Source organism: Oryctolagus cuniculus, chromosome 5 (assembly GCF_964237555.1).
Source record: "Oryctolagus cuniculus chromosome 5, mOryCun1.1, whole genome shotgun sequence".
NCBI lineage: Eukaryota > Metazoa > Chordata > Mammalia > Lagomorpha > Leporidae > Oryctolagus > Oryctolagus cuniculus.
Genome location: NC_091436.1, coordinates 30,786,510 through 30,858,598, shown reverse-complemented (window position 1 = coordinate 30,858,598; position 72,089 = coordinate 30,786,510). Strand labels below are relative to the sequence as shown.

The 72,089-nt window shown below is 43.1% G+C and overlaps 1 pseudogene; it reads left to right on the top strand.

The window, feature by feature from the left end:
* The first annotated feature begins 42,866 nt into the window (after positions 1-42,866).
* On the top strand, positions 42,867-71,550 carry LOC138849855 (tigger transposable element-derived protein 1-like; annotated as a pseudogene).
* The last annotated feature ends 539 nt before the right edge of the window (positions 71,551-72,089 follow it).

Sequence of the window (72,089 nt, the reverse complement as noted above, 5' to 3'; positions counted from 1 at the left end):
GTCAAATAAATAAAAACAAATAAATAAATCTTTAAAAAAAGCATTGTATGTCTTCAATAATCTTTTTTTATTTTTATTTATGTATTTTTTTACTAAATTTAACAGGCAGGAATTATAAGTGGAGATTTCTTCCTGATGATAACTTCTAGTATCAGTTAGCTATTCCACATGCATATGTCTTAAAGTGAAAGCATAAGCTGTTTGAGGGCAGGTTCCATTCATTTTGTAAATTTCCCTAGATCCTAGCTAAATATAATAAGTGTTCAAGAAATATTGGATGAATTTTTTTAACTTTTTTATTTATTTCAAAGGCAAAGAGAGATCTTCTATCTGCTGGTCCCCCTCCCGATGTCCACAACAGCTGGGCAGAAGCCAGGAGGCTGGAACTTTATCTGGATCTCCCATATAGGTGGCAGGGACCCAAGTACTTGAGCCACCACCTGCTTCCTCCCAGGGTACACATTAGCAGGAAGTTGCAATTGGAAGCAGAGCAGGCGTTCAAACCCAGGCACGCCTATGTGGGATGCAGGTATCCCAAGCAGCATCTTAACCACTGTGTCAATTGCTCACCCTGTTGGTGAACTGTTAGTGGTACAAAGAATGAAGAGTCTTAACCTGAAAAGCCAAGCACTCTGTGACTGATGAGACCATAGCAGAGTGAAACACAGAGGAGAAGCTATTGTACTTGAAATGAAAATGGAAATATCTAATTTTAAATGCTTTTTATGTGGTGGTAATGGATCTATTCCATCTTAAAATGCTATTTTATAAGGACCAGGGTTGTGGCACAATGGGCTAAGCCATTGCACACGATGCCAGCATCCCACATCAGAGCCCTGATTTGAATCCCAGCTGCCCTGCTTCTAAACCAACCCCTTGCTAATGTGCCTGGGAATGCAGCGGATGATGGCCTAAGTGCTCGGGCCCCTGCCACTCATGTGGGAGACCTGGATGGAGTTCCTGGCTCCCAGCTTCAGGCTGGCCCAGCCATGCTGTTATTGGGGAGGGAACCAGTGAGTGGAAGACATCTCTTTCTCTCTCTCTCTCTCTTTCAAATAAATAAAGTGAATCTTTTTTAGAATGCTATTTTATAGAAGTCATGTCTCTCCATCACTTCCAGGAATCCACCTTCCCACAGATAACCCAACATTCAGATACTATGTCCACACAAGGCTACCCCACAACAGTGCCCAGTGGAAGAATGAACAAATGATGAGTGGCCAGAGGAAGTCCTAAATGTTCATTTGAATTAGGAAGTCATAAATCAAGCTGCCAGGCATCTTCCTTGATGAATTGTTACATGTCATTCTCTACTTATTTATATTTCTAGAACTTTTTCTTGTATTATATAATGTGGCTCTAGCGATCACATTTATCAGAAAGCCACTCTACTCCCAGGTGGTTCTTGTCTTCTCCAAGAGTTGTGCACTAACAAAACTTTGAAATAATTCATATGTGAGACTGTATCATAACAATTTCACAGTTTTACAAACTATACACACATATAACCCATTCCATATGAAAACCTACTTAGATGTTATGGCTGACCACACACATTCAGAAGAGCTCATGGATGGGCAGGTGGGTGGCACAGGAGGTGAAGTCACTGCTTGGGCTCTCCCCACCCCATACCAGAGTGCCTGTCAAGTCCTACCTAGTTTATTTCAACCCAGATGCCTGCTAATGGGCCTGGGAAGCAGTGGATGCTGTCTCAATTGCTTTAGTCCCCACCACCCATCCGTGGAGACTCAGAGGGAGCACCTGGCTCCTGGCTTCAATTTTGGCCTAGCCCTGGCATTTAGAGAGTGACCCAGCAGATGGAAAATCCCTCACTCATGTCTTTCCCTCTGTCCCTGTCCCTCTGCCATTCAAATAACTAAATCTTAAAAACACACACACACACACACACACACACAAATACACAGCATATTCCTTAATGTTGAGTGTGTTTCCTTAACTCAGGAAATCCCTAAATGTTAATTTGCCTCCGGCCAGCAGGTGCAGAGAAGGGTGTGGGGTTAATCATTTAAAAAAAACTCTGAGTCAGAAGTGGCGCTTGCATTAGCTGAGCTGTTCTTTCTATAGAAACCTCAGATTTATGCTGCATTCGGCAATTATGGACTCAGCTACCATTAAGTATTTATCCTCTGGGACAGGGACTTGAGCAGCACTCGTGACCAGCCGTGCTTCATGGCCACACCGTTCAAAACCTAATGAGCGCCAGCGCCGCGCCCACTAGGCTAATCCTCCGCCTGTGGCGCCAGCACACCGGGTTCTAGTCCTGGTCTGGGCCCAGATTAAGTCCCGGTTGCTCCTCTTCCAGTCCAGCTCTCTGCTGTGGCCCGGGAAGGCAGTGGAGGATGGCCCAGGTCCTTGGGCCCTACACCCCATGGGAGACCAGGAGGAAGCACCTGGCTCCTGGCTTCAGATCGGCCCAGCGCGCCAGCTGTAGTGGCCACTTTGGCGGTGAACCAATGGAAGGAAGACCCTTTCTCTCTCTCTCTCTCTCTCTCTCTCACTAACTCTGCCTGTCAAAAAAAAAAAAAAAAAATGAGCAAGGTTGCCCTGCAACCTGGTGCTCGAACGCAAGGGCGGAGCCCTCTTATTATGTGAAATTCCACTGGGAGGGCCATTGCAAAGGCGTTGTTGCTCCCAGGAACAAGGCCTCTTAAAAGAGAGGAAGAGCCCCTCAAGCCATTGGCCTTACAATACTCTTAATTCTGGACCACTTTCAGTAAGTGAGTCAACAACGAGACTAAATTCAGATAGAATCGTATTAAAGGACCTGTAAAATATATTCTCCAACCAACCCTCCTTCCTGCTTAACATATTTTAATATCACTCATACAGGGACTGGTGCTGTGGTGTAGTGGGTGAAGCCACTGCCTACAGTGCCACCATCCCATATGGACCCTGGTTCGAGACCCAGCTGCTTTACTTCCAACCCAGCTCTCTGCTGTGGCCTGGGAAAGTGGTAGAAGATGGCCCAAGTTCTTGAGCCCTGCACCCACATGGGAGTTCCAGAAGAAACTCCTGGCTCCTGGCTTCAGATCAGCCCTGCTCTGGCTGTTGCGGCCATCTGTGGAGTGAATCAGCTGATGGAAAACCTCTTTCGCTCTGCCTCTGCCTCTCTGTAACTCTGCCTTTCAAATAAATAAATATTTAAAAATATTACTGATACAGTCTTTTATTATTGCTACTGACACCTACCTATCTGTACAAATCAGATATATATTCTTGGTACTGAAGAAAAAAATTCCATTGTTAATAAATCGTTCCTGCTCAAAATGAAGACAGCATCACAGGATTTTTCAAGCAGCACCCCTCCCTCCCACCCTCCCCCAATTCACCTCACTCCTCTTCAAACAAGAGTATTACAGACAGCATGAAAATAACGTCTTTCCTTGCTGGCTAAATATGCACTCATCGGTAGAGGTGATTTGATTAGCCAACTACTGAAAGGGAAACGGTGGCCGAGGTTTCAGAGAATCTGTTGTGGGTGTCTCTCTAGAATGTATGCATTTCGTTTCAGCTGGACTGGTTAACAAATGTGTACACTGCTTATCTGGGAGATTCTCAGAAATTGACCCCTTGAGTTTAAACACAGACATTCTCAAGTTACGGTAGTGATGGCTTGACTTACGTCTTGACTTCACCGTGATGTAAAACTGATGTGCATGAAGTGGAAGCCACCTGCTGAATACGGAAGCTCCCACTCAGCCTTTCAATGGGCAAGAACACCTGAGGTGCTACAGCGTGCTCTGTTGCTAAGCTGGGATGTCTGGCAGGTTACGTGAATTAAATGCATTGTCCACTTAGTGAGGTTTGCAATTTACTGTGGGTTTATGGGGCCGGAGCACATGCACAACCCCGTTGTAAGTCAAGGAGCATCCGTATGAACCTGAAAGCACAGGGAACAGACTTCAGACTTCAGACCTCTCTGAAGTCCCTCGTGTTGTTCTGGAACATTCGTCCCACCATCTAGCTGCAGGCTCTTTCCCACTCCTCACTCCCTTCTCTGTAAAGAAGCAAGTAGGCACTGACCGTGGCTCTCAACACTGAGGGTACTTGGGGAGAAAGCACATGGCCGGCCCCACCTTAGCCCATGAGCATGAAAGCTCTGAAGGGCACTGGGAATCCTCGCTGCAGAGAAGCGTCGGGCCTCCTTCTGATTCTCAGCGGAGACCTCTTTCTCTTCTGTGCACTCCTGTAGAGCCCTGCTCCTCAAATCTGATTGTGGAATTACATCCCCTGGGAATCTCAGTGCAATGCAGATTTTGAAGCAGTTTATCAACTGAGGTGGGGCCTGAGAGCCTATCCAGTTCCCAGGTGGACTGCATTTGAGTAACAAATTATTCTAATCAGATAAAATGTGCAGCAAAATCAGCTGTCACTTAACAAGGAATTGTCAATAATATACTGCATGGTGAATAGTACTAATATCTAAGCAGGCCACATAATTGCCATAATTGGCATTGCTTTTACTAAAATCACATCTTTAGATTTTCTTTTCTCTTGATCTTGTTTCTTCCCATAAAAACAACTTTTGAGCAGCACCATGACCTCATTCACCGGATGGCATGGATACGTTGGAATCACGGTACAAATGATTTTGCTTTTGACAAGAGGAAGAGTTTAGAAAATTAGAAAGACGTTTGCAAGGTAAGTAACTAGGGAGAACAGAGTTTGAAAAAGGGGAAACCAAAACTTCCCAGACTCAGAGTTTTGTCCAGGCTGACTTTATCTTTGGGAGTTTCCTTGAATGACGTAGGTATGCTCATGATAAATGGATTAACTCACAAGTCTTTAGAAAGGCAAGAGGGTACACAAATTTTAATAGCTGTTGCTAAAAGAAAGTGTGGAGGGGGACAGGGGTTGATACAAAGGACATTGATGGTGAAACACTCATGTGGAAAAAAAAAAAACTACCAAACATACTTCCAGTCTTACCTGGTTGTTCAAGATGGGGAGGAGGGGAGGAAGAAATGGCTTCAAAACCCAAGCTTCTCGATTGTAGCTAGTCCTACGACAGCGGAGGAGTAAAATGACTCCGACACATCCCTGCCTGCCGGGAAGGATTCTGTCCTGTAAAACCCAAGAAAAGTAAGAAAATGGGGATATTTCCTTGTATTGTTTCCTTTACCAAGATTCTGTCTCAGGAGCCTGTCTTCAGCCAGCAAATAGGGCAGGCAGAAGTGAGTTGTTTATCCAGCTGACTCTGCAGAGTCAGAAGTTGAGTCAACATAAGATATTAGAAAAATTTAGCAGAGACTATCACACTAAGAACTATGTACAAAACACCAAAAGGTGTGGATACTTGAAGCAGCAGTTACAACACAACTTGGGATGCCTGCATCCTGTAATATAGTGCCTGGGTTTCGGTCCTGGCTCTGTTCCGAAGTCTAGCTTCCTGCTAAGATGCACCCCGGGAGGCAGAAGATGGTGGCTCAAGCATTCAAGTCCCTGACAACAATGTTGGAGACCCAGACTGAGTTCAGGGCTCCTAGCTCCTGCCTGCTCCAGCCCTGGCCATTATGGACAATTGGAGGAGTGAGCAAGGGTAGGGAGCGCATGTCCTCTCTTTCTCTCTGCCTTTAAAATAAGGTAATTTATTTAGAGAAACTGGTGTTTTTACTATGTTATGGAGGATAGAAAGATCAGGAAAAAAAAGGAAATAGGAACAAAAGCCCAGAAATGATAAAGGTATATAAGCATAAATTTATGACCTTTTGGGGGCAGATGGACATACTAGAAAGGACCTTTTTTGCCCCAGGGTCAATCTTGCAAGAGACCTGAGTTACTTGGTCAATTCTCGACCCTCTGCCTCTGAGCTGATGTGGGGGTTGGGGGGCCATACACAAGGCACTAGCTCATGTCAGCAACTTCCCTCTCTCCTATAATCTAGTCCTTGTCTAGGTCTGCTCTATTCATTGACACTGTAAAACGTTCTATACAGGTTTCTGTCTCAAAATGTTATTTTCCTGCACAGTGTCTTTTAATCCTCAAGTTGATAATTTTCAAGTCCTCCTAATCTCAGTAACTTCCTGGTAAGAAAAAGTTTAAGAGGTGTGTCCTGTTAAGTTATTCAGCATGGTATCTAAACAGAAACTTTCACAGAAATCAGAGCACTTGTCGTAAGTTGCCCTTGGTCATCCCTCTCCCCAGAAAGCCCCATCGTCCATATCGTGAACTGTGACTGTTGGGTTGCTCCAGCCACCTCCCTGGAATAAATCCTGATTGGACACCCACCTCCAGCGCAGTGAAGGACCGTCCTGCCAGCTCCTTCTGCCCCCTGGTGGCAGAGACCAAAGTTGCCCTCTAGCTTTGAGGGTTCTCTAGGGTCCCATCACCCAGGTCCTAGCTTTTCAAGGTCCTCTCTGTCCCTGGACTTCTGGGTGCTCCGTGGAGCACTGACAATTTGCTGAATCAAAGTGTGCCATCAGCACTTCCAATCCCACAGTGGTGGTAGTTTCACTCAAGCTAGTGCCTAGTCTGCCTCACCCAGAAGATGACTAATCTGCCTATGCAAGACAAAGGAAGTTTAGGGCTTTCATAGCGTGGATTTATGATGCAGGGAAGTCCATGTGTTATGTGGCAGCCGCACAGAGGCCACCCCAGGGTGGGGTGGAGCCTTCTTTGCTCAAAGCAGATCCAGCCAGTGGAGTCAGATCTGGCCAATGGCAATAACTATGCCTCTAAGTGAGCAATTGCAATCTCAGGAGGGGGTAATTAAGGCTCCTCTAGCACAACACCATTCCAGGTTCCCCCACCTCCTTCAATGAATTAACATTCTCCCGGAGACCCAGCCCTAGAGGGATACAGAAAGACACGCAGACATTAAGTTGTATACAAAGAAAATAACAAACAATGGAACCACAATTCTACTTTCTCTCCTATACTTCACTAGGGTATCATAGAGGCAAACCATGTCACATCACACTAGGATGCTGACCCAAAGGTAGGGGAAAAGGAGACCAAAAGTACTACTTGGCCAAACTCCACAGGTTAAAAGAGGGGTTAACTTTTTTTTTTTTATATCCTTTAAATCTTTATTTTACTTCTCTTTAAGAGGTACAGAGAGAGAGAGAGAGAGAGAGCAGTCCCGTGCACTGGTTCATTCCCTAATTGTTTATGAGAGCCAGAGCTGGGCTGGTTTGAGACTGGGAACCCAAAATTCAATCTGGGTCCCCCAGGTGGGTGTCAGGGACTCAGGTGCCTGAGCCATAACCTGCTGTCCCCAGGGTATACATTAGCAGGAAGCTAGAATCAGGAGTAGAGCCGGGCCTGCAACCCAGGCACTCTGATATGGCATCCCAAGTAGTTGCTTAACAACTACGCCAAATTCCTCCATCCCCACTTGATTGACCCTGATCAGCCAGGTGCTCCCAAACTTGCCCATTGGAAACACATGGGGAGCTGTGAAAAATGCAAGGGTACGTCCAAAAATAGTGAAATCTATGTATGTGAGGGGTCTTCAAAATGTTCATGAAAAATGTGCATTATAAAGAAACTGTGCATGGATTTTTGAATAGCATTTTCCCTCAAAAAACAACTCTTCTGCATCCATTTTCCATAAACTTCTTGAAGTCCTCTGTCCCTTGGCAGCAATGCCCAGTGGACCACGGGCTCTGCGGTATGGCCCCTCACTGGAAACACCTGGGAAAGTTTTAAAGCCAGCAAGCAGGCATGAGGTGAAGTGGTTCTTGGGGAGGGGCTGGGGTGGGACTTCTGTGTTATTTATCTTGCTTGTCCATTGCTGTGGCAGAACCATCCTGTTTGGGCTGATGGCCAGCCAGCAGCAGGATCTCACTGAACAAGGACTCAGAAGGAGGGGGACAGCTGGCCAGGGCTGGCTCCAGCTCAACATAAAAGACAAGGGGCCCAGCCCGGAGGGCGTTTCCAGTGGTGAGTGGTGAGGCCTGAGTCAGGGGTGCGGTGATGCCTCCTCCAGGTGATCCTAATGTGTGCTCCAGTTAGAGACGCGGCCCTGCCCCAGGTCGCTTTCCTGGGCAGCACCCTTCTAGCACCAGCTTGGCCACTACCAGGTCAGTCCTTACCTTTCAGAGAAAAGCATAGCCCTTTGGGGTGGCCAGGGACAGGGACAGCTCCTCCTCCTGCTCTGCTGTCCAAGTTGCTCACAGAGGATGTGCGGTGCGCGTGTTGATTCAAAACACGCCTTCCTGTGTGGAGGTACAAGCCAGGCCCCCAGGAAACAGGGTTGACAGACACTCTCCCTAACTTCCAGAGGCTTCTGTCCTGCAGGGAGAGGGAGATGCTGGGGTAGGAGCACAGAGGTGGGCCATGGTGCTGGCCCAGCACACTGCGCTGGAACCCTGCAGCCTCCGTTATCCTGACCACAGCTCTCTTCCTCGTCCTGCCATGAAGCTAGGCGTGACCAGGACACAGGTTAGTGAGAAAGTGAGAGGCCAAAATCAGCTGGACTCTTCCAGAATGGTTTTGTTGTTAGTTATTGATTGGAGAAGCAGAGAGACAGAGATCTATCCTCCACTAGTTCACTCCCTAAATGCCTGGAACAGCTGGGGCTGGGCCAGGAGCCAGAAACTCCATCCGGGTCTCCCACGTGGGTAGCAAGGGACCAAGTACTTGAGCCATCATCTGTGTCTTTCCAGGGTGTGCACTAGCAGGAATCTGGAATTGGAAATGGAGCCAGGACACAAACCCAGACACTAAGATGGGATGTGGAGACCCCAAAAGGCATCTTCCCACCAGGCCAAACACCAGTCCCCAAAAGGCTTTGTTTTTAATGTTGAAAAAGGGTAAAATTGCATATTCAAGGCTGATCCAGCCTCTGTCTGGAGCTCAAGGGAACTGCGTGGAGCTGCTGCAGCCACCTTAAAACCATGAGGTAAAAGAGAATCACACGTACCACCTGCTCCAGCATCTCCTAGTCCTTAACCCTCTGCCAGATGCTGCGTGTATCTGCCTACAGGCTGGTGGGCAGGGTTTCCCAGACTGGTAGCTGAATGTGTCCATACTGGCAACCTGTCTGTATAGACACAGACCATACAGAGGGATAGAATACTTCCAAAACACAACAGCCACACTTGGGCTCAATCTTTGGAGACCAATGAGGAATGTGGAAAAATGAGGAGGGGGTGCCAAGCAGAATGGTGTGAGCCAACAGCCACCTGCACATGAAAGCATGGGGCATTTTAGGAACCAGCAAGTAGGAGAGGCTGCTGGGAGAGGGGAGGTGGGGATGCACGGAACATGGGACTGGAGACACAGGTAAATGCCAGCCCATGAAATATCTTTTGTGCTCTCTACAGGAATTAGAACTTGATCTCAAAGACAAAGGTTTTACTTGAAGAATTTTAGACTGAGAAGGTGCAGGACCAAAGGTGGTTTTAGTAGATAATGTTGGGGCTGCTGTTGTGTTGCCATGGATCATGGCAGAATTCCACATTAGAGCACAAATTTGGGTCCTGCATTAGCTCCCAGCTAATGTCCTTAGAAAGGCAGCAGAGGGCCGGTGCCGCAGCTCACTTGGCTAATCCTCCATCTGCGGCGCCAGCACCCTGGGTTCTAGTCCAGGTTGGGGCACCGGATTCTGTCCCTGTTGCCCCTCTTCCAGTCCAGCTCTCTGCTGTGGCCTGGGAGGGCAGTGGAAGATGGCCCAAGTGCTTAGGCCCTGCACCTGCACAGGAGACCAGGAGGAAGCACCTGGCTCCTGGCTTCGGATCGGCGCAGCGTACTGGCCATGGTGGCCATTTAGGGGGTGAACCAACGGAAAAGGAAGACCTTTTCTCTCTCTCTCTCACTAACTCTGCCTGTCAAAAAAGAAAAGAAAAGAAAAGAAAAGAAAAGAGAAGAGAAGAGAAGAGAAGAGAAGAGAAGAGAAGAGAAGAGAAGAGAAGAGAAGAGAAGAGAAAAGAAAGGAAAAGAAAGGCAGCAGAGGGTGGCCCAAGTGCTTGGGCCCCTGCCACCCACATAGGAGACCAGAGTGGCATTCCAGGCTTTGGCCTGGCCCAGCCCTGGCTGTTGCAGCCACTTGGGGAGTGAAGCAGTGGATGGAAGATCTCTCTCTCTCTCTCTCTTTTTCTTTTTCTTTCTCTCTCCCTTCCTCCTTGTCTCTCTGCATTTCAAATAAATAACTTTTATAAATAAAAATAATAAATAGTATTATCCTGTGATGCAGGATGTTCCTTCTAAGAATTCCTTCTTATAATAATGAGACCCCAGAAACCATGTGAGCATCTCCAATAGGACGTGGCAAAATGAATTATGGTGCCACCCTATGATGGGATATTTTTGCAACCATATTTTTAGGGAGTGTATTATTATACTAGTGGCACAATAACTAAAAAGAGATGTACAAAGTAAAACCCTACCATGGCATATCACTCTTTCGGGAAAAAGATGCACAGAGGGAAAGACTACAAAAGGAAATTATGAAATCATACTGATCATTGCAGTTTCTGCTGATTTTTTATTTCTTTCTGAATTTTCATTTTCCAGATTTTCTTTTTTTTATAGAAAGCTTTTATTTAACAAATGTAAATTCCATAAGTACAACTTTTGGATTATAGTGGTTTTTTCCCTCCATATCCACCTTCCCGCCCTCAAACCACCTCACCTCTTACTCCCTCTCCCATCCCATTCTTCATTCAGATTCATTTTTAATTATCTTTATATACAGAAGATCAACTCTATACTAAGTAAAGATTTCAACAGTTTGCACCCACACAGACACACAAAGTATAAAGTACTGTTTGAAGACAAGTTTTATCATTAATTCTCATAGCACAACACATTAAGGACAGAGGTCGTACATGGGAAGCAAGTACACAATGACTCCTATTGTCGATTTAACAATTGACACTCTTATTTATGACTAGACCACATATGTTGAAATAAAACCTCTAATAGTTTCAGTCCCTGAGTGACTTACAACTTACACTGACACATTGTATGAATGAGAAATCAACTTGTTTTTTGTCAATCCACTAAAAATTTGGGAGTTTTTGGGGTGTGTTTGCTGTACAATCGAACATGTCCTAATATATATTCCTATCAAATCCTACCAAACCTTCATAATTCCACTTGATTCTTGGCATTTTCCAGATTTTCCAGGTAAGCCTTGTTGTCATCAGGAGAAATGTTACTCTAAATACAAGAAAGCACGCTTTGGGGAGGTGGGGCAGACCAGAAGTGAGAAAGCAGAGTTGGCGATTGCTTCTGTTTTGCCTCTGAACCTTTGTGCTGGGCCACCCAGAGTTGGGAAGTGGTATTCTTAGGACATTGTCTGGTCCTTGTGGTCCCCCCAGTAGCCTAGCTAAGGTCCCTCAAGACCATTCTGGGGTTTGAACTTTCAGCACTCCTGAGTAGAGTTTGACTTGGTTGGATTTTTTTTAAAGATTTATTTATTTATTTGAAAGGCACAGTTACAGACAAAGAGAGGGGGAGAGAGAGAGAGAGAGGCTTTCCATCTGCTGGTTCACTCCTCAAATGGCCACAATGTCCAGAGATGGGCTGATCCAAAGCCAGGAGCTTCTTCTGGGTCTGCCACACTGATACAGGGGCCAAAGTGGTTGGGCCATCTTCTGATGCTTTCCCAGGCCATAAGCAGAGAACTGGATTGGAAGTGGAATAACCGGGAATCAAACCAGAGACCATATGGGATGCAAGTGGAGGCTTAACCTACTATGCCACAGCGCCAGCCCCAATATTCCAACCCCCTCAAATGGGCTCCCATCTCACCTGTTTTGGAGGTAAAAATTCCTGATATTCTGGGAGCAATGTGATGAGTGGTTGTGTTTACCTGTCTAGCACAGCACTTGCTCTGATTCTGTCCTTGCCAAACACAACCCTGACAGCCATGGTTTAGATCATGGGGCCCTTTATGACCAATGACACTGTGGTGGACTAGGTTAGATTCCTATGCAAGGACACTTAATCCATGGACTGGAATTTTAACAATGAGCCAGCTCCATCAATTGCTTGCCCTTAAGTACTTGGTTTTGGAAGTACAGAAAGAACAAGGCAGTTAGCAGCATGAGCTGAAGTTCAAGTGCTACACAGATGAAACCAGGAGATGATGATGTGGTTATTCCAAGTCATGAGCAGTAAGTCATGAGAAAGCAGAAACTGTGAGTAGGCCAATTCCATAACACATGCAGGAACAAAGAGAGGGGGAAATGAGTTAGAGTGAGAGGTGAACAGAGCAACCCTCCAGGAAATAACAGACTCACTTGTCATCAGAATGGTTGAATCTGAATTGACTTGGCTGTTTAGTTATTTATTGAATTGTTTACTCAAAATAGTGTATCATTTCTTCATTTATCCTTTTACATATTCTATAAAATAGGTTGAGATTGTGCCCCTTTTCTGTAACTAGGGACAAGATGAGATGGTACTATACCAGTCCTAGGGAAGGCTTGGCGTTATGTCCTTATGATGGTGATAGGCGGGAATGAACTATGAGAGATACATAAAAGGATAAATGGATATGGTTGAATACAAGCTGTAGATGTGACAGAACATAAGGAGAGGGTAGGAGGAGAGATTTCAGATTGTATTTCAGGTCTTTGCTGTGCCATTCTCTAGGGAATTCTGGAATCAAGAATGGTGAGTTGAAGGTCATCCAGTCCTGGGTGTCCACAACACAGCTGTGGAAAGAAATTGAACTTAGGCATAGATTATAAATATTACCAGTAATATTTGAATCCATGGTTTTTACAGAGAAGAAGGATGGAAACAGAATTCTGGGCAACATCAACAATTAAGGAAGCCAGTGGTTGAGATTTCCAGGAAGAGGGCTAAGGAGGAGTCCTCCGAGCAGGCAGTCACATGTCCTAGAAGCTAAAGAGAAGACCGCGTTAAGTAGAAGGACATCTTCAGCAGTGCAGAGGCCTCGGAGATGGAGAGAAAAATCAGGACTGAAAATGCTCGTTTTGTAAGATGGAAGGAAGTGACTGGTGGTCTATATGAGAGGGCTTAGTGAGCCGTGTTGGAGGGTATTGGCTGACACTCAAGTCCAAGTTAGACTATATGGGGATCAGGGGAGACAGAGGCATCCCCCAAGGGGGCATGTGTGCAGGGATGTAGAGTCAGGAAATGGACCCTATTTATGGAGCCCACCAGCAGGCCTCTCCTCTCTTGCATGTCTGTCCAGTGGGGAAGTTTAGCTCTCAGATTCCAGCTGAGCATCCCCAAGCATCCCCACAGAACAATTCCTCTATGCTCTGAGATCCTTGCCTTTCTCCCAATCCCATTGCGAGCTCTGCAGGGGGCTACTCCTGCCCAGGTTCCTCCTCATGCAAGCCTGGAGAAGCACTTCCAACTTATACCCTAGTTCTTGGGTCTTCCCCACACTGCATACCTGACTAAGGGATGTGTGTGCTACGCTCAGGAGTGTAGTTTGGAGAAAAGGAGCACTTGTGTGGCCAAGGTTGGGGGTAGGGCCTCCAAGTCTATTTCCCTAACTGCCTTTCCCACGCCTGTTAGTCCCTACTTGCATATCTCTCAAAACATTCATTCTTAAATGTTGGACTTATAAGGAAGAATGAAAACATGATCCTAATGCTCTCCTCATTTCCAAGATTCCCCTTAGCATGGATTCAGTAAGGCAGAGTATTCTAAGTTTTTAGTTGCACCAGAGAAATTGGATACTTAAAAAACTTTGGTGAGGATTCTCCTTGGTTTTCCAATGAGGAAAGAAAAGGGACTGGTAAATGGGAGCTTGGATCCCCTACCAGGAAGGCATGGAGACAAGTCCCCTAGGGGGTGGAAGGGGTGGGGCTCTGCACACAGGAGTGAAGAACTTACCTTGTGGGACAGAGGGGGAAAGACGAAAGGATCAGGTGCAACTGCAGACATGTTTGTAATGACGAGTCCAGGTCAAGACAGGATTCCCCTTGATGGCTTTATTGTCAAAGGAGCAAAACCAGAGAGCCATCAGAGTTGAGGACGGCGGCACTGCCTCTCTTACCAAAAACACTTGGGCATGTTGTGTGCTAGATCTGTGGGCCCGCCCTTAATGTGCATTTCCCATCAAGCCTCCATCAGAGCCTCAGTGCCATCTTGCATAGGAGGGAAATGAGGCTGAAGATACTGGCTTATGTCACTGAGCTACAGATGTCAATAAGGGAAGTGGAAGAAAACAGCAAGGAGCAAAGCAGGCAAGGAAGGCTTCTGGGTTCGTAAAGAGAAAACGGATACTAAAAACTTCCAGAGAAATGGTTAACTCTGAGGATTGAGCAGTTTTCTCCATTTGTGACCTGGGGCAATCAATCAGAGGAGAAAGGAGACAGGGCTGATGTGGGGCTGGTGTCTTACAGCGTGAGTTATCATGGAAAGACAAAGAGGCAGGAGAACGGAGGATCTTGCTGGAAGGGAGATTAGGAAAGAGATCATGGTTTCCACGCTGAAAACAGGAGGAAATGAAATCTGAAGACAATCATAGGTCAAAAGAAAATGGAGGGGTTAAGAACTGGGGTGTGAAATGATGTTGAAGAGCCAGTATTTGGGATTCAGAAATAGCTGGAATAATAAGTTGATAGTTTGGACCAAGAATATGATGTTTTATGTGCAGATTTTAAATGGAGATGAATTCTGAAAAATTACTAAGTCCAGCATAAAAAAAATGGAGTAGAGGTGGACATGAATAGACTTTAAGAATTGAATTGAAGAACTAGGACCCAAAATGAGATGAATACTTATGCATTTATCTATTCTTTGCCTTATGCTAAAAAAAATAAAATAAGGTATAGACTTTAATTTGTCCAAAATGATGGTGAGACATACTAGAATGAAATAACTATTTAAAAGTATAATGTAGGTTTTTAAAATATTTTTATTTTTTAAAGATTTATTTATTTATTTATTTGAAAGGCAGAGATAGAAGGAAAAGAGACAGAGATTGTCCATCTGCTGGTCTACTCCCCACATGGCCACAATGCCTGGGGCTGGGCCAAGCTGAAGCCAGGAGCCAGGAGCTTTTTCCGGGTCTCCCACATGGGTGCAGGGGTACAAACACTTGAGCCGTTTTCCACTGCTTTCCCAGGCACATTAGCAGAGAGCTGGATCGGAAGCAAAGCAGCTGGGACTTGAACCCGCACCCATTTGGAATGCAAGCACTGCAGGAAGGGGCTTAACCCTCTATGCCACAGTGTCAGCCCCTAGAATAAATATTGCAAAGAAATATACTGCCAGAAGGTGCTGCGGCTCACTAGGCTAATCCTCCACCTGCGGTGCCAACACCCCGGGTTCTAGTCCCAGTCTGGGCGCCAGATTCTGTCCCTGTTGCTCCTCTTCCAGTCCAGCTCTCTGCTGTGGCCCAGGAAGGCAGTGGAGGATTTCCCCCTGCACCTGCATGGAGACCAGGAGGAAGCACCTGGCTCTTGGCTTCAGATCAGTGCAGCGCTGGCTGTGGCGGCCATTTGGGGGGTGAGCCAACGGAAGGAAGACCTTTCTCTCTCTCTCTCTCTCTCTCTCTCTCTCTCTCTCACTGTCTAACTCTGCCTGTCAAAAAATAAAATAAGAAATATATTGTCAATGTGCAGGGCACTCATATATTTTGTTCCATGAGAATGACAAAGGGAAGATAGCTTTCATGAATCAACAACAGAAGCAAGAGAAAAATTCTGGTTTGTCCACATGGCCTAATGGAAGAACAGTGAAAGAGAACACAGTGCAGTTTCTTTTAGTAGGATAATCACCATGTGAGGCACTGAATAGCTGAAGGAGACAGGAAACACGGCCAGGGTATTTGGGACAGTTTGGAGTGAGATCGCAGAAGCAGGAAGATGAGACCAGAAGAAGAACCACAAAGTGGTAGAGGGGGTGGCAGTGAAATCTTTAATTGACTAACTTGTTTCTTCTCCTCCATTTATTGCTTTTTTTATTTGTTTATCTTATCAGCATGGTCCCATAGACTTACACCTTAGGTTATGGTCAGTTATTTCGTGATTTATTTTTTGATCAAATTGTTCAACTTTGGCCGTGGGGACTCTGTCCATTGGCTCTTGTGTCCTTCTGCCATATGCCCATTGTTTTGGTTTTTGAGCACTACCTTATACTCTAGGATTAGAAGGTGCCCCAGGCTCCTCTTGCTTATTCTTCTACCAGCCCTAGATTCAGTCATTTCTACCAACAACTCTAGGTCTTCATGTTAGAGAATATATTGGGAACCAAGATCCAGGTACTAGGTGTGCTTGTTGATAGTGGGATATCGTTGCTCTAGGTCCTCTCAATGGGCAAAGGTAAAAAAAAAATCCCTATATCAACTTGTGTTTGAGTGTGTATACATTTATATATGTATATGTATGCATATATCCACATGTATATATGTATATACATTTCTACATATATATAATTATTCCGATACCTATCTGTATCTGTATTAAGGAAGGCATTAGTTCAGCAAGATGTCTCTATATCTAATCTAGTCCAACATTGTTCTATCCAGTTTTCCCCCTTGCTTATGTGTAACCTGTCTCTCCAACAAGGACAAACCTGGCTCCCACCATCTGCCATCTTTTATTTGTTCAATCGCAGTACACACATCCCCATGTCTCAGAATTGTTAACTTGTACCTTCCTGAGAAGCAACCTTGCTAACTAGAACACAATGCTTATGAAGAGCTCTTTCTATCTTTAGCCTTACAGTTTCCTGTCAAAGCACTCTTTTCCAAAGTTACTTAGGCCTGCATTTTCTTTCCTAATGGTTGATTCTGAAACTTCCTTACTTAAGTTTTGCTATATTATTATTATTAAATAGTTTTATAACCTACTTACCAGTGGTAACCTTCAGAATTTCGGTAAGTCTCATTTTTTGAGCTTACTTTGCTTATAATTTTTTTCTTTTAATTATTGTTTTTTTATTTTTTTATTCTTTTAATTTTTATTAACATGAAACAGATGCCATGTATTTCATAGGTACAATCTGAAGAGATAACTGGAATCAGAGGCAGAACCAAGATGTAAACCCAGGCAATCAGATATGGAATTCAGGCATCCCAAGTAGTGTATTAACTGCAGTACTAAATGCCCACCCCTAATCTTTTGATTTTTAAAGAACCACAGGGAATTCCTTTTGAGATTAATCCCAGGGCACAGATACCTGGGAAGTCAGAAGAGTAAACATGTAAGGGCACACATTACCACTATACAGTCTCCTTTGGGAGGATGGCAGGTGCATACCACATGCCGGCTTAATGTTTAGTCTAAATATTATAAAGTGTTTTATGTGACCATATTGGTGTTACTAGAAAGATCATTCATTATTTTAGCCATTTCTAAGCATTTCTAGGAAAATAATATTCCACTGAATACCCATGGGAGTTACATGAAAAGCTGTTCAAAGCAAGGGTACTTCAAAAAGTTTATGGAAAACGAAGGTGAAAAATAAGGGATTCAAACAGTCTTGAAATCCATGCCTGGTTTTCCCATGCTATAAATTTTCCACAAACTTTCTGAACACCCCATGTAGATGTGCCTTTCTACATGGTAGGTGAGCTATCAGTAGGCAGATTTTCCCAGTGTTCCAGGGACAATGGCTTCTAGGATTACAATGACTGACATTCAAGAAATCATAAAAATAACCTTAGAACTTGAAGAAATCTTTGCAATTTGACCTTCAGGTTCCAGATCATGAGGTCCGATGGGTGATACTAAATTGTTGGGACTTATCATGTGTTTGAAGAAAGGAGAAAAATGAAATTCAGCCTTTGTAGGGTCCTGTCTTTAAATGACCCTCTCCAAAGATCTAGAATTACTTTCAACTAGACACATCCAAATAAGCGCCAACAAACTACAAGTATCCTGCTAGGCATTTGAGTTTTTGTAGCAAAATGACTCAAGAACACTCAACGCCCACACGGAGGTCATGATTCAGCCCAAGAGCAAGGAAAGCACACGGAGATAATGGTTGCACAGGCAATTTTTTTGAAAAGTGTCCATTTCCTGGACCCCATGCCCACAGAATCTGGTTTTTTTTCTATGCCAAAGAATCAGTATCATTTTTGTTATTAAGATTTTATTTATTTATTTGAGAGGTAGAGTACAGACAGAGGGAGAGACAGACAGAAAGGTCTTTCATCTGGTTCACTACAAAAATGGCCGCAATGGCCACAGCTGGGCCAACTCAAAGCCAGGGGTCAGGAGCTTCTTCTTGGGGCTCCCATGTGGGTGCAGGGGCCCAAGCACTTGTACCATCTTCTACTGCTTGCCTAGGCCATAGCAGAGGAGCAGCCAGGATACGAACCAGCACCCATATGGGCTGCTGGTGCCACAGCCAGAGGCTTAGCCCACTATGCCACAGCGCTAGCCCCAGGAATCAGCATCTTTTGGGAGCTACTCAGCGTGTCTCCTGTGCCCCACAATTGAGGACCACTGACCTGCTGCCTAGGGCAGGTGTAGTGGACAAAGGAGGGATGGTGCAGGAGAGAGATTAGGGCTTACTTTACAGAACCTTGCAAAACAGGCTTGAGGGGAAGGAGGTTGTTAGGTCCGCACGTTAAGCTTATTTGAAGTGTGGAAAAAAGAATTAGGATGTATAGACACTGAAGACCAGGAGATCAGTTAGGAAATTTGGATTGGCAGAAGGAATCAAAAGTCAAAAGCAGATGGTGGTGGGGGTGAAAAGAAAGGAATCAGAGAAACAGAGACATAGCAAAAATACCACCAGGACAAAGGGTGGGGAAGGAGAGAGAGGATTCCAGGTGTTCTCCAGAGTTTTGCATCTCAGGGACTAGATAAATGTAATCCTATCAAAACAAATGAGGCTTCCTGCCAGTGTTGTGGAGAAATTAAAGGTGCAGGAAGCAGGGGAAAGGTGACAATAAAAATAAAGAACAAAGGTGATGATAAAAATAAGGAACAGAAAATCCATGGTGTACCTACTTCAAAAACCAAACAAGAGGATTGGGCATTTGGCCAGTGTTTAAGCCACAAGTTGGGATGCCTACATCCCAGACTGGATTTCCTTGGATTCAAGTCCCAGATCTGCTTCCAATTCCAGCTTCCTGCTAATGCACACCCAGGGAGGCAGCAGATCATGGCTCCATTACTTGAGTCCCTGCCCCCTACATGGAAGACCCAGATGTAGGGCATCTGGGGAGTGACCCGGCAGTTAGGAAATTTCTGTCTCTCTATTCTTCTGCCTCTCTAGTAACAATAAAACAAAATACAAGAGCTACAGCTATTCCAAAGTAAATAAGATTCTGTCATAATTTCCCAAAATGAGCATTAACTTTTTTTAAGATTTATTCATTTATTTTGAAAGTCATTGTTACAAGGGGTGGGGCAGAGACAGACAGATGGAGAGACAGAAATCTTCCACCTGCTGGTTCACTCCCCATATGGCCTTAACGGCCAGCACTGAGCCCAGGAGCATCATCTGGGTCTCCCATGTGGGTGGCAGGAGCCCAAACACTTGGACCATTTGTTGCTGCTTTTCCCAGACCATTAGTGGGGAGCTGGATCAGAAACGGAGCACGTGGGACAGGAACTGGCACCCTTATGGGATGCCTGCATGCATTACAGCTTTTACACAACAATACCAGCCCCAATATTGAAATATATGAAATCTCTTTGGGGAGTTTTGAACTTGTTGTCATAACAAATCACCTTAAATGTAATTGCTTAACAGGTTAGCATTATTATTTTACACAATTCTGTACGTCAGATGTCTGACATGGGCTTTACCATGCTAAAATCAAGTAGTAGGCAGGGTTGTACTCCTATTTTGCAGGTCTGGAAGATAATTCATTTCCTGGCCTTTGCAAGTTTCTAGGAACCATCTGTGAGGATACTTCTTCCATTTTTAAAGCCAGTTGAGATTTTTCACATTTCTTTACTCCCTTTTCTACTTTTAAAAGCCCCTGCAATTACACTGGACTCGCTCCATTTTCAGGTCAGCTGATTAGAAATTGTTTTATATTTATTAACGTAAAGAGAACAGATGTGGTGTAGTTCTGATGAGCTTTCTTAATTCCGACTCTCACTCTTGGGCCCCATTGCCATGTAACATACCTTATCCCTGGGTTTTGGGAGTTAGGACGTAGACATCTTTGGAGACCTTAATTCTGCTTATCTCAGAACTGTTTCCTACTTTTTAGACTTAGCATGATACCAATTCCATTTCTTATCTCCAAATCAGTATTTCACAGTTCTATGAAATGTTCTTCCTTTGTACAGAGGCTTTATCCTATGGTATTGGAGCTAACTAAAACAGGCTCAATAACAATGGGTGATCAATAGCTTGTTGTTCAACACAGAGCAATAATGTGAACTCAAGAGTATGCCTATAAGCATGTTGCAAAGGATTCCTTTCTATTATCATAGAAATCAAGACATTCCTGAATCACTTCCAGTTGTACCTCTACTTTTGTCTTCTTCATGAGACTATTAGTAGTTTGCTTGGCATGCAGTAACAAAGGCCCACTGATCAGTGGCTTAAATGACAGAACTTTATCTGCCCACAGTTCAGGAAGTCAGACATCTGAGGTCAGGCTCTCAGCAGGATTGGCTCTTTTGGATGAAGAAGGGGGTGGGGAGCCTCTAGGCTTGCCTCATTGGCTGATGGGTGTCTGTCTTCTTGTGTGTTGACATCATCTTTCTTCTCTTCATGTCTGTATTCAGATTTCCTGTTATAATGACACCACTCATGTTGGACTAGGGCCCACCTTAATCATTTCACTTTAATTTACTTACTCTTTAAAGGACCTAAATCCAAATACAGACCATTCTGGAGAACTGGGGAGTAGGACTTTAACACATGAATTTTTGAAGTAGACACAATTCAGCCCATAACATCACGGGATAACTGTCTCATCCCACTATAACACCAGACTTATTATAAAACGATTCTCAAGTCCAAGTCCAACAGATATTTGTGTTGGAAAGCAAATTGACATTGATTAGGAATGACTGCCAAAGACACTAGCTGTTGGAGTGGCAAGCAGCAGGCCATGGGTTTGCAGACCTTGTCACTGACTCAGCTGCCAAATAGGCAATGAGAGATTCTTTTTTTATTTTCTTTTTCTTTTTTTTTTTTTTTTTTTTTTTGACAGGCAGAGTGGACAGTGAAAGAGAGAGACAGAGAGAAAGGTCTTCCTTTGCCGTTGGTTCACCCTCCAATGGCCACTGCAGCCGGCACGCTGCGGCTGGCGCACCACGCTGATCTGATGGCAGGAGCCAGGTACTTCTCCTGGTCTCCCATGGGGTGCAGGGCCAAGCACTTGGGCCATCCTCCACTGCACTCCCTGGCCACAGCAGAGAGCTGGCCTGGAAGAGGGGCAACCGGGACAGAATCCGGCGCCCCGACTGGGACTAGAACCCAGTGTGCTGGCGCCGCAAGGCAGAGGATTAGCCTAGTGAGCCGCGGTGCCAGCGGCAATGAGAGATTCTTTAGCTAAGTGCAGAGTAGATTACAACCAGGAGGATTCATGTCGGATGCTGGTAGACTGAGCCATCAGCTACATTATGACCTAGAATTTGTCCTTCCACCTCTGCTACAAGTTCTGGACATTGTTGGGTATCCTATCTGAACCAGATGGGCCACTGTCTAAGTGGTTACATGATCATTAGAGAAACCACCTAAGGCATCCAAGTCATTCACATGCCATTCATATGATTTATCCATCCATAAAAGATGCCTTTTATGGGAAGATTTAATGATTGGGGGGAGGCAGCCAAGACATTCTTTGGACTCTACTGTAAGCAGTACAAATTTGTTTAACAATAATGTGTTTAGACATTGTGCATTAAAAAGAATTGGTTAGAAAATTTTGGAAATCTGATATTACTATCATTTAAAGTAAATAGGCATCATTACTGAAGAATCATGGTGGTTATTATAAGATTATCCCTGTGGGGAAAAATGGGTTTGGTTGTAGTTCCTAGACTAGGAAAGTGCTTCATCCAACTCACACATTTTCAAAACTTTGCCTTGACAATCACAGCTTGGAGCCAGCCATTCATTCTCTTGGCAGAGTCCATGCTACTATCACTTCTAAGAGTGAATTTATAATAGAATTTAAGAAAATTTTGGTTACAGCCTCATTTAAATTATCTTGATTATGCATCTCTATTTCAAGCAATCCGTCAGAATCAGGTGGTGGTGCAGACAGGCAAAGCTGTTCCAAAAGAGATAGGTAAAGAAGACTGGCTGGGCATTGCTCATCAGCAGGAGTCCATCCTGAGTGCATCTACAGGCTCCCAGAGATTTTACAAGATAAACTGGGACATATGCTTGGATGTACTCTACATCCTTCTTATTTTCATCTCAAAAGTCAGTCTCAGCTGAACAGTATGGACTGGAACCAAGCTGGCTTCCTGCCACTCTGCCTGAGATCCTGAGGATTGTCATGTGAGGCAGAACACAAGAGAGCCAGTGTCACATTGCCAGGCTGATTGACATCCAAGCATCCTATGGTGGATGTAAGCAAGTTACCAAGAAAGAGAGAAGTAATCTCTCCTCTCTGCACTCTCAAAGAAGTAATCAATCCTCTCTACACTTACGAAAAGATGAAGAGAAATTAGTTCTCATTGCTATTTTAAGTTCACAAGTAATATATGAATATAAATCATTGTAACAAATATGAATAAATCATTTTTAAAATGTCAGTACACAAAGCGTGAACATTTGGCACAATAGTTAAGATGCCATTTGGGATAGTTGCAAACCACATCAGAGCAACTGGGTTGGAGTTCCAGCTCTGCTTCCAATCCTGGTTTCCTATGAATGTGCACCCTGGAAGGCAGCAGATGATGGCTCATGTGCTGGGGTCCCTGCCACCCACATGGGAGATCAGCATTGAGTTTCATGCTCCTGACTTCATCCTGGGCTAGTCTAGCTGTTGAGATCATTTAGGGAGTGAACCAATAGATGGATCCAGCAAATTTCTGTCTTTCTCTGTCCGTTTCAAATAAATAAATACATTTTAATTTCTGTTCATAAAATATAAAAAATGAAACTTTATAAAACATTCTTTTGCTGTTACTTTCTAATCTTGGTCTCTATAAACTTAACCATTGTTTTCATTCGCAACTATATTCTTCCAAATAAGTATTTCTCTGTATTTATAACCAATCTATGTACATAGAGAATATATACCTGTATACATATATCCATGCATATGATATTTCTGGAAAAAGATATAAATACAGTTGTATTATGAGTATATGAAGATATTTCAAACAGAAGATGGAATTAAAAGACAAGTTTATTTTGGTACAAAAAATTTTGAAATTCACATAATACACTTTTTTCCATGAACTTTTTGAAGGCCTATATATGCAAGGAATTCAATTCTTTGCACCAAAACAAACTTACCTTTTATTTTTACTTCCACAAACTTTTTGAAATATCCTCATATACTATTTATTAGATAGTATATTACACTGTATATTACAAGTCATATGTACCATATGTATTATACTTATATAGTTACATGAGAATATAGAATTGTAGAATAAGTATACATTTATATTATATAAATATTTATAGTTAATATGAATATGCGTATCTATATATGTGTATATATGTATATAAAATTTTTTTATATTTCAGCAACTTGCTGATTTCACTCAGCATCTGTCTTGGAGATTTGCCATGTTAATCTATGGACTGTCTCTTCTTTTTACCACTACCTGGTATGCTAGTGCGGTACTTTATTCAGTCATCTTTCTATTGCTTTCCAGATACACAGTTCCCAGATCTCTGAAAGTGTTGCTGTGTAGAAACGTTCTTTTCCATTCCTCATTTTGATGAATGGGAGCTTGTGCTATGGATGAGTCAAAAGAACGAATGTTGGGAAAATGTGTTTTTTTTAAATTAAGATTTATTTACTTATTTGAAAAGCAGAATTACAGAAAGAGGGAGAGAAGAGAGATCCTCCATCCGCTGGTTTACTCCACAGATGGCTGACTTGGCTAGGGCTGGGCCAGTCTGCAGTCAGGAGTCAGGGGCTTCATTCAAGTCTCCCACGTGGGTGCAGGGGCATAAGCACTTGGGCTATCCTAGATGCATTAGCAGGGAGCTGAATAAGGGACTCGAATCGGCGCCCACATGGGATTCTGGCATCACAGGCATCAGCTTTACTGACCACATCACAGCATCAGCCCCTCTGTTTTGATTTAAATGAAGAGTGACAGATTTTTTTCCCCCTGAATTCTGTTTCTTTTATAATCATATCACCATCAGCAACAGGAAAGAGAGACTTCCTCCCACATACTTTGCCACGACTTTTCATTTTGCTGCAAAGGACAGGATTTCAGTTTTTTGTTTGTTTTGCTGCTATGTAGTATTCCATAGTGTGTGTGTGTGTGTGTGTGTGTGTACACCATAATTTCTTTATCCAGTTTTCCACTGATGGACATCTGGGTTGATTCTATATCTTAGCTGCTGTGAATTAAGCTGTAGTAAACATGGAGGTACAGATCACCCTTTGATATGCTGATTTCTTTTTGCTTGGGTAAATTCCCAGGAGTGGGATGGCTGGGTCATATGGAAGGTCTATATTCAGATTTCTGAAGTATCTTCACACTGTCTTCCATGGTGGCTGCGCCAGTTTACATTCACACCAGCAGTGGATTAGGGTATCTTTTTCCCCACATCCTTGCCAGCATTTGTGTTTGTTGATTTCTGTATGACAGCCATTCTAACTGGGGTGAGGTAAAACCTCATTGTGGTTTTGATTTTCATTTCCTTAATGGCTAGTGATCCTGAACATTTTTTTGTGTGTCTGTTGGCCATTTGAATTTCCTCTTTTAAAAAATTCCTGCTCAAGTCCTTTGCCCATTTCTTAACTGGATTGTTTGTTAGATGTTGTTGAATTTCTTGAGTTCTTTATATATTCTGGATAGTAATCCTTTATCAGTTGCATAGTTGCAAATATTTTCTCCCATTCTGTCAGTTGCCTCTTCACTTTGCTGAGTGTTTCTTTTGCAGTACAGAAGTTTCTCAGCTTGATATAAATCCAATTGTCAATTTTGGCTTTGAATGCCTGTGCTTCTGAGGTCTTTTCAAGAAGTTGTTGCCTATGCTAATGTCTTGCAGGGTTTCCCCAATGTTCTTTAGTAATTTGATGTTATTGAGTTGTAGATTTAGGTCTTTGATCTGTTTTGAGGAGATTTTTGTGTAAGGTGTAAGGTTGGAGTCTTATATCACACTTCTGCACGTGGAGGATATCTCAACTTTTTAATGCAGATTTTGTCAGTAAAATCAGGGAAACAATATTGTCTTAAGTGTTGATATGAGGGAAAGGAGAAAGTATTTATGCAAGTATTTTATTTCAAAAAGCATTATACAAATATTACTTGGCTAGCATATTGTTATTGTAATTTTTAAAATTTTATTTAAGGTATTATTGTAATTTTTGAGTTGTTACAATTTGGGGCATTTTTTATTGAAATGAGACCAAATCACTTTTTCCTCTGATAGACAACTACAATTTATTCATTCCCTTCCTGTTGACTAGTATAGAAACAACTAGCAGCAAAGTGGTGGCCAGATATGATAGCTTGGGAGCGAGTAGAAAAAAAGCTTTTATTAGAAAGCATCATTAAGCTTGAAGATTCAAAAACATAATAGAAAACAGTGTATTTTATAACTATGGTTACATAATTTATTAAAACCTAGATAGCTAACCTTCAGGAATGTGACTCTTCTAAAACTCATGGACTAAGAACTGAACAGTATATTGAGCACCAATATTGTATAAGTTTTTGTAAAAGCAATAGGACTATCAAGATATTAGAAGTGGTCTCTAAAATTTAAAAAAAAAAAAAGGCAAAAGAAGTAGCTTCTATGCAAGAGGCAGACACACAATTTTAATACAATATGCTGGGTTAGACAGTCTGCAGGTATAACAACACCATTCCTTCTGCCTTTCATATGGTCTGGAAGCCTGAAAACTATACTTCCATTCCCTCTTGTCAGCAACACTCCCGTTGAGGGCCCGCCATTGAGAGCTGTTCAGCTGAGATTTGAGAGGCAGTGCTCCTGCTGCAGGGGCCAGGCATGCCTCGGACAGATGGCCAACATCTCCATGAGTCCTCCTGCAAATCACTCCCAGGGTGCTGCCGTGACCTGAAGTCATCCGTGGTGACCTGATTTCCTAGTGGGAGGAGTGGCTGAGCTCCCCTGCCCCTTCCCCCTTCCCACCTTCCCACTGCTTTTTGGCATTAAATTTCCTGCACTGCATCTCTTTCTATTTGAAATACCTTGAGTAGTTTTACTCTCTTGACTGACACATTGGGGTAGATAAGACAGAAACACATGTAGGTGCTATTGAATTATAGTAGTCCCACCTTCTCTGCAGTTCTGCATTCTGTTCACCACAGTCAACTATGATTTGAAAATATTAAGTAGAGGATTCTAAAAATGAACAATGTATAAGTTAAATCACACACCATTCTGAGAAGAGTGATGAGTCTTGCACCATCCCACTCCATCCCACCCAGCACATGAATCATCCCTTTATTTAAAGTATCTATGCTGTATATGCTATCCACCCATTAGTCTCTTAGTAGCCATCTCGGTTATCAGATCAACTGTTACGGTATTAGCATATTGTTAAAATTGTCCTATTTTATTGTCAGTTATTATTGTTATTCTGTTATTGCACCTAACTTATAAATTAAACTTTGTCATAGATATGTATGTATGAATGGAAAAAAATACATGCAAGTTTTGGTACTATCTGTGGTTTTAGGCATTCACAGGGATCTTGGAATGTATTCACCCGTTGATAAGGGAGGATTATTATATAAATCTTTGTTATCAAAAACAAAGATATGCTAGTTTGTGAAATCCTGGACAATGGAAAACTTGCTTGCCTTAGAAGGTGTCAGGAGCTCAGCTAGGGGAGAGGACTGGACTTCCAGGCATTGGAGTAGCCAATAAACCCACAAGCCAAAAAGAGTCAATAGAGGAGGAAAGAGCTAAGTCTTTAATTGACCCTCGCCATACTACAAGAAGGCCCTAAATCCAGAGACGGTGCCAATCCCCTGTGAGCCATTTCCTACCATGGAGTGGGGGAGTCCAATGTGGAGGTCGTCTCACAGTGCAGAAGCCCAGAACAAAAGGCTTCAGCAGTTCATGAATCCTGAGGAAGGGGGTAGAGGGAAGGCAAAGGCTTAAGGGTAGAAGAGTATTGGGTACTGAGTCAGAGGGGGGAGGAGTAGGGATTTTCAAGATCTCTCCTCCTATAAGGAGGCATCTGAAGAGGTCCTCTGCCCCAGGCCTCAGACAGAAAGACTTGGGAAGGGAGGTACCTGGGACGGGAATGCAAATGTGTGAGAAGCATGGTTGGCCAGGGGCATCTGAGTCCCTGACTGTAGCTCCCATTAGAGACCACCAGGGCCTAGCTGTGCACCATGTCTGCAGACCCAGTGAGGCCCGCCAGTCAGAGCCTTTGTGCTTGCCTGGGGTTGGGCCTGAACATAGGTTTTGAACCAGGAGCTCAACTCCTTGAACAGGGCTTAGAAGGAGCAAGATTGGGAATTTCATAAAAACAACCAATGAGAATGGGCACAAACCACAAGGATCTTTTCATCTCATGTAAACATTCACAGATAGCATCCATGCAGAGTGGTTCTTAACTGGGAACACAAGAAATTTGTCTAGGAATACAAGATGATTTGCCCTGTGGATAACAGTCAGCCTCGCTCCTTAACCATCATGATGCTTGCAAAGTTAGCCTTTGAATGGAGACTCTGCATTGGCTCAATATTTGGACTCCTTCTGACCAATCTGAATCTAGCGTCTGCTGGTGACTCCCTAACCTGCCAGCAGCAGTAGTGGATGGGGAACCCTCAATATGGAACCATTCCTCCAGGATACCCGAAGGCTGTTTGATGGCAAGTTGATAACATCGGCCTTTTCTGCCCTGGAGGAAGCCAGGACTTGTCCTTGTTAGGAGGGTTAGTCTCCCAGAGGGTCTGTGCATCCCTGCACATTCTTCCTGGAAATGCAAAGAATGCAAGATCCTTATAGCTCTTACCTGGACCACTTCTCAGGGCTGTGTTTGCAGCAATCAACCATGAGAGATGTGATAATGTCTTCCTCAAAGACGAAGAAAAGACTAGTTCTTGCTCTTAAGCAATTGGTTCCCCTACCTGAATATTCCTCAATTGTTATACAAACCTACTGCATCTATCTGTGCTGTCCATGATATTCCAATGAGACTTGAAGACAGGAGAGCTGACACATATCATTCTACTTGCTGTGCTGAGTATAAAAACACTTTGATCTATGAGTATTGTGGCTCCTGCTAGCATACATCAAACAGTAACCAGTTAACTTATTAGCTTTAAAAGTAGAATAAAATCAAATCTCATAGTTGATGGTACTTATAGAATTAAAATCAATTCCAGATGTATTTACATTCTCTGCAGTGCCTCTATCAGCACCATGAATCAAGGCCTTATTGAATACCTGAACCATTGACCTGATACACTGCATAGCACTGCCTTAGATCCAGAAACTTTTCTAACTGCAAGGGAGTACAAAAAAATAGACATAAGACCACAGCTCCCACTGTTATTATGTGTCCCCTCCACCCCCACCCCCCATCATTCAGAGGCATTTGGCTTAGCAGAATGATGACTCATTAAAGACTCAGCTAAGGTTTGGGGACATTTGCCTCTGGTAGACATAAGGAACCAAGGATTGATATAAAATACTACATCCCCAATTACTAGAATACCTGGACCCTGAAACCCAGTAATGCAAGTAGAATTGGCCCTTCTTACCATTCCTCTCAGCATTCCATTCATGGAATCTATGCTTCTCTTTCTTGCAGCCCTTAGTTCTGCCAGATTAGAAGTCTCAGTTCTTTTGGAGAAAAGCCAGAGGACACAAGTATACCCTGAAAGTTCTATTAAACTTGGATATATAACTACTGCCAGGTAATAGAGCAGGGAGCCATCTAATTTACAGAAAAAAAGACATAGAAAGAGCTGTACTACCACAGAAGAAATTCAGCCTGATTAACATGAAATACTAGGGTTTTTTTCCCCCCACACAAGGGGGTAGGGAAGAGTATTTTCAGCATCCATAAGATACGCCAGGGCATCTCTTGGTAATTCAGTGCCCAGTGAGAATGATAAATAGGCAATGTGGATAGAATATCCAATAAAGCAAGGCAACCTGAGGGCTCAGATACCTTGAGGATAAAGATTGAGTCAGCTCTCAAGCAAAGCATCCAGGCCAGTCCAATGATGGTTGAGTAAAAGGAAACTCGACTATGGACAGTGAAGCAGAAAGATGGTGAAAATCAGTATGGCCACAGGTCAAGCTATGGCTTTAGGAACTGCAATTTGTTTCACTCATCTCTTGCCTTCAGTCTTTCTAGGGATAGCTACACCTGGAAGTGGTCTCAATGACCGACTGACCTGAAATATCCTCTCTTGAGAAAGAAGTGAGAATACCTGTTCTCACAAAAATGGAGCCTCCCCATTTGAGTTACAGGTACTACAGACTGGGGAGCACTGCAGAATCTGAGTGGAGCAAGGAGTGGAGTCTACCACACCTGTCTCAGGCGCCAAAGCAGATCCTTTTGGCCTCACCTATGTCTGAGGTCTTTGGCTACTCCTTCCAAATGTCTGCTTACACTCTCAACAGCTTCAGGCAATGCCACCCAATAGCACCTGTCTCTTGAGTGCTGCCTACTTTCTGCTTCCTATTGATAGCGAGGCATGAAACACCAAGAAATCCAGGAGAATTGGAGTTCCCAACATGTCAAGGGAGCTATAAGTACCTGGCTCCTGCCATCGGATCAGCGTGGTGCACCGGCCGCAGCGCGCTGGCCGCGGCGGCCATTGGAGGGTGAACCAACGGCAAAAGGAAGACCTTTCTCTCTGTCTCTCTCTCTCTCACTGTCCACTCTGCCTGTCAAAAAAATAAAAAAATAAAAAATAAAAATAAATAAATAAAAAAAAGAATAAATTCTTCTCTGTTTGCCTCCACACCCACCCCTTCCAAACAGGTTCTGGGAATGCCACTCACTGGAAAATCCACACCACCCATGTACTACCACTATCCAGCCTCAGTAGCTTGTCTCTGTCATTGAGTCCAGATAATTATGGTAATGTCATCAGAACACAATGGTATTAATAAGCTCCAACATTCCCCATAGACCAAAGCCCTCTAGGCAAAATGAGATCAAGCTAAAAGACCTAAGGTCTCTAGTTCTTTCCAGTTGTAGTGAGAGTGTCCAAATGTTCTGTCCCTAAAATGGCAACCTAAGTCTCCTCTTGGTCTCCTACACCGTGGCTAGTCTGCCAGGATTCTGTACTCTTGTTCTGGCTTCAGGGTTTCTCATGGTAGACTTTGTGTTTATGATTAGACAGCAATCACCCAGGGCTCCCTGAGTTGTCAGACAAGTAAAACTTGTGCCATACAAGAGGTGCTTTGCAGCACTGAGTGAGCCACTCCCATCCAGCGAACCACACCCATCAAATGACCCTGTAGGTCCACTCCCAAGGGGTCACTCCCTGTTTCATCTGGGATGAATGGCAGGCACTTGCCTTTCTCATGGTTTACTTCACAAGGACCGTGTGAGTGCAGTTCTGGACTGCAGGACTGCCTTGATTGTTTCTGGGTCTCCACATCTCTCATCAGTTTAGCTCCATAAAAACCTCAGAGGAGCCCTCTATTTTTTTATTTTGCAAAGGGCTGCAATGGCCATAGCTGAGCTGATCCAAAGCCAGGAGCCAGGAACTTCTTCCAGATCTCCCACATGGTTGTAGGGACCCAAGGACTTGGACCATCTTCTACTGCTTTCCCAGGCCACAGCAGAGAGCTGGATGGGAAGGGGAGCAGCCGGAATGAGAACCAGCACCCATATGGGATGCTGGTGCCCCAGGCAGAGGATTAATCTACTGCACCACAGCACCGGCCCCCAGTTTGTTGTTTTAATTTTCCCCTAAATGAATGTCAGTTGGCTTGGCCAGTACAGCAAGGGACATGGTCAAGCCTTGGGCACCATTCCTCTGTAGCATCACTTTGCACACAGCTTCCTATATGGTGGTGGGGACCACATGGTGGACATCAGCATCCTTGCTGATTCTCCTGGGCCTTCACTGGAGACCTACTCAAGCTCTTTCCTGGTGAGCAATAAGAAGCCATGATTTTGCTCAGAATGGAAATTGTACCCAAGTGAAATCCAAACAGAGCTGTGCTGTGTGAACGGTGCCACCTGCTCAGGTTATTGATGTCAGTGTTTGCTGTTCCAGACCAGTTTCTTGGGTTTCATTTTGATAATTTGCCTGCATACTTGCTAGTAGTTATTCTAAATGAGAGAGCCTCTGTTGCTCATTCAGGTAAAATTGCTCTTCAAATTCTCCATTAAGCAGCCTATAGTCTAGAATTCTCATTTAAGTCTTCTAAGTGTCACAAGGGGGGAGGGGGATGGAAGTATTACCGTATGAAGGCACTTCAAGTCTGTTAAAGGAGAATTTATTTTGGTACCAAAATTTGAAATCCATGTATAAGAGTGGTCTTCACAAAGTTCATGGAAATGCATATTATCAAAAAACTATGCATGCATTTCAAAATTCTTGCACCAAAATAAATATATTTTAATTCTATTTTCCATAAACATTTTGAAGTACCCTTACATAGTAATATGTTTTTAGTAACATGAACAAGAATATTAGTATGAAAGCTCAAGATTAAGGAAGAATATTAAACTCAGAAGAGTCTCCAAAAATCATCAAGTTTCATTCTCCATCCAATTCAGGCATCCCTGCCACACACAGCAGCCCCCAGTGTGTGGTATGCTTGTGTCTGGCTCTCACAAACTCTCTTCAATTCTCACCATCGCTGTTGTCTAGAATCTTTAGTCTCACAAGGAAAGAGTACTATCATTTTTGCTTCAATTCACAATCAGAAAAAAAAAAATAGATCCCGTCTTCATCCCCTCTGATGAAAACCTATCCTCCAAAAATCTCCTCCCTCCTCCTTGAGACACAGAATGAACTATCAGAAGAATTTATTGCTAAAATCAACATGGGCATAAGAAGAGGGAGGGAAGAGAATAGAGGAGGCCCCCAGTTCATCCATCCAAATTCCATATTGCATCTGGGATTTTATGAATCGTTATTTTATAAAGGATCTCCAGTTGCTACCTCCACCAGGAAATTAATATCAAAATACAAACAAAGGAGAAAAGATAATGAAGAGCAGAGTGCAGATTTGGGCTGGGTGTTTGGCGGGTGAAGGCCAGCCTGGGAGAGAAGATGAAGTGTGCCCAAGGGACGCTGTGGCGGGAGACACAGGACTGAGCTAAGAATGGCAGAGTCACAGCCGTATGCTTGTCAGCTGAGTGGTGCATAGAGCTGGCCTTCACAAGGAGTTAACACTTGTTCAATCCCGGCCGTTGGTTGTCATTAGTAAAGTTATCCTAGAGGACAGCTCTGCAACGGTCTCTCCACTTCCCCAATTTCAGGAGACAGAGTTTTTCTTAGCTCAAATGCTCCTTTCATCCTGGTTGTGATACACTCAGCAAGGCCCAACCTGATGAAATGGACCTTGAAGACAGCCTTGTTGTGTAGTTCACGTTGAAGGATGCACCATCAAGAACTCAACTCTTTATTTGGTCTGAGAGTGATGAAGCAATTAGAACATAAAGCGTGCTTAGGGTGTACTCATCTTAAATTCCTGAGTGACGTACGCAGATACTGTGAGACAAGGCTGGGCAGGTTCACACACACCATCCTCCAGGAAGAGCAGAAAGTTCCCAGGGGAAGGAAGGTGCTAGTGGAGCAGCTGAGAGCAGTGCTCTTTTGAGAAAGGGAAAAGAGAGCTTCTAAGCAACTATCTGAGATCCCATTTCCTGAGTTCCGTAAGTTTGGGGATGGGCCACTAGCAGAGAACATGGAACCTAACCCAGGACATTCCGGGGGAAGTGAGGCAGGAAAACGCTCCGCATGATTCTGCATCAAGTTGACCAAGGGCTGGAGAAAGGATTTTGCAAAGCAGTGAGAGGACCTCAGGCAGCACTCAGCGGACTTGGAGGGCAGCTATGTCTAGGATGGAAGGTGTTGGTTTACCCTGGGACTCCGACTGGAAGAACCTTGAGCAAACCCCAGGCACAGGGTTTCCTACCATTCTGACTAACCTAGTTGTATGATTCAACGTGAATAAAATGAGGAATAAGTACATGGCATTTTCAAAGAAAGCCAGGTTTCAGTAGGAAACTGTGCTCCTGTGACATCACCATGGCCCACGCTGGCATGGGCTGCAGCCACTGGCTCTCGGACACATGTGATTTCAAAACCCCACTCTCCCTCCTCTTCACTGCATCTTTTCACCATGGCTTCCCCTTTTATTTCACTTACTCCTTGCCTGCCCATAAGGTTGGAGCCATATACCTTTGTTTTTAGTTTTTAGAATTTTAAAAAATTATTTATTAATCTACTTGAAAGGCAGAGCAATGGAGGATGAGAGAGATTTTCCATCTACTGATTCACTCCCCAAATGACAGCAACAGTTGGGGCTGGGCCAGACTGAAGCCAGGAGCCAGGAAGTCCACGTGGGTCTCCCACATGGGTAGAAGGACCTGAGTGCTTGGGCTGTCATCCACTGCCTTCCCAGGCACATTAGCACGGAACTAGATTGGAAGCAAGGGTGCTGGGATTTGAACCAGCACTCTGGTATGGCTACAGCACAACACTTGTTGTTGTATTCCTTGATTTTTAAAATACACCCAACGATAATGGTTTATGAGCTCCTTGTAAAGGAGCTGAGGTACTGAAAGAACTAGAACATCAGGACGATCAAGAAGGGTGGCTGTCAAGGATAGCTCTGGCCACAGACCGCTGAAGTGGAAAAGCACCTTACAAACAAAGGAAGAAACTCCCTTGAGCTTTCTGCATACCTGCACTTTCAAAGGACAATTCACAAGAAAATGGGATTTTTTAAGTGTGTCCTCAAAAGCAATACTCTAATACAAATACTAGCTTCCAGTCCTGATTCTAAAAAAACAAGGGAGTCATGAAAAATACTTAGAAAAGTACCCACTATTTTGGAAATGGGATATTGAGTTGGTGCTTACATGCAAAGGCCAATGAATATTCTAGAGAGATGCTGGTGAGCACAGAGCCCCAGAGTCACCCCCATTTAGCTTGCATTGAGCAGCAACCACGATGAACCTTGCCTAGAGAGAGCTCCTGGGAACAACCTTTCATTGCAGTTGGTTTTAGAAACTTCCAGATTGGCTGGCAGGGCTTCTGGGCTAGTTCAGTCAAGCTCAGAACACACCCAGGTGAGTCAAATCCAGCCTAGGCAGTGTTGTAACATGGGGAAGAGGGACCAACAGAACAGAAAAAGATGTACCCCCAATCATCCTGACTCTTAGCCCAAGGGTGGTGGACTCAACATCCATTTGGGAAAACACTGAAATTTCCAGTACAACCTGCCCTCCCTGAGTGTAGCTTGATACCCATCAAACGTACAGGAATAAACAGCTGCCTCTCCCTGCTTCTATCCCCTGCCATAGACCCGCCCTCACGTCATGAGTGAGCCTGGACTAGACAGTTCCTGGAATTACCCACTTGGTAAGGTGGAAGAAGTCCTGAGCAAGCAGCACAGAGCATCCTGGGCTGGGAAAAGCACTGGGAGTTGGGGTACCAGGAAAGCTGGGCTGATTATAGAGACTAGAAGAGAATGGTCACTGAGGCTGTATTAGGCAGCCTTACCCACCATGGAATCAGTAGGCCGCTGGAACTTCTGGATCTCAATGGAGCATGCTTTTACTACGCTGGCACCAGCTGGAGAGAGGTGGTTGTCACAGCTAGGAGGAGGCTTCTGGCATCTAATGTCTAGAGGTCAGGGATGCTGCTAAGCATCCTCCAACAGAGAGCAGCCCCCCCAATAAAGAATTACCTGGCCCATAGCATCATGAATGCCAAGGGTGAGGAACCCGGCTCAAGAATGTGTCCTCAGCCCTACGCTGAGCCGTAGGCTGGCCCTCAGGAGCTTTGCAGGGCCTTTGTTCTTGCTGAGAAGGGAAATTGTCATCATATAGTCAGTCCAGTCCTGGTGGAAACCTTTGGATTGGGCTTGCTATTTGCTAATTCAATGCTTGACAACAATTATACAGAAAACGAATACAAGAATTCCTGCAAGTCCCCTAGGAAAGAGTTGTGACAGTCTCACTGTTTCAAAGTCAAGGGAAAATGATGACAGCACAGGGCAGTGGGGTTTGGGAGGCAAGGCAGGGAGGTGTCTGCTTTATCAAGTGACGCATTCCCAAGTTCCTAGGACAATGCCTGATGAATGATAGGTGCCCAAAATTCAAAGAGTCTTCAAAATTTCATAGAAAATGCCTATTATAAAAAAACTGCATGAATTTCAAATTTGAGGATGCCAACATAAACTTTGAATCATTTTTGCACAAACTTTTTTATATTCCTCCATATATTATTTTCTGAATCACAGACTCAGAATCCTCCCCAGACCTCCCCTGGAGAAATAATAGCTAATAGTAACTGACATTTAGTGACGGTTTAGTAGATGTAGGAACTGCTCTACATGTTTGTATTGTCTAAATCGACTGAACTCACCCTCACAGCAGCCCTGTACTCTCAATATCCCCACTGTGCAGATGAGAAAAAACGAGGCAAAAAGAAGTTCCCTATGGAGTCAGTGCTAGAGTCAAGATTCAAATGAGACTCTTCCCAGTAGCGCCATTTGCCCCAGGGAAGAGGCTACATGCCCCAGCCCACCCTGCTGTGTGTCACTCAGTCCCAGCGAGAAATACCCCACCCAGGGCAGAAAATAAGAGGGCACCTTCTGGCCAAGAGTCAAACCCTGAAACTACGGTACAGATGCTAACCTAGAAAAAGGGAAGAGTTCAGCCGCCCTCAAACTCTGAAGAAACGGAGTATAAGAGGCAGGGAGGCAGGAGATGGGGCGGGAGCAGTCGGTGATGATTTGCCTGGCTCCCTACCTAGCTTCCCAGACCTCAGGCATCACCATCAGCCGGTCCCCTGCCCTGCTGCCTCCACTCTGTCATCTCGGTTGTGCTGCTGAACTTCATCAGAGAGACCTGGAGCTCTCAGCTTCACTTTGATGTTAAGCTTGACATGAACTTCTCCAGATTCTGTTCTCCAAACAGCCCCAGCTCTCACCCCAGTTCCTCTGTGTTGGTGCCATCCCCGTTCCCCTCTCTCCCTCCCTTCGGGAATACGAGTTGGCTCTGGAAGCCCCTTCTCAATTACTTCGTGTCTCTTCCGTCAGACCAGCTGCCTGAGCTGTCTGAGCTGCCTGAGCACGTGGCAGGTGCTTTGCTCGGCCTGGATGTCCCCAGACAGTGCTCCTGCCCCTGCCTTCACCTGCCGCACTGGGCCTCCCTGGTGCTATTCCAGCCTGCACCACTAGCTGGCGTTAGTTCTTATTCTTACTGGAGCTGCTCCCCATCCTGGACTTCCCCCTGCGTTTGCCCTGAGCACCTGTAGAGGGTGCCACTGGGAGGTGTCCCAGATTCTCTCTTCTTGCCAGTCTGGGACAGCCACCATCAGGGAGCTTACACCTCAGCTGTGACGCGGCTGTGACACACATCTAGATCCATGTTGAGGTCAGCAAATCCCACCTCTGTCCCTTACTCCACTTCCCAAAAGGTGAGGCCAAGCACCTCCGGTTTGGTTTTTCTGTTTTTTGTTTTTGTCGTTTTTTTTTTTTTTTTAAGCTTTATTTTTATTTGAAAGTCAGAGCAACAGGGAGAGAGAGAACTTCCATCCACTGGTTCACTTCTCTCAGAAGGTTTTTCTCATACCTCTCCCATCCTCGTTGAGCCCAGGGTGCCTGGATATATCTCTGTGAGGACACCTGTCATTTTCAGGATCTTTATTTTTTAAAATATATGCCAGGGCAGCACTGTGGCATAGTGGGTAAACCACCACCTGCAGTGCCGGCATCCCATATGGGTGCCGGTTCCAGTCCTGGCTGCTCTACTTCCGATCCAGCTCTCTACTGTGGCCTGGGAAAGCAGTAGAAGATGACCCAAGTCCTTGGGCCCCTGTACCCACGTGGGAGACCCGAGAGAAGCTCCTGGCTTCAGATAGGTCCAGCTCCAACCATTGTGGCCATCTAGGGAGTGAACCAACAGATGAAAGATCTTTCTATTTTTTTTTAAAGATTTTATTCATTTATTTGAAAGTCAGAGTTACACAGAAAAAGGAAAGGCAGAGAGAGAGAGAGATGTCTTCCATCCACTGGTTCACTCTTGAGATAGCCACAATGGTCAGAGCTGGGCCGATCTGAAACCAGGAGCCAGGAGCTTCTTCTGGATCTCCCACGTGGGTGCAGGGGCCCAAGGACTTGGACCATCTTCCACTGCTTTCCTAGGCCATAGCAGAGAGCTGGATCGAAAGTGGAGCAGTCGGGACTAGAACCAGTGCTCATATGGGATGCCAGTACCACAGGCAGCAGCTTTATCCGCTATGCCACAGCGCCGGCCCCTCTCTTTCTTTTTCTTTCTTTGCCTCTGCCTCTATGAAACTCTGCCTTTCAAATAAATAAATATATATATATATATATACACACACATGTATATAGATTTGGTAGGGCATGCAGCATACGAGAGTTCTCTTAGGGAAAGGGCTAATTTTGTTGAGAAAGAGTTTCTTAAGATAATTTGGGTGGGGCAAATTTTGGGTTAAGCCTCTGCTTGCAACACTGGCATATTGCCAGTGTGCCAGATGGAGTTCTGGCTGCTCTACTTTCAATCTAGCTTCCTGATAACACATCTGGGAAAGCAATAGAGGATGGCCCAAGTGCTTTGGCCCCTGCCAGCCACATGGGAAACCTAGAGGGAGTTCCTGGCTCCAGGGCCAGTCCCAGCTATTGTGGCCGTTTGGGTAGCGAATCAGCAAATGGAAGACCCATCTCTCTCTCTATCACTCTTCATTTCAAATAATAAATAAATCTTTTTTAAACAAGACAGATTACTTGGGTTTAACGGGTTCCTATAGGAGGTATAAACCGGGATCAAAGCCCCAGAGGAAAGGGCAAAATTACAACAGAGAGAGAGAGGGCTTTGTTTGATCCCGGAGCTAGTAGTGAGATTAAAGCAAGGAGAAACATAGGGGGGAGGAAGAATGAATCCATCAAGAGGCAAAAGGTTACACATCTCCTGGAAAAGCCCAGCCACTTCATCTGATTAACCTTGTTTAGTAGAAGATTGTTAAGAGGCAACAAGGGGTTTGGCTTTGGCATCCAGATTTTTTTTTAAGATTTTTAAAAAATGTATTTGAGAGGTAGAATTGCAGAGAGAGGTCTTCCATCTGCTGGTTCACTCCTCAAATGGCTGCAGTAGCCAGAGCTGGGCCAATCTGAAACCAAGAGCCAGGAGTTTGTTCTTCCAGGTCTCCTATGCAGGTACAGAGGCCCAAGCACTTGGGCCACCTTCTAGACCATAGCAGAGAGCTGGATTGGAAGAGAAGCAGTCAGGACACAAACCAGCACCCATATAGGATGCTGCAGGTGGAGGTTTAGCCCACTGAGCCACAGTGCTGGCCCCATCCAGATTTATTTGAAAAGAATCAGAAATGTGTAGACATGGATTCAGAGTCAGGGGAATCATAAGATTGCAAGCCTTCAGGAATGCATATACATGAAATCATATTTATTTGTGTTAAATATTTATATAATATGGGGTACCTCAAAAAGTTCATGGAAAATTGAATTCAAAGATAACATTCTTTCCACTATTTTAAGTACTTTCATAGATGTGATATATAATTTATAGCAAATTATTTATGAATATGTTTGTGAATATTTACCTAGCCAACTGAATTCCAACATCAAAGAGAGGTCTTCAGAAGTTGCTAATTTGAGAACTTAGTAGGTTGGTTTCAAGTAATAAAATCTCCACAGAAACCCTAAAAGTAGGGATTCTCAGAGTCAAAACTCAAGGCTTAGCACTGCATGAAGTCCCCACCCATTTATTATTGGTCTTGTTAGTCCTTTAGCCCCTGTTCTTTTTATTTTTTTGACAGGTAGAGTTAGACAGTGGGAGAGGGAGACAGAGAGAAAGGTCTTCCTTCCACTGGTTCACCCCCAAAATGGCCGCTACGGCCGGTGCTGCACCAATCCGAAGCCAGGAGCCAGTGCTTTCTCCTGGTCTCCCATGTGGGTGCAGGGACCCAAGCACTTGGACCATCCTCCACTGCCTTCCCGGGTCACAGCAGAGAGCTGGACTGGAAGAAGAGCAACTGGGACAGAACCCAGCACCGCGACCGGGACTAGAACCAGGGTACAGGCGCTGCAGGCGGAGGATTAGCCTAGTGAGCCGCGGTGTAGGCCTAGCCCCTGTTCTAACCAAAGGACATAGTAACATATGGTTTTTGTGTGTGCATTTGTACAGTGGCATATATGATAATAGGTAGTATTATAGTATAGTATTATCTAATATTACATAGGTTAGCATTTGCATCTTTTATTAAATGAAGACTCCCCAACAACAAAGATGTCATCTTACTCATCTTTATTCAGCCTTTACTTCACACCGTGCCTGCCCAGCATCCAGCAGGTGCTCCCCAAATATGCTTTGAACTGGGAAATTCTGCAATTCTTCCAACAGCAACTCCACCTTGCTAGGCTATGCAAGGTCCTTGTGTCATCTTCTACTGCTAAGAGAATGGAAGCTACTGCCTTACGTAATCCTCATCAGACCTTGTGAGAAATCCCCACAACGGTTCCCAAGCCAGCCAAGGAGGCTGTGCTGCCTTGGTTGTTTGAACAAAGGGCACAGAGCCCTGGGCAGAAGGGTGGCCAAACTACCCAACCTCCAGAGAGTGCTGAGACCCAGCCTTCTTAAGTCAGGCCCTGGGTGTGGCTCCTGTGGAGGGCCCCAGGTGAAGGGTGGGGATGGCTCTCCAAACCTAGGTGGGGCAGGGTGGGGAGCTGGTTCGGAGGCTGCATGTGCCAGTTCATTTCATTCTCACAACGATTTCCCTGGACTGGGGAGCTGTGCACTCTCCTGGCAGTGGGCGGCTCCCAATGACACATGACAGCTTCAGGGCCACCAACCCAATGTAAAAGCTTATGCTTGGCTCTGCTTCAACGTAGCCCAGCCCTTAACCTGGTGCTTAAAGCTCTCCTCAGCCTGGCCCAGTTTACCAACTGACTTCCCAACATCAAAGAGAGGCTTCGGACATTGCTCATTTGAAGATAGGGCCCAAGTAATGAGGTTTCCACAAAATTCTACGCACAGGGAGTCCAGGAGACAAATCCTCAGCCTCACAATGGAATGAGCCTCCTGTTTATTGGTGGGATGTTAGTCACAAACTCCATCTTCTAACAAAAGATCAGGAAGCCTTTATTTAAAGAGCCAGTTTATCTGATTTCTGATCAGCTAATTTCTATGTTCAGTTCATACAAATGAGTATTTGTGCACTTTCTAGGCCATGTCACCCTCACGTCAGCACCTCCTGCCAGCCATGTTATGTTTTAGAACACATTAATCTCCTGGAAACAATGACAGTGAGTGGCCGAAAACATGTCAGCTTGTATCTCATTCTACAGCAGTAATGACAGGGAGGTTTGAAAATGCCCTGGGACTCCATGACTCCAGGCACACTACCTCTTACAATCCATTGAGTGCAAAGAAGGAACAGGCACTCACCCACTTGGAGTTTTCCTTTTGCCAGAGACTGAAGTCATGGCTATTTAGGCTGCAGCGAGGGTATTATTCTGGTAATAATAACTGAAGTCATGTAAGGAAAATTTGCACTCTGAGGCCCGAAGCAAATACCTATGTTAATTAATCACTTCGGGTTCTCACAGTTTTACTCTTGGGACTCTTGAGATTGAACACTTCCTGGCCACCCAATCCCCCACCATCTCCACCAAATGTTGGTAACCGTGACATTGAGTGTATACTCTTAGCAGGCAGTGCTTTTTAAAAAAAAAAAAAAAAAAAAAAAAAAAAAAAAGAGTTATTTATTTATTTGAAAGACAGAGTTACAGAGAGAAGTAGAGCCAGAAAGAGAGGTCTTCCATTCTGCTGGTTCACTCCCCAATGACTGCAACAGCCAGAGCTGAGCTGATCCAAAGCCAGGATCTAGGAGCTTTCTTCCAGGTCTCCCACACAGGTGCAGGAGCCCAAGGAGTTGGCCCAACTTCCACTGCTTTCCCAGGCCACAGCAGAGAGCTAGATTGGAAGAGGAGCAGCCCGGGACTCGAACAGGGGCCCATATGGATGCCAGCGCTGCAGGCTGGGCCTTTAACCTACTTGCTGGCCACAGTAGGCAGTGCTTTTGATGTTCCCTACACTGACTCATTGAATGCTCACAAATTCATGACGAGGATCTGCTACCCTCTTTGACAATCAGGGAAACTGAGACTTAAGCAGATTCAGTAATTTACCCAAAGGCGTATAGTTATAATTACAGAATCTGGATTTGAACTCAGGCAGCCTGACTCAAAATCCACATAAACTGTGAGTATGCTACACCAAATTCAAAACAGTAAAACTAAATGCAGAAGTTCTATGAACAGAATAGATGACCAACATGAATTATTTGAATGGAAAAGACAGACAAAGGAAAAACCAGAGAGGAAAATGACCCTTCATAAAGTCTACAATTCTCTCCATTTAACCCAACCATGACCTGCATTGCTCAAGAAATGGAAGCCATGAAAAAACACAAGGGGGCATAAAAAGTTTGCGTTTGGGTTAGGTGTCCAAGTAGTGTAAGGAATGTTCAAGGGTAGCCTGATTATCCAGTGTTTTCCTTATATGTTGAATTTAGATTCTAATCCCTAATATAATGTAACTTCCCTCAGTTATTGCAACTGATTTGGGGCAAATCAAATCTTGCAACATTTCTTCTATCATGGAATTGTGGTCAAGAGGCATGGCAAGGGTCGGTGCTGTGGCGAAGCACGTTAACGCCTGGCCTGAAGCGCCGGCATCCCATATGGGCACTAGTTCTAGTCCTGGCTGTCTCCTTCCTTCCAGCTCTCTGCTATGCCTGGGAAAGCAGTAGAGGATGGCCCAAGTCTTGGGCCCCTGCTACCCAAGTGGGAGACCCAGAGGAAGCTCCTGGCTCTGGATTGGTGCAGCTCCGACCATTGCGGCCAACTGCGAGTGAACCATCACATGGAAGACCTCTCTCTCTCTCTTTCTCTCTGCCTCTCCTCTATCTCTAACTCTGACTTTCAAATAACCTTTTTTTAAAAAAAGGAGCATCACAAGAACCAACTGTTTTCTTTCTTTATAAAATTCCATTTTGTTTGAAAGGTAGAGAAAGAGAGAGAGAGAGGATAGATCTTCCTTCTGCTGGTTCACTTCCAAATGCCCACTATGGCTGGGCTGCATCAGGCCAAAACCAGGAGCCCAGAACTCAATCTAGATCTCACATGTGGGTGGGCCAGGACCCAAGTACTTGGGCCATCATCTGCTGCCTCCTAGGGTGTGCACCAATAGCAAGTCAGAATCAGAAATGATCTGGACTCAAACCCAGGCACTCCAGTACAGCAGGCAGACTTCCAATCTGCATCGTGGCTGCTGAGCTAAACACTGACCCTTGTATCTTCTATTGCTGCAGCAACATGGTTCTGCTGAATAGGCCCCTAGGCTCAGTAGGGCCTGGCGTAGAGCTAACAAAACGCAAACATCTACCCTTATTCACAGGATGTAGTCCAAGACCAAAGTTAGATACTTGAAGCTGCAGAGAACACCACCCCTATATGTTATATATACTATGTACCTATAGGTTATACTATCAGAAAGCTTAATTTATATATTTGCACAGTAAGAGATCACAAGGACAAATAATAAATAGAACAATTATAAAAATACACATAGTACAAGATTTGTGAACATGGCCTCTCTCTCTCAAAAATAGTTTACTGTACTGTGCTCCCTTTTCAGAACATGGTTGACCATGGGGACTGAAAGCCTGGATGGTGACACCGTGAATAAGGAGTCACCACTGTAATAGCAATGGAAACATTGCTATAATAAATTGCTATAAATAAATGGAAACAACATAGATTTGCAGTCACACATTGATCAAAAACTCCATTAAGCACTCTCCTTTAGGCATCAATCACACATTACCTACAACTTCATATACCGCCTCTCACTATTTTCACTCCACTGTCAAGTGATGCCTCTGCCCATGCACAGCTCATACTAATCGTTCTTTCTCTCTGAAAGCATCTCCCTTGTGCAGTGTGCCTCAATGTAATTTGGTGAACGCATTTTGCCAAAAGCAACGTGGGCTCTCTTTCTGAGCATGATATTACTCATTGTCTTCACAGTCGGTCCCAGAGGCCTCTCCCAATAGTTAATGGCACAGTGTTTGCTTCAGGAGGCTCGCTTGGTGTAAATCCTCAGGTAGAGAAGAAGGGCTTGGCTGTGAAGCTGAAACTGAGAAGCGATGTGTTCAGGAACTCAGGAAGAAGGGCCAGTCTGCCTTTGATTTAGATCAAAAGTAGACCACATGTTTAATTGCCATACTTCAGAATCGCTGGAAAAACTAAAAAGATTTAAAAATAAGTCCCATCTTCCCCCTTACAGTTCTGACCTTCTTGGTCAGGACAGCAGGTCCCAGGGGTTTTTCAAAAAGTTGTAGAGGCTGGCGCCGCGGCTCACTAGGCTAATCCTCCGCCTGCAGCGCCAGCACACTGGGTTCTAGTTCCAATTGGGAGCCGGATTCTGTCCTGGTGCCCCTCTTCAGTCCAGCTCTCTGCTGTGGCCCAGGAGTGCGGTGGAGGATGGCCCAGGTCCTTGGGCCCTGCACCCGCGTGGAGACCAGGAGAAGCACCTGGCTCCTGGCTTCGGATCAGTGCGGTGCGCCAGCTGCAGCAGCCATTGCGGGGTGAACCAACGGCAAAGGAAGATCTTTCTCTCTGTCTTTCTCTCTCACTGTCCACTCTGCCTGTCACAAAAAAAAAAAAAAGTTATAGAGGTCATAATCAGCATAGGCCAGAGCATGACTTTAAAACAGATTCCCGAAAGCTCTCTGTACTGTAATCCCTATTGGTTCTATAGTTATTAAACAAAATTTAATTTTTCTCTAGGTTGAAGTTTAAAAAGATGATCAACTATAATTTTGCACCTATTAATAAGAGTTTAATATTACAAAATTATCTATCTGAAGCCATACTTACATTTTCTTTTGAGATAAAAGAGTAACACATGGGAGAAACTCCACACATTGACCATAACCTTGAGGCAATCACCTTCCTGGTTATTCCAACCAAGAAAGGGATTGGTGAATTTGACACGTGCCATAAGCAAGAAAGGAAAAGCTCTCCCCTCCTATACCTTGCTTTCCCTCAGAAGCCAGAACATATTGTGGGGAATGACAAGAATACATCACGAACTAGCAAGCATCAAATACAGATTTCATCACCTTTCTCTATCCAACTATTTCTTCAGTGATGATGCTGGTCTCACATTACAGCATTATGGTAATCCTCAAAGTAAAATATTGAACCCTAGTGTGACTTCCTGGATTCTATGGGGAAATAATAAATATAAGTATGTGCTATTAGTTTGTTGATGGATTAATGGATTTTATTGTAAATATGTTTTATTAATCCAGTAACTGATACACATATTTAAAATTGAGGTTTTGAAGTCAGGAATGTGGCTCAGTCCGTTAAGCCACCATCTACAAGCGCCAGCATCAGTTCCTGTCCTGGACACTCTACTTCCAATCCAGCTCCCTGTGAATATACCTTGGAAAGCATCAGAGGATGGTCCAAGTCCTTGGGCCCCTGTACCTACATGGGAGACATGGATGAAGCTTCTGACTCCTGGCTTAGGCCTGGCCCAGCCCTTGCCCTTATGGCCATTTGGGGAGTGAACCAGTGGATGTAAGATCTCTCTCTCTTTCCCTCTCTCTCTCTCTCTCTCTCTCTTTTCTCTCTTCCTCTACTCTCTCTCTCTCCCTTCTCTCCCTCTCTCTCTGTAATTCTGACTCTCGAATAAATAATCTTTTTTTTTTTTTTTTTTTTTTGAGGCAGAGTGGACAGTGAGAGAGAGAGACAGAGAGAAAGGTCTTCCTTTGCCGTTGGTTCACCCTCCAATGGCCGCCACGGCTGGCGCGCTGCGGCCGGCGCACCGCGCTGACCCGATGGCAGGAGCCAGGAGCCAGGTGCTTTTCCTGGTCTCCCATGGGGTGCAGGGCCCAAGCACCTGGGCCATCCTCCACTGCACTCCCTGGCCACAGCAGAGGGCTGGCCTGGAAGAGGGGCAACCGGGACAGAATCCAGCGCCCCGACCGGGACTAGAACCCGGTGTGCCGGCGCCGCTAGGCGGAGGATTAGCCTAGTGAGCCGCGGCGCCGGCTCGAATAAATAATCTTTTAAGAATTGGGGTTCTGGGGCTGGCCATCTGGCTCAGCAATTTAGATAAGGCTTGACAAGATGCCCACATCCCATATCCAAGTGCCTGGGTTCCAATGTCTGAGTTGGAGTCACAGATCTGCTCCCTATTCCAGCTTCTGCTGATGAACACCCTTGGAGGTAGCAGGTAATGGCTCAAGTACTTGGGTGCTTGCTACCCAATTCGAGCTGAATCTTGGCTCCCAGACTCAGCCTGGCCCAGTCCCAGCTCTTGTGGTTATCTGGGGAGTCAATTTACAGACAGGAGATCTCTGTCTCTGTGTTTCATTCTGCATTTTAAATAAATAAAATACTTTTTAAAAAAGATACTAGGGGGCCAGCGCTGTGGCAGAGTGGGTAAAGTCGCCGCCTGCAGTGCCGGCATCCACTATGGGTGCCGGTTCGAGTCCCAGCTGTTCCACTTCCAATCCAGCACTCTGCTGTGGCCTGGGAAAGCAGTAGAAGATGGCCCAAGTGCTTGGGCTCCTGCACCCATGTGGGAGACCTGGAAAAAGCTCCTGGATCCTGGCTTCCAATCTGCCCAGCTCCAGCCATTGCGGCCAACTGGGGAGTGAACCAGCAGATAGAAGACCTCTCTCTCTGCCTCTCCTTCTCTCTGTGTAACTCTGACTTTCAAAATAAAAAATCTTTTTAAAAAAACTGGTTAATTTAATTTAGAAAAACTGATCTCTAGAATAGTGCTTCTTATCCTCCCAGATCTTCATACAGATAATCCTGTATTGAGGTATCTCTTAATTGGATCTAAATGTCAAAGATTAATCCCTAAGGGATTAGGTAATAAGATGGTGTCTGCCCTGTGCACTCAGACTGAGAGCTGGAAAGCAAACACCATGTCCAGGATCTGCCTTTCCCCCCTTACTACACAAGAAAGGGCAGGTTTTTCAAACTGGAACTAGCTGTATTTTTTTTTTTTTTTTTACAGGCAGAGTGGACAGTGAGAGAGAGACAGAGAGAAGGTCTTCCTTTTGCCGTTGTTTCACCCTCCAATGGCCGCCGCGGCCGGCGCGCTGCGGCCGGCGCGCTGCAGCCGGCGCACCGCGCTGATCCGATGGCAGGAGCCAGGAGCCAGGTGCTTTTCCTGGTCTCCCATGGGTGCAGGGCCCAAGCACCTGGGCCATCCTCCACTGCACTCCCTGGCCACAGCAGAGAGCTGGCCTGGAAGAGGGGCAACCGGGACAGAATTCGGCGCCCCAACCGGGACTGGAACCCGGTGTGCCGGCGCCGCTAGGCGGAGGATTAGCCTAGTGAGCCGCGGCGCCGGCCGGAACTAGCTGTATTTTATAAACCAAGCTATTTAGGCCCATCAACCCATCTGTTTGACTTCCCAGGGGTCATCCCCTAATGCCTTTAAAGTCTTATTTGAATGTTCTACAGTGTCTCAGGAACGCTTCAGGGACACAGGGACAGGTCATGTTTGTATGGCTAACACAGGGATCAGAGGAAAAAACTCCTTCAGAGGCAAGAGCTGTAGTAAGTTAGGAGAACAAATTTCACATTGTAGCATGTAAAAGAATTCCTTTCTTTTCAAGCCTGAAAAATATCCCATTGTATGTAATTTCCACGTGTTGTTTATCCATCAATGAATGCTTCCACCTCTTGGCTACTGTAAATAATGCTGCTATGGACACAAGTGTGCAAATACTTCTCTCAGATCCTGTTTTTTTATTTATTTTGTTGTTGTTTTGTTCACTCTCATGTTCTCTCCATGCCTTTCAGGAACTCCTAGAACCCGAATGTTTGGTTTTTTTAATAGTATCCTGTAAGATTCCCAACAATATTTTTTAGATTTCTAATTTTCCTCTTCTTTTCTTTGGTTTGACTGTATACTTTCCTGTGCCCTTTGTCTTCTAAGTCCGATATTCTCTCTTCTGTTTCACTGACTCTGTTTTTAAGGCTCTCTAATGTGTTTTTCATTTTGATCTATTGAGTTCTTCATTTCATTTGATTTTCTCTTCACTATCACTTTCCTGTTCTACTAGTTTCTGCATTTCATTTTGATTCCTCCTTAAGATTTCATTTTCATGAGAGAGATTTTCTACCCTGTCCATTAAGGGTTTCCATAGCTCAAGCATTTGTTTTTGAAAATTTCTAAATGTTATTATTATAAATTTTTTGAAAATCTGTATCTTGCATTTCTTCCGTCTTATCATCTTCATAATCTTGGCTTGGGGTGTCTTGGTTCATTTGGGGGTGTCATAATGTCTTCCTTGTTCTTGTTTCCTCGGTTTCTGTGTCTGGTTGCTTGGCATTGTGGAAGATATTCTTGGGATTCTTCTTCCATCACTGCAGTGTTTTTTTCTTGTTATACTATGACTGTATTAAGTGGACTGTCTGCTTTTTGATGGAGCCTTAGAGGCTTGAGATGGGTGTGGCCTGAGAGCTCTGTTTGGTTCCTCAGGTTTAAGGGTGTGCCAAGGTGACACTCCCAGGTTAGGCATGGTAAATTCTCTCTCTCTCTCTCTCTCTCTCTCTCTCTCTCTGATTCAGAAGGGAAGTAATTCCACACAGCTGAGCAGAATTAAGGTAGTCTGCTTCCGATCTCTGGCTCCTGTGGGAATATTCACCTACTCTTTCCCAAGGACCACATAGGGAATCTTTTCTGCCCTCAGTGTGGGCTCAAAATTCTCCTGCAGTCTCCCACTGGGTTGCCAAAGTTATCAAATTGCAGCGTCTCTGGAGAGTATTCACGTGAACTCTGTGAGTTCTCTCACCCACTGTCTCTTTTATCACAGTCTCAGTTCATTAGCTCCACACATTCACTAGGTCCTAATCTCCTGTTATTTCACCCCCCCAGAGTCAGGCTTTTCTGCTTGGCTGAGGGCAGGCACAGCCCTGAGGTCGTGCCGCTTTTCTGTATGTCCAAAATGGCGTCTGCTCTTTGTCTTGCTTGCCTTTGAGAGGTGAGCGGAGAGAGAAATTCCGGGTCTGTACTGGTCCCTTTTTTTTTTTTTTCCTCTCTCCTCTAGTTAGCCTGGTGAACTTTTCCCCACGGGGCTTCAAGCCTCGTTCCCTCTAGGCTCCTCATTCTCTCTAGGCTCCTCCTTCTGCTTTCCCACCGGTTGACTCGAGCTATTGAGGGTTGGCTCACCTCGCATTCCAGTGCTGGTGCATAGATTCTGCCACAGGTGTCCCGAGCCATAGACTCCCATGCCCTCCACAGAGGTCCACCGTGAATCACTAGTTCCAGAAAAATTTCCTCTGCTGTTTCTTCCCCAACTCTTCCTTGAATCTGCAGTATCTCCACTTTTATTAAACTGTCTCTTCCTGGAATATCAGTGTGCTCCCTTCCTGTTCCGCCATCTTGCCCAGTCTCCAATCCTGAGCATTTTTTTAATGTATCTGTTGGCCATTTGAATTTCCTTTTTGAAAAATGCCTGTTCATTTTTAATTTTATTAATTTGAGTCTTCTCCCTCTTTTTTTGGTTATTTTAACCACTGGTGTATCAAGTTTGTTTATTTTTTCAAAAAACCAGCTCTTCATTTCACTGATCTTTTTTTTGTTTCAATGTTGTTTATTTTCTCATCTAATTTCAATTATTTCTTTATTCCTATTAATTTGGCATTTGGTTCATTTTTTTCTAGGTCCTTGAGATGTACTGATAGCTCACTTATTTGATGCCTTTCCAATTTCTTGATGTAGGCACTAATTGCTATAAACTTCCCTCTTAACACTACTTTGGCTGTGTCTCACACATTTTTTTTTTATGTTGTATTGTCATTTTCATTCATTTCCAAGAATTTCTTTATGTCCTTTTTGGTTTCTTCTGCTACTTGATGTTCATTTAGGAGCATGCTTTTCAGTCTCCATGTGTTCAGATATTTTCTAGAGATTCTTAAATTGTAATTTCCACCTTCATTCCATTGTGGTCAGAAAAAATAAACAATAACACTTTCAATTTGTTTGAATTTGCAGATAATTGCTTTATGGCCAGCACATGGTCTATTCTAGAGAAAGTTCCATGCACTGATGAAAATAATGTATATTCTTCAACTGTAGGGTGAAATGTTCTATAGATATCAGTTAGGTCCATTTTATCCCTAGTGTAAGTTCATTCTGTTGTTTCTTTGTTGACTTTCTGTCTAGTCAGTCTATCCTTTTATGAAAGTGGGATGTTGAAGATATTTTTTGGAGTCTGTGTTTCCCTTTAAATCTATTAACATTTATTTTAAAATTGCCAGACCGTTAGCATTGGGTGCACATACGTATTATAGTCACATCTTCCTGTTGAGTAGATCCCTTTGTCATTACATAATGCCCTTCTTTGTCTCTTAACAGTTTTTGTGTTAAAGTCAATTTTGTCAGATTTTACTTTCCATTAGCATGGGATGTTTTTTCCATCCTTTCACTTTCAGTCCTGTGTGTATCTTTGTTGATGAGGTGAGTTTCTTGTAGGCAGCAAATAGATGGGTCTTATTTTTTTAATCCTTTCAGCCATTTTGTATCTTTTTAATTGGAGAATTGAAGCCATTTACATTGAAGGGTACTATTGATAAGTAACAACTTGGCCCTGCCATTTTCCATAAATAGTACTGTTGTTTCCATTGTACTTTCACTAGGAGGTCTTCTACCTTCACATTCTTTCATAATGATGACTATCTTTCTGTTTTTCTGTGTGATGCACATCCTTAACTATCATTTATAAGCCTGAATGAATGATGACAAATTCTTTCAATTTCTGTTTGTTTTGGAAGGTCTTTAGTTCACCTTCATTAATAAATGAGAGCTTTGCAGGTATTCTGGGTTAACAATTTTTTTTCTTTAAGACTTGGAATATACTCTTCTTTCTCTCCTAGCCTGGAGGGTCTCTGATAAGTCAGCTGTGACTCTAATTGGAGATCCTCTGAAAGTAATCTGGCATTTCTCTTGTGCACATTTTAGAAACTTTTCATTATGTTTTACTGTTGAAAATTGACTACAATGTGTTATGTTGAAGATATTTTTAGTCATGACTATTAGGAGTTCAATGTGCTTTCTGTACTTGGATGTCCCTTTATTTATCCAAATTAGGGAATTATTATTTCACTGAATATGCCTTCTAATCTATTGTCTCTTTTCACATCTTCAGGAACTTGTAAGCTCCATATGTTGGGTCATTTCTTAATACCCCATAAATCCATAAATCTCAAACATCATTTTTAACTTTTTTCATGTTTATTCTTTTTATTTTTTTTCCTGACTAAAATATTTCCAAAGATTTGTCTTCTAGCTCTGGTATTCTTTCTTCTGTTTCACCAAGTCTGTTGTTAAGGCTTTTCCCTATATATTTTTTTATTTGCCATATTAAATTCTTCATTTCTTATATGTTTAATTTCTCTTCAAAATCTCATTCTCACAGGAAAATTTTTTCATCCATATCACATATGGGTTTCTTCAACTTGTTACTTTGCTTCTCATTGCTTTTGAATAATCCTATGATCATTCTTTTAATTCCTTTCCAGTCATTTCATCAATCTCTTCATATTCACATTCTTTTTTTTTTCTTTTTTTTAACTTTTATTTAATGAATATAAATTTCCAAAGTACAGCTTATAGATTACAATGGCTTCCCCCCCATAACGTCCCTCCCACATTCTAATATTGAAGTTTTGTTGTGTTCCTTTGGGGAAGTCATGTTATCTTCATTATTCATTTTTCTTGAATTTCTGCGATTATTTTAGGCATTTGTTAAATACTTGGTTTTATCTTATAACAGCTTTTATCTTTGAACTATTCCTCTGTGGATTAGTGGAGTGTCTGCTCTTTCAGTAAATACCCAGAAGCATGTACTGGGTGTGGCCAGGGAACTTCAGTGCTCCAGGGTGGGGCAGGTATCCAGGTTATACCCAAGTTGAGCATGGTAGATCTCCTCTATTATCAGCAAAAGGGTATAACCACAACCTCACTTCCAAGGTGATCAATGACTGGGCTTTCCCACAGTGGGTACAACCCCCATCCACACTGGTGCATAACAACACAAAGGATCTGTGCAGACCTCAGTGTGAACACAGAACCCTCTCAATGACTCATCAGAGGCTGTCAGGGAGCTCTGAGCTTCTGTTGCCAGATACAGATTGCCCAGAGACCCAGCTACACCCATGCCCTATCTTCCAGTCACAAGATTCCAACAGTCATAGTGCTAAGAGATCCCATAGTCACAGGATACAAAGGATCTGCTTGGCCCTACAAACCTGCCCGTGGAGAAAGCAGAAGACTTCCCCAGAGCCGGCTGTCTATGAGTTCTCAACCTTGGCAGTTTGAGCATCAGAGCCTATGATATGTTGAGAGGATGATGGCACCTCATGGTTCTACATGTTTGTCCAGCCCCTATTAACCCTCTCAGCCAGACACAAAGTCAGTGTGGAATGTGGCTTTTTCCCTCTGGTAAAATCCCCTGGTCAAAGACATGTTCAGGAACTGCCACAGCTTCAACTGGTGCCAAAATAGTGCCTCTCCCCACCAGTTGCCAGGCACCCTTGTTGGGGGTATGGGGAGAAAGAAACATGCTTTTCTTTCCATGGATTAGGAGGTACCTAGCTCCTGATTAGGACTCCAGGTGAGACCCAAAAGTAGTGTGGTCTGCAAAGCTCTCCTTCAGGCAATATCACCAGTGACATGGGCTGCCACAGTCTGCTCTCACCTTGTTCTTCAAAGCTGGTGTGTATTTCAGTTCTTGGCTACAGGGGTTGTGTGTGGTACCTGTGCTCATTGCTGTGTGTGCACATCATCCAGGCTCCTCCATGGCCCCCCTCTCTCTTCTGTAGAATTTCCAGTGCAAACTTATCTACAACTCTTTCTCTGATTTCTTCTACTATTTTCCACTTGTCAAAAGTAGCACATCTTTTCCCTATCCAGTCATCTTGGAACTCCCAGAAGTGAGATTTCTAAGTCATATGATAATTATATTACTAACATTTTGAAAAACTACTTCACTGTGTTATGAAGTGACTGTACAATTTTAAGTTCCCACAACAGTACAGAAAGGACCAAGTTTCTCCACATCCTTATGAGCTCCTGTTATTTCCTGTTGTGTGTGGTTTTTGCTAATAGCCATATCAATGAAGATGGGGTGACATTTTGCTTGGTTTTGACTTTAATTTTCTTGGTGATTAATGATTTAAGGATCTTTTATATGCCTGTTGGCCATTTGTATATCTTCTTTAGGAAAATGTCTATTCAATTCCTTTGCCCTTTTTTAAAAAATGTTTTGGGGTTTTAGTTGTTTAGTTTTAGGTTGTTTTTTTTTTTTTTTTCAAGTACATTCTGGATCTTACTTCCTTATCAGATATATGATAAATAAATATCTCCCCTCATTCGATAGGTTGGTTTTTCACTCTGTTGATTGTGTCCTTTGACTCACAAAATGTTTTAAGTTTTAATTCAAGCTGCCTGTTTTTTTCTCTTATTGCTAATGCATTTGGTGCTATATCGAAGAAATCATTGCAAATCAATATCATAACATTTCCTACCATTGTGTTCTTCTAGGACATATATAGTCTTAACTCTTAATGTTTCATGCATTTTGAGTTATTTTTTTAAAATACTCATTTATTTAGTGGCCAGCATTGTGGCATAGCATCTAAGGCTAGCACTTGCAATGCCAGCATCCCATATGGACACAAGTTCAAGTTTCTGCTGCTCTACATCTATACCAGTTCCCTGTAATGGCCTAGAAAAAAGCAACGGTTGGTGGCCCAAGTGCTTGGGTTCCTGCCACCCACATGGGAGACCTGGATAAAGCTCCTGACTCCTGGCTTCAGCCTGGCCCAGCCCTGGCTGTTGCAACCATTTAGGAAGTGAACCAGTAGACAGAAGATAGATTTATTCATTCTCTCTCTCTCTCTCTCTCTCTCTCTCAGTTTCAAATAAATAAGTATTTTTTAAAAAGCTGAATTAGAAACAAAGAAGCCAGGACTTGAACCAGCAATCCAATATGGGATATGGTGTTGCAAGCAGCAACTTAACCTGCTGTGTCAGAACATCCATCCCTTGAGTTAATTTTTGTAGTGGCATAATACTTAATTACCCAGTAATGTAATATGTAGTTATCCAGTTGTGCCAATACCAGTTATTGAAAATACTGTTTTCCTCTATTGACTGGTCTTGGCATCCGTATTGATGATCATTTGATCTTATATGTGAGGCTTCATTTTTGTGCTCTCTATTTGATTTTAGTGGTCTGTATGTCAGTTCTTATACCAAGTCCTGTTTTGATTACTGCAGATTTGTAATAGGTTTTTACATCAGAAAGTGTGAGGCAAACAACTTTGTCTTCTTTTCCAAGATCATTTTTGTTATTTCAGGGTCCCTTGAGATTCCACATGAATTTTAAGATAAACTTTTTATTTCTGCCAATATATCATTAGATCCCTTTCAGGAATTGCATTAAATCTTTAGAATACTTTGAGTAGCATTGATTTTTTAACAATGCTAATGCTTCAAATCCATAAACATGGTATATCTTTTCACTTATTTTTATTTTTCTTTAATTTCTTTTTGTTCGTACATAGTTTTCAGTGTACAAGTGTTTGGGTTCTTTGCTAAGTATACTCCTAAATATTTTATTTTGGCACAATTGTAAATAGAATTATCTTGGTAATTCTTTTTCAAAGTGTTCATTGTTTTGGTGTTTAGAAATAAAGCTGATATTTGTGTGTTAATTTGTATTATGCAATTCTGTTGACTTTGTGTCTTAGTTATAACCATCTTTTGTATATGTGTGGAAGCTATAGTGTTTTCTACATAATAAAATTATGCTGCCTTCAAACAGAAATCATTTTACTTCTTCCTTTCAATTTGGATGCCTTTGATTTATTTTTCTTGCCAAATTTCTCTGGATAGGACTTCCAGAACTATGTTGAATAGAAGTGGCCAAAGTAGGCACTGTTTTCTTCATCTTAGAAGAAAAGATTTTTCTTTCATCATTGAATGCAGTGTTAGCTGTGAAGTTTTTATCTATGATCTTTATTATGCTGTGGTGACTTATTCCTATTCCTACATTACTGAGTGCTTTTCATCATGGATGGTGTTAGATTTTGTTAAGTGTTTTCCTGCATTCATTAGGATAACATGGGTTCCACCAACCCTCATCATGTTAATGTGGTTTATTACATTGATTTTCATCTGTTGAAGCATTCTTGAATTCAGAAATAAATTCTAGTAGTCATGTTGTGAAATCTTTAAAATGTGCCTTTTGAATTTTGTTTGCTATCATTTTGTGAGGATTTTTACATTATTTATAATATTTATATATTTATATAAATTTATGGCACATATTATATATTTGTAAATAATTATATTAATCAAGGGTATTGGTCAGTTGTTTTCTTTTCTTGTAGCATCTTTGGTTTTGGCTTTCAGGCAATTGCTGACCTCATGGAATGAATTGGAAATATGTGTTCCTCTTCAACTTCTGGAAGAGTTTGAGGGGTGGTATCAATTCTTGTTTAAATGTTTGGTATAATTCACCAGTGAAACCATCTAAACCTGGGCTTCTCTTTGTTAGGATATTGTTGATTTGTGATTCAATCTCCTTATGAGTTATAGGTCTGCTCAGATTTTTCATGTAACAGATGTTACGATTCTGGGAATTTACCTATATTCTCTGAGTTATCACATTTGTTGGCATACATGCATTTTGAATATGAGACATTTTGACAATTTACTAAAGATATTTAAAGACTTATGGCAACACTAACCTAGTCAGCAATGAATTCAAACACAATTGTTACCTCAAAAAGACAATATCCTAGTATTTACACAAGTACCCACTCACAGTCATCGTGTTGTTCAGTGGGTTGACTTTTTAGCACAGTGTTTCAGTGAAAGTGCTCACCTCCCCAGCTAGGCTTCCTTAAAAGCTTATGGTTGGCCAGCGCCGTGGCTCAATAGGCTAATCCTCCGCCTGCAGCCCTGGCACACCGGGTTCTAGTCCCATTAGGGGCGCCAGATTCTGTCCTAGTTGCTCCTCTTCCAGTCCAGCTCTCTGCTGTGGCCCAGGAGTGCAGTGAAGGATGGCCCAAGTCTTTGGGTCCTGCACCTGCATGGGAGACCAGAAGAAGCACCTGGCTCCTGGCTTTGGATCAGCATGGTGTGCCGGCTGCAGCGGCCATTGGGGGGTGAACCAACGGAAAAGGAAGAATTTCTCTCTGTCTCTCTCTCTCTCTCACTGTCCACTCTGCCTGTCAAAAAATAAAAATAAATAAAAATAAAAATAAAAAAGCTTATAGTTAAGTCTAACATATGTTGCAGTAAACAGGAGACACTTCTCTGATGCTAACTCATTTTATTATTCCTCTGCAACTTAGTTGTGAATTTCAGTGTTGTTAGCTATAGTAAAAAAGAATATCATTGATCAAAATTCAGTGGCAAGTCAGTGATTATCCATGTGTTCAACATACCAACTGAATAATGCAAAGGTATAGTATAATTTCTTACAGAAGGTATTTCTTAGACCCTAAGGATATCTCCATCATTCTTACTGAACTGAATAATTACATTAATTTAATTGGAAGTATTAAATTTTCTGACGTCTGTGGAAGGCATTATCTTTAAAAAAAAAAAAAAGAAAAATTGTTTATTTTTTTGGAAGGCAGAGTGAGAGACAGAGAAAGATCTTCCACCTGCTAATTCACTCCCCAAGTGGCTGCAACAGCCCAGGCTGGGCCAAGCCAAAGTAAGGAGCCAGGAACTCTATTTCCCACATGGGTGGCCGAGACTCATCTGAAGTGTGAGCCATTTCCATCCTGGGGCCTTCTATGCTCCTCAGGAGAAGAAATGGATAAGGAGTAACTGCGAACTAGGAAGCTTGGTGTGGGGTCTTTTGGTCCGGGATGTGTTATACACAGAAAGAGACTCATCCGCAACCTGTCCAGGGTGGACAGGGCCTTATGCAGTAGAGGTGATGAGCGTCTCCTACTCTTGGTTCTATTATTGTCCTATTGTCCTTGTGCTCATTAGAGGCAGCCCAAAGGATAATAGCAAATTTCTCTTTATGGACCAATCATAAGTTCCTCCGCATAGTCTCAGTGTTTAATTATTTGTAGTTTACAGAGGAATAAATGAAGATGAGACAGGCTGGAGAACACAGAATAAGAGTTAAAGCAAGGTTCCAAAAGGCTAGATTCCTAGGCTAGTAGCTGGTTTTCTTTACTCTGCTATTTCCTTAAGTTTAAAATATAATCTAAAACTCTCATTATTATTTGCTACTTAGCCTTTCAGAGCACGATATACAAGCATTGCCTCGACATGAGCTTTCTCATATTACTTTGTTGTTTTTAAGCAGCTGCCATGACACCATGGTCACTTAGTTTTCTTTCCTCCTGGTGGTTCCTTCTCAACCTCCTTTACAGACTCCAGGATGCTAGGTATGGATCCTGGAGTCTCCAACCCCAAATATGTTTCTGCCATGGACTTCTCATTTCACTGAATAACTAGTTGTTCAGGCCCAAAGCGGAAAGAATTGTCTTTTATTTCCCAGTTTCCCTCATCTTCCAACATCTACACCAACCATAACATTATCTAAGTAAGCACTAGCAACACTCTGCCTAAAATACCTCTGCATTTCAGTCTCTCCTTTTCACGTCGACCACTGTTGTCTTCTTCCACACCTCTACCTTCTCTGTCCTGGGCTACTGAAGCTTGCCATTAATTGATCCCTCTGCATCCAATGTACCCCAAGCATAGCCCTCTGGTCCCAAACTATTTACAGTCAGCAAACAGAATGATATCCTAAAAGTACATTCTCCAACACACTCCAATGCCTCCCATTGCAAATAGAATACAATCTAAAATCTCCTGTCTTTTGAACTCATGCCCAACAAGTGCTTCCTTATTCATCACATCCCATCTGCACGAGTATCCTTTTTCTTCCTCAGACACTCCAAGCTCATTCCCACCTTGCTCTTTCCTCCACCAGAAATACATGTGTCTGAAACTCTCTCCTGTTCTCTCCTTCCCAACACACACGCCTCCTCCTTACACAAGCCTTCCTGGCCAGCGAGGAGAAGTCACCATAGTAACACCATCTTAACCATGACCCAGATTCTTTCAGAATACCACATGTCCCTGTTTAAAATCGTCCTATTTATTTGACTTCTTGACTGATTGTAGGAGCTTTTTCTTGTTCACCTCTCAATCTCTAGCTTTGAGTAGCACCTGTGACAAAATGTGCAATAAATTTATACATAGTCTAATGGCAAAATAAACATATATAGAAAACTTATAAAGTAGGGAAGAAGATTAGAAGAAAAACCTATGCTCTTTATCCAGAGGTAGCAACTCTCAATTCATTCTCATTCTCATCTAATTGTGCATGTGCATGTGTGTAATCAAATTTATATATTGTACATACTATTTTATAGTCCGCTTTTATTGCATGGCAATCACTATTAAACATATACCCCTATAAATGATAATTATTATAAAGTTTAAATATGAGCATTTAAAAAAATAAACACAAGTAGAATATAAACAGTGAAAGTCATACCCGACTCAAGCCAGCTCCCAGAAGTAACTATGGAACATCACATTCTGTGGTTTTTCCTTTATCTTTAAAAATATACACACACGTCATACACATATGTAAGATGTGACAAACCATAATACATATATAGAGTACATATATATGTATATATATATATGCTCATCAACATACATGGTAAAATAAGATCACAGAATTTAATTGTAATTTCAGAAGTTATCGAGATCTTTCCATGTCATAACAAGCTCAAAATTTCAAGGACTTTTTAATCTTTAATTGGCTGCAGGGTGGGGAGAGAGGCAAGCCAAGAAGAAGCAAGTTGATTCCTGTTACAGGGAGGTACAGGAACTAACGAGAGCTCTCTGAAGCAGGGACTTGGAGTGGGATTGTGTACAGAGGGAGAAATTCAAAGTCTACAAGAAGAATACAGAAGCTAATCTCATGTCCTCACTACACAGTCAAGTGACTACCACTCCCCACCCTGTGCAGAAGACTAGGGAAGTACCAGGAGAATCCTGTACAGAAATCACAGCCAAGGGCAGAAAAAGGCACACGCTGGCAACAGACAAGCTACAGGAAGTCTATATATTCAGTGGTGAAATGCCCAGCCCATTCCCACAGTGGCTTCTAGAATCATAGCAACCAGATTGAAAGATTCTGCTCCAGGAAAACTGATCACCCAAATATACTGGCAATTAGGAGTGTTCCATGGAAGCAGCCGGATTCTCCACCTTCCCCAATGGTGAGGCCCGCTAGCTGAGCCCAATCAACACAAAAGAAGCTTTCAAACTAAGTTTTTGCGTATCTCTCAAATATAAAATAGTTAGCCATAAATATGAAACATTCAAGAAAATCCTCAAAATTGGACCCTAGAGACCAAAATATATACATAAACGAACCAAAGATGGAGCTTAAAGGAAAAGGACACAGAAAGGATCATAAGCAAACCCAAACACTTACTAATTTTCCTTCCACAAATTAAGATGGATTGATACATTCTTTTTTTTTTAAAGATTTTATTTATTTGAGAAGTAGAGTTACAGACAGAGAGAGGGAGACACAGAAAGATCTTCTATCTGCTCGTTCATTCCCCACATGGCTGCAATGGCTGGAGCTGTGCTGATCTGAAGCCAAGAGCTTCCTCAGGATCTCCTTCGTGGATGCAGGGGCCCAAGCACTTGGGCCATCCTCTACTGCATTCCCAGGCCATAGCAGAGAGCTGGATCTGAAGAGGAGCAGCCAGGACATGAACCAGCACATATGTGGGATACTGGCACCATAGGCAGAGGCTTAACCTACTACACCACAGCACCAGCCCCAGATTGATAAATTCTTTAAAAAGGAATAATTAGGTGCTGGCATTGTGGCATAACGAGCAAAGTCATGCCCATGACACAGGCATCCCATTTGGGCACCAATTCAAGTCCCAGCTGCTCCACTTCCAATCCAACTCCCTGCTAATGGCCTAGGAAAAGTAGCAGAGGATGACCCAAGTGCTTGAGCCCCTACCACCCACATGGGAGACCCAGAAAAAGCTCTTGGCTCCTGGCTTCAGCCTGGGCCTGCCTTGGCCATTGCAGCCATCTGGGGAGTGAGCCATCAGATGAAATCTCTCTCTCTCTCTCTCTCTCTCTGCCTCTCCCTCTCTTCTGTAACTATAACTTTCAAATAAATAAATAAATCCTTTATGAAAAAAGAATAATTCAAGAATAAGAAAAACCTCTTGGAAATGAAATAATCACATATGTTAGGAGAAAAAATTATTTTCAACAGAAACATTAAAAAATTAATATGGGGGGCTGGCATTGTGGCACAGCAGGTAAAGCTGCCAAGTGCAATGCTGGCATCTCATTTTGGAGTCCCAGTCCATGTCTCAGCTGCTCCAGTTCTGATCCGGCTTCCTGCCAATGCACCTGGGAAGGCAAATATTTAGTTAATGAAAGATCAGACTTCTTTGTTTCACCCTTTTCTCAAGGGTCTCCCATCCATCTGCCAGTTCCCAGGGAGACAGCTGGCAGCAGGTTGCATTCACCCACCTGTGGGGGGAGTGACCTTTGTAATTAGTGCATCCTGTTCTTCACCATGGGTTACTATTTGCCTTTATCACTACCGCCAAGTACACCCCTAGAGTGAAGAATGGTCTGTTTTCTTCATTCAGGTCATCAACGCATGGAAGAGGATTCTCAGGGACCTTGGACATCAGCTGCTGTTGACATGGTCTGTTCTTGGCCTTAGTTGTGTTGTAGATAGCTATAGCCCTTGTGTGGCCAGATGGCAGATAGCCTGAAAACAAAGGCTGCCATACCCCATGGCATGAGGTTGTGCCCTAGCACTGTTATTTAGCAGTAAGTGTGGCTGTGATAACTGCAGCCAGCCTGTGCAACACAGTGACAGCAATGCTCACTTGAGATGCATTTGGATAGGAGAGGAAGCGCTGGCTCCTATGAGCTCTGATTCTCCAATATCCATAGCATAAGACAGGGGCAATGGCAATGATAAGGATTGCAGACTAGTTACTTGGAAAAAAAAAGTCAATAAAAAGCTTAGACCAACCAACAATTGACCCCCTATGGCACACTGTGCATGCTGAGGTCCTCCATGGAAATGTTATTAAGGAGATCTTCTGTCTTGCAGCTGTGGGACACACTTTGGAAGATCCAGGATAGGGTTTGATTGAAAGATGATAGACCCACAAGGAGGATGAGTGCATGGTCCCAGAAGGTCTCCCACACTGAAACTCACACAGTGAGAGGGAAGGATTTGGATTCTGAGACCTGACTTTCAAGGGAAAACCCCAGGCAGGATGATTGTCCTCTTAAGTAAAGAGAACAACCTCCTGGTGCCTGGAACCTGGTGCCACAGCTTGGCATGAGGCAGACAACTTGCAAGAAGCTGTGGGTCCTCCTCATTGCTCCTTCACTGATCATCTCTGGATCATTAGTGAGGGCACGATTTCATAATATTCTGAATGGGGAGGCAAAGTCCACAGTACAGGAAAAAATAGCTTGTCCTCTGAAAGAGCTGGTCTATACAGCCAATGAGAGCTAAAGGAGTGTGTATGGAATAGACCTCAAGGACTTTGGATCAAAGGATGAGTTGGTAGAATGAATTCTCCCCCAAAAAACTGCAGGCATATATCACTTTATTGAGCTTCCATTTATTGTGCTTTGCAGATACTATGTTTGTGGCAAACACAAAACCATCAGCAAGCAAATCCAGTGGTACCAGTTCCACAACAGCATGGATTCATTTTTTGGTCTCTCTGTCACATTTTTGTAATTATCATAATATTTCTTTTTTTCATTATTATAATATGTGTTAGGAGGGTCTGTGAGCAGTAATCTTTGGTGTTTGGTTGTAATTGTTTTGGGGCTCCATGAACCTCATCCATATAAAATGACAAACTTCATTGATAAATATTTTGTGTGTTTTGACTGTTCCAACCAGCCATTCCCTGTCTACCTCCCTCTCCTTAGGTCTCCCTATTCTAAAGTTAAAATTTGGTCAGCTGATAACCACACAACAGTTTCCAAGTGTTCACGTGTGAGGCAGACTTGCACATCTCTCACTTTAAATAAAAAGTTAGCAATGCTGAAGTTCAGCAAGAAAGGTATGTCAAAAGCTGAGATGGGCTGAAAGCTATTTCTTCTGTAGCAGCTGGCCAATTTGTGAATGCAAAGGAAAAGTTCTTGAAGGAAAATAAAAGTGTCACCCTAAGGACAGGCATGTGGCTCAACATTTAAAACCTTGGGACACCCGCATGCTAAACTGGCATACCTGGGTTCAAGCCTTGGTTCAGCTCAGTTGGTTCTACAACTGTATACCCTGAGAGGTACCAGTAATGACTTGAGTGGGTTGTACCCCTGCCATCCACTCAAGAGACTTGGAGTGAGTTCCTGGCTTCTGGCTTTGGCTTGGTCTGGCCCTACCTGTAGCAGGCATTTGTGGGGTGAACTAGTGGATGAGAGATCTCTATCTCTCTTTCAAATAAAAAAAATGCTCATTAAAGTGGAATTTAAAAATAAGTTTATTTTTAAGTGCTGCACTAGTGAACAAATTAATAAGAAAGCAAAACAGCCTTACTGCTAATATGGAAAAATGTTTAGTGGTCTGGATAACTCAAAACAGCTACAACATTGTCTGAAGCAAATCCTAATTCAGAAAAAGGCCTTATCTTGCATTCTATGAAGATGGAGAGAGACGAGAAAGCTGCCGGAGAGTTTGAGCTAGTAGATGCTGGTTCATGAGGTTTGAGGAAGAAGCTGTCTCCATAACACACAAGTGTGAAGTAAATGGGACAGGTGTTTGATATGTGATTCAGACACAGTTTGCGATGGCCACATCCCATACTGGAGTATCTGGATCTCCTCCCCATTCCCGCTTCCTGCTAATGTGTACCCTGGGAAGCAGCGGCAAGTGATGGCTCAAATACTTGGGTCCCTCCTGTGTAGACCTGGCTTCAGCCTGACCCAGTTCTGGCTGTTGCTGGTACTTGGGGAGTGAATTAGCAGATAGAAGATATTAATTTTCATATTCATTCTCTCTTTCTTTCTCTCTCTCATAAAATTGCGGGGGGGGGGGGGATGATGCAAGGTGAAGAAGTCAGCACTATAGAAGCTGCAGCAAGTTGTCCAGAAGATCTAGCCTAGATCACTGATGAGAGCAGCCACACTTAACAGCGTATTTTCAATGTTGACGAGACAACTTTCTATTAGAAGGAGATGCCATCTAGGACTTTGATCAAAATCAACACCTGGCATCAAAGCTTTAAAAGACAGGCTGACTCTCTTATTAGGAGCTAATGCAACTGATAAAGTTGAAACTAATTTTACCTTACACCAAAACTGCAGGGCCCTAATGAAATACACTGAATCTGATATAGGGAGGGAGCACACCAAAGGTCCAGGAAGAGAAGGTTCAAAGAGGGGTGAGAATTTGTAGTTTTGTGGAACGAGAAGCTCTTCCCGAAATTGGGGAGACAGGGTGGACCTGTGATGAGGACACGGATGCCTGAGGCACAGGACACCAGCAGGAGTGTGTACGCACCAGCGCTGGAAGCCGAGGTGAGATGGGGCGCTCACCCAGCACTGTGGCAACAGCTGCTGCCGCCCCTCCCCCAACCCACCCTGGGACAGACACAGACACACAGGACTGAGTGGGGGAAGAAATAGAAAATGGAACAGAGTGAGTGGCGCCAGCGGAAAGAGTGCGCGATTCAGGGGTACTAATTGAGAGACTGAGTAAGCCAGTATCTCTTGGCACCTCCTCAGAGCTGCAGCGGGCAGGAAGCAGCCATTTTGTCTGCTTACAATCGGGCTTAAAGGAGAACTGTCTTTGCCTCTACAATAACCTTCGGAGGTGGAGCCCAAAGGTGGAGCAGAGCGACAGGACACTTCTTGTGCAGGGGCGGGCATCGAGGGAGGGCAGCTTAAAGCCCTGAAGCCTGTCTACTCAAGTTACAAGAAAAAAAAAATGAATAGTGCCTGCAGGAAAAGGGCAGGATCCAGAGCTGAGAAATCAACAGGAGCCGCCCAACCTATAATCAGAGCTGTAGCGGGCAGAGAGCAGCCATCCTGTCTGTCTATGTTCAGGCTGTGTAGAGCAGCCTGCGTACACTGGATATTGGTACAGAATCACAGCAGCCTATAGCAGAGGGAAATCAGCCTGAAAAACCACCCAGATGGAATGCCAAAAAAACAAAACAAAAACCCACAATAAGAATATAGAAGAACATATAAACTTGCCAGTGGAGCAGGCTAAACCAACCATAACAGAGGCTGAAGAAGAAGTTGAAACCATGCCAGAAAAAGAATTCAGAAAATTAATAATCAGAATACTTAGAAATAATGAGAAACAGTGTCAAGAGCTGAATGAAAAACAAGCCCAAGGATTAGAGATCCTAAAGAGAAGCCAGAATGAAATACTAGAACTGAAAAACTCAATTGACCATATGAAAAACACTGTGGAATCCCTCGGAAATAAAACAGATGAAATAGAAGACCGAATATCAGAATTCGAAGACAAACTTCCATAAATAATACAGTCAGTTCAAACGCAGGAAGAAGAAATTAAAAAATTAAAAAATATGGTCAGAGACCCACAAGATTCAATCAAATGGTGTAACGTTCGGATAATAGGAGTCCCTGAGGGGGTGGAAAGAGAGAATGGATTGGAAGGTGTCTTCAACTAAATAATATCAGAAAACTTCAAACAAAGGCAGCTGGATAACAACACACAAATACAACAGATAGCCAGGACTTTGAACAGAGTAGGCCAGAAGAGAAATTCACCACAAAACATTGTGGCAACACTCAGCTCAGTGACACACAAAGAACAAATCCTAAAATGTGCCAGAGAAAAGCGACAAATCACATTCAGGGGTAAGTCAATCAGACTCACCCCAGACTTCTCATCGCAAACACTACAGGCAAGGAGACAATGGCATGATATATTTCAAGTTTTAAAAGACAAACAATGCCAACCTAGAATACTATACCCTGCAAAGCTATCATTTATGAATGAAGGGGAAATAAAAATCTTCCACAACAAACAGAAACTGAAAGAATTTGTATCCACGCTTCCAACCCTACAACACTTGCTCAAAGATGTGCTGCACACAGAAATACAAAAACAAGAACTTCACTACAAAAAAAAAGCTAATGTAGAGAAACCCACAAAGTTCAAAATACATAAACAGCTCGTTCAGGAAACATGAATGGGAAAAGACAATACTTAACAGTAATCACACTGAATGTGAATGGTCTTAATTCTACTACCAAAAGACATAGACTAGCTGATTGGATCAAGAAAGAGAATCCATCTATATGCTGCCTTCAGGAGACACACCTTATCAGCAAAGATGCACGCAGACTGAAAATGAAAGGATGGAAAAAGATACTCCAAGCTAACAGAAATCAAAAAAGAGCTGGTGTGGCCATCCTAATATCAGACAAAATAGACTTTAACATAAAAACTACTAAAAGAGACAGAGAAGGGCACTATATAATGATTAAAGGATCTATCCAACAGGAAGACATTACTATTGTAAATGTATATGCACCTAATTACAGGGCACCTGGCTACCTGAAAGAATTACTAAAGGATTTAAAGGGAGATACCGACTCAAATACAATAGTAACAGGGGACTTCAATACCCCACTCTCACCAATGGATAGATCAACCAGACAGAAATTCAACAAGGAAACAACAGAGCTAATTGACGCCATAGACCAAATAGACCTAATAGATAGCTTCAGAACCTTCCATCCCACAGACACAGAGTTCACGTATTTCTCCCCAGTACATGGAACATTCTCTAGGATTGACCATATGCTAGGCCATAAAGGGAGCCTCAACAAATTCAAAAAAATTGAAACTATACCATGCAGCTTCTCAGATCATAGCACAGTGAAACTCGAAATCAACAACCCAAGAATCTCTACACCATATGCAAATATATGGAGAATGGACAACATGATCCTAAATGAACAGTGGGTCATTGAAGAAATTAAAAGAAAAATCAAAAGATTTCTAGAAACAAATGAAAACGATAACACAACTTATCAAAACCTGTGGGACACAGCAAAAGCAGTGCTAAGAGGAAAGTTTATAGCAATTGGTGCCTACATCAAGAAGCTGGAAAGGAACCAAACAAATGAACTCTCCATGCACCTCAAGGATTTAGAAAAACAGCAGAAAATCAAGCCCAAATCCAAAAGGAGGAGAGAAATACTAAAGATCAGAGAAGAAATAAACATAATTGAAACCAAAAAACAATACAAAAGATCAACAAAACCAGGAGCTGGTTCTTTGAAAAAATAAATAAAATCGACACACCATTGGCCCAACTAACCAAAAAAAAAGAGAGAGAAGACCCAAATCTGTAAAATCAAAGATAGTAATGGAAATGTAACAACAGACACAACAGAAATAAAAAGAATTATCAGAAACTACTACAAAGAGATGTATGCTAACAAATTGGGGAACCTGGAAGAAATAGACAGATTCCTGGACAAATACAACCTTCCTAAACTGAGCCATGAAGATATAGAAAATCTAAACAGACCCATAACCATGAAAGAAATTGAATCAGTAATAAACGCACTACCGAAAAAGAAGAGCCCAGGACCAGATGGCTTCACTGCCGAATTTTACCAGACATTTAGAGAACAACTAACCCCAGTTCTTCTCAAATTATTCAAAATGATTGAGAGGGAATCCTTCCAATTTCTTTCTACGAAGCCAATATCACCTTAATTCCTAAGCCAGGAAAAGACACAACAGAGAAAGAAAACTACAGACCTATCTCCCTGATGAACATAGATGCAAAAATACTCAACAAAATTCTGGCAAACAGAATCCAACTGCACTTCAGAAAGATCATTCACCCGGACCAAGTGGGATTTATCCCTGGTATGCAGGGATGGTTCAATATTCGAAAGTCAATCAATGTAATACATCACATTAATAAATTGAGAAACAAAAATCATATGGTTATCTCAATAGATGCAGAGAAAGCATTTGACAAAATACAACACCCTTTCATAATGAAAACCCTATGCAAATTGGGGTTAGAAGGAACATTCCTCAACACAATTAAGGCAGTCTATGATAAACCAATGGCCAGCATCATAGTGAATGGGGAAAAGTTGGAGGCATTTCCATTGAAAACTGGCACCAGACAGGGATGTCCACTCTCACCATTGCTATTCAATATAGTCCTAGAAGTGTTAGCCAGAGCCATCAGGCAAGAAAAAGAAATTAAAGGGATACAAATGGGAAAGGAGGAAGTTAAACTATCCCTATTTGCAGATGACATGATATTATATATAGGGGACCTGATAAACTCCTATATGAGACTACTGGAACTCATAGAAGAGTTTGGTAAAGTATCAGCATACAAAGTCAACGCTCAGAAATCAACAGCCTTTGTATACACAGACAATGCCAGGGCCGAGGAAGAACTACTAAGATCAATCCCATTCACGATAGCCACAAAAACAATAAAGTACCTTGGAATAAATTTAACCAAGGATGTCAAAGACCTCTATGATGAAAATCACAAAACACTAAAGAAAGAAATAGAAGACGACACAAAAAAAATGGAAAAACCTGCCATGCTCATGGATTGGAAGAATTAATATCATCAAAATGTCCATTCTTCCAAAAGCAATTTACAAGTTCAATGCAATACCAATCAAAATACCAAAGTCATTCTTCAAAGACCTAGAAAAAAACGATGCTGAAATTCATATGGAGAAACAGGAGACCCAGAATAGCTAAAGCAATCCTTTACAATAAAAACAAGGCCGGAGGCATCACAATTCCAGACTTCAAGACATACTACAGGGCAGTTATAATCAAAACAGCCTGGTACTGGTACAAAAACAGATGGATAGACCAATGGAACAGAATAGAAACACCGGAGATCATCCAAACATCTAAAACCAACTCATATTCGACAAAGGAACTAAAACCTATCCCTGGAACAAGGACAGCCTCTTCAACAAATGGTGCTGGGAAAACTGAATGTCCACATGTCACAGTATGAAGCAAGACCCCTACCTTACACCTTATACAAAAGTCCACTCAACATGGATCAGAGAACTAGAGATGCGCCATGACACCATGAAACTAATTGAGAGCATAGGAGAAACCCTTCAAGATATCGGAATAGGCGAAGAATTCCTGGAGAAGACCCCACAGGCACGGGTAATCAAAGATAAAATAAACAAATGGGAATACCTCAAATTGAAGAGTTTCTTAACAGCAAAGGAAACAGTCAGGAAAGCGAAGAGGCAACCAACAGAATGGGAGACGTTATTCGCAAACCACACAACAGATAAAGGATTAACAACTAGAATCTACACAATGATCAAAAACACCACAGAATCAAAACAAACAACCCAATAAAAAAAATGGGCCAAGGACCTTAACAGACATTTTTCAAAAGAGGAAATCCAAATGGCCAACAGACACATGAAAAAATGCTCAGGATCCCTAGCCATCAGGGAAATGCAGATCAAAACCACAATGAGATTCCACCTCACTCCGGTTAGATTGGTTTACATACAGAAATCAACCAACAACAGATGCTGGCGAGGATGTGGAGAAAAAGGGACAGCCTTTTGGTGGGAATGCAAAGTGGTAAAGCCACTATGGAAGAAAGTCTGGAGAATCCTCAGAAACCTGAATATAGCACTACCACAGGACCCAGCCATCCCACTCCTTGGAATGTACCCAAATGGAATTAAAGAGGAGAAAAAAGCCATTTGCACCTCAATATTTGTTGCAGCTCAATTCACAATAGCTAAGACATGGAATCAACCTAAATGTCCATCAACGGATGACTGGATAAAGAAACTATGGGATATATACTCTATGGAACACTATACAGCAGTAAAAAAAAAAAAAAACAATGAAATCTGGGCATTTACAACAAAATGGAGGAAGCTAAAAAACATCATGCTGAGTGAAATAAGCCAGTCTAAAAGGGACAAATATCACATGTTCTCCCTGATCAATGGCAACTAAATGAGCACCTAAAATGATACCCACTGAAGTGAAATGGACACTATGAGAGACAATGACATGATCAGCCCTTGTCTAGACTGTTGAAGAACAACTTACTATTTTGTTCCTTTAGTATTTTTGTTGTTGTTGTTGTTGTTGTTGCTCGGTTTGCTCTACAAAAGACCACTGGTTGAACTCTGCAAGCAATGCACAACCATTCTTAAGTGTTTAAAAATTAACAGAAAATTGATCTCTGTGAAACATAGGAGTGGGAATAAGAGAGGGAGGAGATATATAGGACGGCACATACTCACTCAGACCTACCTCCAATGGTGGAACTAGAAATGTGCCAGGGGATTTCAACTCAACCTTACCAAGGAGGCAGGTACCAATGCCAGCACACTTGGTACAGTGATAAGTATAAATACACAACTGATCAAAAAGATAGGGTAAGTGTCAAAGAGATTACACAAATAAGACCAGTGTAAGCAAATAATGAAGGATAGAATCAAAAGGGAGAGAATGATCCTGTGGGGGAAGCAGGACACACAGCAGACTCATAGACTGGCAAACGCCCAAAACAGCACTCCTGCCTCAGAATCAACCCTTGGAACTTTCGGATCTGGCTAAAAGGTCCATGAGAGTCTCACAGGCATGGAAAGCCATGACATGGTGGCAAAAAACAATCTAAATGAAAAATCCTGGTGAACAAGACCCCAGCAAAAGATCAGGCCATCAAGGAGAGAGGCACCTTTCTCTGACGGGAGGAAGGAACCTCCACTGTGATATGGCCTTGACTAAACAAATTCAGAGTTGGTGAACTCAAGGGGCTTCCATAGCCTAGACAGCTCATAGCAAGAGTCTTGGGTGATTGCTGACATCATAAATAAGAGTGCCAATTGTTAAATCAACAATGGGAGTCACTGGGTTCATGCTCCCCACGTAGGATCTCTGTCCTTAATGTATTTAACTATGAAATTCAAAAACAACACTACTAGTCGAACAATACCCTATACCTGGTTCGGTTGTGAGTGCAGCCTGTTGAAATCCCTGCTTAGTATATACTAAGTTGATCTTCAGTATATGAAGGTAATTGAAAATGAAACGTGATGAAGGGCGGGATGGGAGAGGGAGTGGGAGAGGGGAGGGCCACGGGAGGGAGGGAGGTTGGGTGGGGGGGGAGCCACAACAATACAAAAGTTGCATTGTATATTCTACTTAAAACTATTGGTTGAACTCTGCAATCAATACACAATTACTCTTAGGTGTTTAATTAATGCTATAACTAGTACGCAAATAGTATTTTACACTTCGTGTTTCTGTGTGGGAGCAAAATGTGGAAATCTTTACTTAATATACGTTAAATTGATCTTCGGTATATAAAGATAATTGAAAATTAATCTTGATGTAAAGGGAAGGGGAGAGGGAGTGGGAGAGGGGAGTGTTGTGGGTGGGAGGGAAGTTATGGTGGGGAGGAAGCTATTGTAATCCATAAGCTGTACTTTGGAAATTTATGCTCAGTAAATAAAAAAAAAAAGGAATACACTGAATCTACTCTTCCTGTGCTCTGTAAATGAAACAATAAATCCTGGATGACAGCACTTCTGACTACAACATCGCTTATGGAATATTTTAAGTTCATTGTGTTGAGATATTACTGCTCATTGACAGTGCACCTGGCCACCGAAGAGACCTGATGGAAATGTATAGTAATATTAATGTTGAGTCCACATTTGCTAATCCAACATCCATTCTGCAGCCCACGAATCAAGAAGTAGTTTTGACATTCACATCTTATTGTTTAAGAAAAACAATATACATGACTAAAGCTGCCATAGTGATTCATAAGATGGATTTGGGCAAAATGAATTGAAAACTTCTGAAAAGAATCCCCCATTCTAGATGATAATAAGAATATTTATAATTCATGGGATGAGGTCAACACTGATAGGATCTTGGAAGAAGTTGATTCCAGCCTTCATGGATGATGTTGAGAGGGTCAAGTCTTCAGTGGAAGAAGTGACCACGGATGTGATAGAAATAGCAAGAGAACCAGCATTAGATGTAGAGCCTGTGATGTGACCGTGATCTTGTGATCTCATGATGGAATTTCAGTGGATGAAGAGTTTTTTCTTATGAATGAGCAAGGAGAATGATTTCATGAGATGGAACTTCTCCTGGTGAAGATACCGTGAACGTTGTTGAAATGACAACAAAGGATTGTGTGTGTTACATAAGCTTTGTTGATACAGCAGTGGCAGGGGTTGAAAAAATGGACTCTAATTTTGATGAAATTTCTATTGTGGGAAAATGCTACCCAGGAGCATCTCATGCTATGGAGACACTTTTCATGGAAAAAAAAAAAAAAAAAAAAAAAAACGGAGTCCATCAGTGTGGCAAACTTCAGCCTTGCCTAGTATTAATGAATTGCTGCAGTACACTAACCTTCAGAAACCAACGCCCTGGTTGGTCTGTGCCTGCCAGCATTGAGACTAGACCCTCTGCTAGGAAAACAGGTTAGGACTCACCGATGGCTCAGAGGCTCATTAGCATTTTTAACAATATTCTTAATTAAAGCATGTAGATTTGAGATTTGTTAGACATAATGACATCGCATACCTAACAGAGTGCAGTTGAGTATAAACATCACACTTGGATGCACTGGGGATCCAGAAACTTCATGTAACTCACGCTGTTGCAGTGGTCTGGACCCTAACCCACAATATCTCCAGAGTGTGCCACTTAGAGACAAGTTGGTAAGATCAAACCCTTCCATCATGGGGGGTACAGTAATTCACCTTAAAAGAGTTGACATTTGCTTCCATCTCCCTTCCCTGCCTGCAGTGGTTCTGGGAAGGGGGTTGGAACATGTCACCCAAAATATGCCACTTTGGCATAAGGATTATTTTGAGTTAAAGGGATTTGAAAAACAGCAGAGGCCCAAGTACCTAGGTCATCCTCTGCTGCTTTCCCAGGCATATTAGCAGTGAGCTGCATGAGAAGTGGAGCAGCCAGGACTTGAACCAGCACCTATATGGGATGCCGGCACTGCAGGCAGCAGCATAACCTATTATGTCCCCCCACTTCTGATTTTTTCCTGCAGCCACAGCAGACAGTTCCCATGCAGAGAGACCACTTCCGACTCCAGTTGTCTGTCTGCCTCTCGGCTGGAGAACTTTCCCTGGTGCTAGAGAAGTTGGCTCAGTCTGCACAGGGCTGTCCAGACATGCTGGGGATTTAACTTTCAAGAGCAAATGTCAACAGGGAAGGTTGCATAGATAACACAGTCTCTCTGCCCTCCCAGAGAACTATTTTGGGATGCATTCTACACAGCTCCTGAGAGAGTCCCCATGCTACAGCCTCAGTTGCCCACAGCAATGATCTGACTGTGAAAACACACACTTAATTGTCTTTTTTTCCTAAGCTATCTATCCTCTCTTCTCTTTCCTTCACTTGTGCTACCTGGGATCACCACCTAAATTCTCTACCCCCAAGTCCAGGCTCAGAAACCCACATTAAGACAGTGCTCCATTAAAAACCAGAAAGCATTTCTCCTGAGGACTGATTCATTTTAGCATATTAAAGGATCCAAAACTTGCATCATAAATTTTAAAAACTAAAATGTAAGCAAATACCGGAACCGGCACTGTGGCATAGCAGCTAAAACCGCCGCCCACAGTGCAGGTGTCCCATACGGGCACCGGTTCAAGTCCCAGCTGCTCCACTTCCGATCCAGCTCCCTGCTGTGGCCTGGGAAAGCAGTAGAAGATGGCCCAAGTC